The sequence below is a fragment of the Denticeps clupeoides genome, chromosome 5 (assembly GCF_900700375.1).
Source record: "Denticeps clupeoides chromosome 5, fDenClu1.1, whole genome shotgun sequence".
Taxonomy (NCBI): Eukaryota; Metazoa; Chordata; class Actinopteri; order Clupeiformes; family Denticipitidae; genus Denticeps; species Denticeps clupeoides.
Window position 1 is genome coordinate 14,198,776 of NC_041711.1, and position 65,197 is coordinate 14,263,972.

Below are 65,197 nucleotides of genomic sequence, written 5' to 3' on the forward strand. Positions count from 1 at the left end.
AGCCAGTCTGTGGGATGCAGAGACAAGCAGGGCTATATTTCGTGCCACAATGTCTCTGGAGACTTTTTACATTTTCTCCAGAGTAATCCGATTCGATAATCGAGAGACAAGGACTGTCAGAGGGGAGAGAGACAAGCTGGCAGCTGTTAGGACAGTGTGGGACAAGTGGGTAGAGCAACTTCCTCTACTCTATAACCCAGGCCCTAATGTCACTGTGGATGAAAGGCTAGTGGCATTCAGAGGTCGCTGCCCTTTTAGGCAATATATGCCTTCCAAACCAGCCAAATATGGCATAAAAATCTGGGCAGCATGTGATGCAAACACCAGCTATGCATTAAACATGCATAAAAATATCAATGTCATGTAAAACTTTTGTTTTATATGTAGGTATTTCCAACATACATTTAAAAAGTTTAAAAATGCAGTTTTTATGAAAAACAAGTGAATTATCCTCAGTGAACCATGATCTGTGAGAGGTAAAAAAAACACGATTACACCAAATATTGATTGAAATGGTTAGTAATGGAGTTAATAATGAAATATAAACGATGTTTATAGGGATTTTTTGGTTTCTGACACTTTTGGATAAGTAAACATGTCCCGGGTCAAATTGACCCAGGAACATTATTGGTGTTCCTAAGAAACGAACATAACAGGAGGGTTAATGGAGGGTTAGTGCAACTGAGGTAGGTCTAACAACTTACCAAATGTTTAAACTACATGTTAAACAATAGACACTTGTAAACAACCTTAAAATAAACTAAATCTGATTACAAATATCAAGTTTCTGTTGTAAGAGTGCAACTGGGGTAGATCTGGTGCAGAAGACAACCTACTAAATGTAAAACTGCTGTAAACTACATGTTTAGCTTCTAAAACAAATTGAGATAAACAGAGGAAGTGACAATATTAAAGTAACAACCTACCAAATGTTTAAACCACATGTTTAACAACATACACTTGTAAAAAACCTTAGAATAAAAAAATACAATCTGATTGCAAAAAGTTTTTGTTGTAGAAGTGCAACTGAGGTAGATTTGGTGCAGAAGACAACATACCAAATATAAAAGCTACATTTTCTACAACATACACTTACAAAACTACTTAGCAGAAACTAGGTGATGTCTGGCTCATCTGAATCCTCCACCTGGAATGCACAAAGAGTGTCCAACTGTAAACATGTCTAGTAATGAATTACATCATCAGAATTTTTTGGTTAACTATCACTTTAATATAGTATCATACTTAACCAGGTAGGCCTTTTCAGTTTACACTGAATTGGCCCAAATTTAAAAACTAGACAAGAACATGCATAGAGAATTTGCAACAGTAGAGAAAAAAAGTTGAATATATGTTGTTATGGTAATTTGATAATGAAGCTAAGATTAAAAAAAACCCTGATAAGCACTAAAACTGATCCTGTTTGGTGAGTGCACCGAGTACTTTACATCCATTGCCATTATTTTGCAAGACGGCAAATCAAAATAAATAAAATAAAATAAAATAAAATAAAATAAAATAAAATAAAATAAAATAAAATAAATAAAGCTCCTTCAAAAAGAAATGTTAAAAATATAATTTATAGGAAATAAAAACAATAAAAAATAAGTCAAAACACAAAAAATAATACTTACCTGATTTCAAAACCAAGTATTTGTTGCATGAAATATGCAACAGAGATAGATTGTAAAAAATGTAAATGTAAACATTTAAATGCTTTAAACTACACAATGTTTCATTGTGTAAAGTGCAACTGAGGTAGGTCTAACAACTTACCAAATGTTTAAACTACATGTTAAACAATAGACACTTGTAAACAACCTTAAAATAAACTAAATCTGATTACAAATATCAAGTTTCTGTTGTAAGAGTGCAACTGGGGTAGATCTGGTGCAGAAGACAACCTACTAAATGTAAAACTGCTGTAAACTACATGTTTAGCTTATAAAACAAATTGAGATAAACAGAGGAAGTGACAATATTAAAGTAACAACCTACCAAATGTTTAAGCTACATGTTTAACAACATACACTTGTAAAAAACCTTAGAATAAAAAAATACAATCTGATTGCAAAAAGTTTTTGTTGTAGAAGTGCAACTGAGGTAGATTTGGTGCAGAAGACAACATACCAAATATAAAAACTACATTTTCTACAACATACGCTTACAAAACTACTTAGCAGGAACTAGGTGATGTCTGGCTCATCTGAATCCTCCACCTGGAATGCACAAAGAGTGTCCAACTGTAAACATGTCTAGTAATGAATTACATCATCAGATCATTTTTGGTTAACTATCACTTTAATATAGTATCATACTTAACCAGGTAGGCCTTTTCAGTTTACACTGAATTGGCCCAAATTTAAAAACTAGACAAGAACATGCATAGAGAATTTGCAACAGTAGAGAAAAAAAGTTGAATATATGTTGTTATGGTAATTTGTTAATGAAGCTAAGATTAAAAAAACCCTGATAAGCACAAAAACTGATCCTGTTTGGTGAGTGCACCGAGTACTTACATTCCATGTCTTAAAAAACTGTGGGTCATCTTCACGTAAGTACACTGCTAGGGCACGAAGAACCACAGTGCGCTTTATGTTGATATCATGCATATCCTTGAAAGACAAGCAAAAATAACAATGAACAAACAAGCAAAGTTATTCTGGGTTCAATACTAGAGTTGTACAGTCTTTAACTCACCTCACGATCATAAATCCTGAGGATGTCATGCAGCAACTCCGAGACCTTGCCAGTATGTGACGCTTTTTGCCTGTACAAGGCAAATAGTTGTGGTGTATGCCTGTCCAATTCGGCATAGAAGTGGTTTCGAAGACTGGTGTTTGTGATGCGATGAAACTCTGCACAAACCTACAAAATCATAAATACACAAAATGTATAAATGACATCAAAACAGCCTCAGAGAAACATACAATGCAATCATCTTGATAGAAAGATTAATCTTTGAAAGATTAAGTAGTAGCCAATTCACACATTCAATACATTTCAACAAATGCCAAATGCTAATAAACAGCAACAAACTCCAATAGTTCAAGTCTCACTGACAACTAGTTTGTTAGTGTTTGTTATACCTGCGACTCAATCTGAAGTGCTGGCCATTTCACCAGGAAGTCTTTCAACAATGGGTTTTCTTGTACGATCTCTTGGCGACGAAGGGAAAATGTCATCTGCATTAGATTATCTATCCACCACAGGTTTTTCTCACTCTTCTCAACTTCGTGTAGAATGTCTAATCTCATTTCTTCCAAACTGGCCTGGTTTTGTCCCTTTGGAAAGTTTGGAAGGGCCTGTGTTGACCGACACCTCCAGGCATCCAGATCCAGTTGCTAACTTGATCTGTACAAAATTAGATAAATATTCAATGCAGAGTTACGTGTGCAGCTGTTAAAAATATCTAAAGTAAACGAAAAAAGGATACTTACCACATTCACAGACTCTGCATCCACTTTAGCCTACAAGGCCAAAAATATGTAAATGTTAATGCCAGCTTGCCGGTGTCTCTACCATCCCTAGTTTTCACAACTCTTATTATTAACTATTTTTCCAATGTATTGCTAACTTTGTGTCATTATCCTTAACGTAATGGATAAAAGTTAGTAGTACTGTTCGGGTTTACAGTGCACGTTCCACTTCTCCCCCCTTTCTCCTCTCATCCGTGGTGCACTCCCTACCTTATTTCCACCGAATGGAGGTGATCCACAGCAACAACATCATGGTTACCGGGCAGGGTGAAGTGAAAATCGGTGAGTATTGCCCTGGTCCTCCAACTCCAATAAATTGGAGTGTAATGTTCTCTCAGTTCTTTCTACAGGTGACTTGGGAGCAGCAGTCAGCTTCAGCGACATACACAGAAGAAGCGAGCTCTCTGGTGTTCTCCACCGGTGAGTCCTTTTCCAGACCTCATGTGTATATATGTTTGTGATTTGTATAGGATGGCCCGGAGGTGATTCGTTTTCGGTTAAATCGTTTTCTGCCATCCTTTCTAAGAAAACCAGGCAGACGGTCATTCCCGCGGACCAGGAGGAGGAGGAGGAGAGGCAGATTGGGACTGAGAGCTACTCACCAGAACAACATGGGGTGGCATTTGGCCTGCTGACTAAAACGAACAGGTAATGCCCTGTCATGTCCTGCCCCAAACTCTTTCTGCTGTGATGTTTCTGATCAGGTCTGATTTTGTTTCTGGCTGTGTGTTGCAGGATGTTCACCTCTTCTGTCTACGGTCCTGTTTTCTTTTGCATCAGTTTGCTGAGTGCATACTCGGTGCGTCCCACCACTGGCACAAGAAGAAGAGCCGTAAACAAGGTGAGAGCTGAAACTGTTCTGGATTGTAATTAGCTTCATGTTGAAATATTTTGCTGAGGACATTGAAGCAATAGAAATATGTCGAGATGTTGATGTGAATTTGTCTGTGTTTAGACATCCTGGATAAGCTTTGCTGTCAACGTGGGTTTGTGGAAACAGATGACCTACAATGGGTCATTTTACAATTTAATTTAACATGAATGGTATTTCCAGATATGTTGTTGCTTAAAACACATAATGAAAAAGGAACATGTAAATATTTAAAAAAATGAACATGTTTTTTTTATTTTTTAATGTTCAGATTGCCTGCAATAGTTGCAACAAGTGGTTCCATCAGGGATGCGTCAACTCTCCAGCAGTGGACAAAGAATAGCAATGCGTTGTGTGCATATTTTATTTTTATTTCATTGTGTTGAAATGCCCTTTTTTATACTTTTATTTATATTTTTGCTGTATGTTCAATTGATTTTATTAAAACTGTACATAGTTCCATGTTGACTTTTTATTAAATTATTTGAATTAAATTGCTTTTGCCTAATTAATTACTGTAGCATAAATTGTTTTACTTATTATATGTATGTGCAAATTATATTTGACCCATATTACATGTTTGATTTAAATATTAAAATGTAATAGATCTGACAATTATTTAGCATTTTTTTCATTGTTATAAAACACATAACTTTATCTGGCATAAAATATTTGTATGTGTTTTATTTGAAACTGAAATAAATTGTCCTTCCACTGTTACACACTGACTGGTTATTGTGTTTGAATGTGGCTCTGTTAAAGAGGAGGAGGGGAATTTATTGTTTATTCAGGGGAGTTTCTTCTGCAGTTTTTTTTCAAGTCACCTTGAAGTGATGTTCACAATTACAATTCACAACAGCATATGTGAAGACAATATAATTAATTTTTCATGCTCAAGAGACTAAAATTACGCATGGAACGATGTAAACATTCAACTTTATAAGACCAAGATGAAACAGGAGAAGGATCTGTTCCCAGTGTTGATATATACACTACTCACAATAAGATAGGGATATTGTGAGAGACTTAGTGGATGTCATTTATACGATGTTTGTTTCACTTTTGGACATTTTTGGGATAGGGAGGCAATTATGTTGGTTTGATAGACAAACACATTTTGTGTTTTCCACGTAATGGTCTCATTGTGTAGAGGTGTGCCTTATATTGGGGCCAATACCAAGAGACAACCTTTCTCAACGTGGCATCAAATTCAACATTCTGTGGTCATAAAAAGCTGGTATTGTCAGTAATTCATTCAAACAGCCATAAAACCACAACGTCACTTAATGGATGAGAGGCATCACCAGGCAGTCAGATGTTGCTCGTGAACTTTATGTGTCTCAAAGTGTCATCAGCAGACTTGCATCAAGACACAGAACTACTGGCAGAGATCATGACAGACCCAGCAGCGGAGCCCCACAAGTGGCAGACTGGAATAATGACCATTACCTAAGGACCTACATACTCAGACATCATTATGCAACTGCCACACAGCTGCAGGCCCGTTTATGAGATGCGGGGTTACTAGGCTTTCCAGACAAACCATTCGCAACCCACTGCACCGCTTTGGCTTGAATGCCAGACGACCGTTGCAGGAGACTCCACTGACACCAAGACGCTGCAGTGAACATTTGCAGTGGACACAAGGCCATGTGGTCTGAACAATGCAGCAGTGGTCTACCGTCCTGTTCACTGATTAGTGTCGTGTCAGCGTTGCTGGAGAATGCGAGGTGAGCGATACACTGAGGTCAAGCGACGAGGAGCAACAATCTGGGCAGGCATCACCAGTCAGCGCAAAACCGATTTGGTTATTGTACTTGGCTCAGTCACTGCACATTCTTACCTCAGACACATCATAGAACCCACCATCATCCCCCAATTCTGCCCAACTTTCTATTAATGGATGATAATGCTCCACCACATCGTGGCAGAATTCAGGCAGTTGGAGTGCCTCATATGGTATGGCCATCAATGTCACCTGACCTGAACCCCATAGAGCACGTCTGGGACCAGTTGAAGCAGAGACTGAATGATCGTACCCCACCCACACGTGACCCGGCAGAACTGTGTTTAGCTCTTGCGGAAGAGTGGAACGCATTGCCTCAGAAACACATCATGAGGCTAGTGAGGAGCATGAGACATCGTCATCAAGCTGTCATTGTCTATTTTTCACCAATGGAATCAATGTTGCGTGCAGGCCACTAGTTGTGCACCTTTGTGCATTCTTTGTTTTCTGTTTGTCTGGCAGTCCACTCTGTCCTATGAGGGATGATTTCAGCACTTTATCAGCCACATTGCCTAAAATACTGCAGATTCAAATATAGCAGGTATGAATTTCTGCCTGTCGTTATATGCATGCCCCAATAATTCTATAATTTTATAATTAAACTGAGTTATAAACTTGTCTATTATTGTACTCTGAATAATAATTGAGATGCATATCTCAGATGGTACAAAATTTTACCAGCAGACATTTTGTACTGTTTGACAGAATGAACTGTGCAGTGTAACACATTCATTGTAAAGACCAAAAAAGTAAGATTTACATTAATGCAATGTTACCCGCTCATATTTTGATAACCCCTTTGTGAGCGGAAGTACGGTAACGGAACTGAGCTGGATGTAAGACAGAAGGCGTGAAGTAAAGCAGGAAAGGCTCAGTGGCAACGCAGAGAAAAGGACAACCGAAAGAGTTAAAAGCAACAAATCTAGCATCAGTTGATAAGGGAACAAGGTTTGTAACTATGACTAAAGTATATTTGAGCAACCAGTAATGTTTGTGAGAAAAGACTTGATTAGTTATGCTAAGGGAAAGAAATATACTAACGTAAGGTGCTATGCATGACGAGGGATGTGATCATAATTATTGGTATCTGCTCTTGCTTAGCTCATACGTTGGTTGATGACACGGACGGCTTCAATAAATCATCATTTGACCATCAGTTCTGGCCTTCTCAATATTGACTGAATGCTACAGTAAGAGCTTGACCGCTGCCTCCCGCTGCACTACGTGGTTTAAGGTAATACCCGCGACGTCCAGCAGTTGGTCAGAAGACAAAATGGATCAAAAGGGGCTCAAATGGAAGACGTACAAGCTGCATCACTAAGTCAAACGGTCACAAATGAACACATTGCAAGTTCACAACAAGACATTAAAGATCCAATCACATGCAAAGAACAAATGTGAAGTGAGCTTCAAGATAAAGCTTAAACCATGTCCGACTTACCAAGATGTTCTGAAAGAGTTAAAGTACAAACTGAAAGGATGATAACATACCGAAAGGAAGAATTAAGCCAAAAAGAAAGGAGACTAACAACAATGAACAATGGAAAATGCAAGTATGAGAAACAAGAGAAAAGCTAAGGACAGATATCACAGACAAAGAGATGTCAGAACTTGCAGACATAATAGAACAAAGGAGAGACAATATATTGATGTTCTTTTCAGAAATAAGAATCCAAACGGCACCACCATCTGACATAAGGAGAAAGATTGATGCATGTGAAAAAGTAACTCATGAAGTTTTTAGAATAATTCTGGAGAGAATAAGTAGAGTTGATAGAGATTTTGATGCAGAGTGTGAAAGAACTCGTTTATGTGGACTTTTACAGCATGACTATGCCATGTCCATATATGGCTCGACCGCGGCATCAAACCACAGCCAACGATCCTCAGCTTCACAGCTGACCGCAAAGCGAGCCGAAGCAGCAGCAGAACTATCAGCAAAAGAGGCAGAATATGAGGTTGTATTAGAAGAACAAAGACAAAGAGAAAGGATAAAGGCTCTAGAGAAGGAGCACAAAGTACAAATGGCGGCGCAAAATTCAGAGCTGGAACGCTTAAGAGCGTAGAAGGAAGTAAAAGCAGCTCGAGCCAGGTGAGAAGCATATGATAGAGAGTTATCACAGGCGGGGGATGAACAGTTAATAAAAGGTGAACCAGTTAGCCCAAACTTCACCCCCAAACAGCCCACACCAGCACTCCCCTTCATTCCTGTGCAAACAGCTCACTCGGATGTCTCTGAGCTAGCACAAGCAGTGCAAGACAGCATAAAAATGAACAAACTTCCCACACCAGAACCAACAGTGTTTAGTGGTGATCCAATAAACTTCTAGAGCGGAAATCCACATTCATGTCCCTGATTGAACGAAAGGGTATCTCAGCGGTAAAGATAAACTGTAGTATTTAAAAAGATATTTAACTGGGTCGGCTCGCAAATGTCTTGAAGGAACTTTCTTCAGAAACGATGAAGAGGCATACAAAGATGCTTGAGATAAACTAAACCAAAGATACGGTCAACCATTCATGATATAAAAGGCATTTAGAGAGAAGCTAGCGAATTGGCCAAAGGTGCAGTCCAGAGACGCTGATGGATTAAGGAACCTTGCAGATTTCATAAATGCATGCAAGCTTGCTATGCCGCACGTAAAGGGATTACATTTACATTTACATTTACAGCATTTATCAGACGCCCTTATCCAGAGCGACATACAATCAGTATTACAGGGACAGTCTCAAAGGAAGCATGTGAATTGTGCACAAAGGGTGGATTAAGGTTACACAAGTTTGTGTCCAACAACATCAACGTTCTGTATAGTATTCCGACCTCAGAGGTTAGGTCTCTGCTACAGGACTTGACATTTAATGAAGCACAGACTGAAAGAGCACTTGGCATTTACTGGAATATGGAGGAAGATTGCTTCACATTCAACATCACACTAACGGACCAACCACCAACCCGGCGTGGCATCCTATCCACAGTTGCAGCAATATACGATCCCCTTGGATTCATAGCTCCTTACGTGCTCAACGACAAAGGAATCCTCCAAGAAATGTGCTGCCAAGGAACGAAGTGGGATGACCCGATACCAGAGCATCTCAGGCCACGGTGGGAGCGCTGGAACGGAGATCTTCACAATCTGAGAAAATTACAAATGTGGTGGAGATGTGGTGAAACGAGAATTACATCACTTTTCTGACGCAAGCACTACAGGATATGGACAATGTTCTTATCTCAGACTCTTAAACAAAAACAAGGAAGTTCATTGTACCTTCATTATGGGCAAAGCACCTGTCTCACCCACAAAAATCACCACAATCCCAAGGCTGGAACTTACCGCAGCCACAGTGTCAGTCACCGTGAGCAACATGCTGAGAGAGGAACTACTTTACGACAATGTCGAAGAGTTCTTTTGGACTGACTCTAAAGTCACTCTAGGATACCTAAATAATGAGGCGAGGCGTTTTCATACATTTGTTGCTAATAGAGTACAGAAAATCCGCAACAATACCCCACCACAACAATGGTTTTATGTGCCTACTGCCAAAAACCCAGCAGACATGGCTTCCAGGGGCATGTCTGTAAATGAACTACTCTCATCCAATTGGCTTACTGGCCCTAAATTCCTATGGGAAAGAGAAATACAACACCCACCAAAGGAAACTATTGAACTCCTAGTAGGAGACCCAGAAGTGAAAAAGGTGCAGACACTAAGTACACAAACTGCTGAACATGCAAGCCTTAGTGACCGCCTCAGAAAGTTCTCATCCTGGTCCCGAGCAGTCAGTGCAGTAGCACGTCTCAGACGATACCTGCTTAAAGACAAATCAAACACGATCACCACTGTGACAGAAAGACAAAATGCAGAAACTGTCATTATCAAAGATTTACAAAGACAAGTATATCAAAATGAAATAGATACACTAAACAAAGGCAAACAACTATCAAAGAACAACAAAATACACAACTTGGATGTTTTCTTGGACAAAGATATTGTGCTTAAGGTGGGAGGAAGACTACGGCATTCATCCCTCCCAAATTCATTCGAACATCCAACCATCATTCCCAGAGAACATCACATCACAAAACTGATAATTGCCCAATGCCACGAAAGGGTCAGTCATCAAGGAAAAGGCTTCACGATGAATGAGATATGATCCAGTGGGTATTGGATTCCAAGGTTAAGCCAAAAGGTTGCATCCTATATTCGCCAGTGTGTTTTTTGTCGTAGACAAAGGAGACCTGTGGAAGGACAAAAAATGAGAGATCTACCCGCAGAGAGAATTGAACACTCTCCACCCTTCACATACTGTGGTATGGACGTTTTTGGGCCGTTCCTGACCAAACAAGCATGGAAAGAACACAAAAGGTCCGACCTCCTTTTCACATGCTTCTATTCACATGAAAAGTTAGAGGATCTGTCAACAGACACTTTTATAAATGGACTCGTTCATTGCCATAAGAGGCTCAGTCAGACAAATAAAATGTGATCAGGGTACCAACTTCATAGGTTCCAAAAATGAGCTGAACACAGTACGAAGTGAAATGGACACTGACAGACTGACAACCTTCCTTGCAGAAAAACAATGTGACTTCATCCTAAACACACCTCATGCTAGTCACGCAGGTGGAGTATGGGAACGATGGTACCTTCAAAACATTATGATCAGACAAAAATGGAACACCCCTAAAGGGAACATGCAAATAGGCGACATAGTAATGGACAAAGATGAAATGCAACCCTGATCCCAGTGGAAGCTTGGCCGAATCTTGGACACTGTAGAAGATACAGATGGACAGAAGTTAGTTCGGCTGCTGGAAGATAGTGGAATGTAAATTCCTGATGCTTGAGTATATGGACATATCTCAAGTTACAGTGTTAGCATGTTTACTATGTTATTCTTGTTGTGACAAAGTTTTTTTAATTATTTGTGTTTCATATGTTCAACAGAAAATAATTTGATGGGAGTGTAAAGACCAAAAAAGTAAGATTTACATTAATGTAATGTTACCCGCTCATATTTTGATAACCCCTTTGTGAGCGGAAGTACGGTAACGGTACTGAGCTTGATGTAAGACACAAGGCGCGAAGTAAAGCAGGAAAGGCTCAGTGGCAACGCAGAGAAAAGGACAACCGAAAGAGTTAAAAGCAACAAATCTAGCATCAGTTGATAAGGGAACAAGGTTCGTAACTATGACTAAAGTATATTTGAGCAATGTTTGTAAGAAAAGACTTGATTAGTTATGCTAAGGGAAAGAAATATACTAACGTAAGGTGCTATGCATGACAAGGGATGTGATCGTAATTATTGGTATCTGCTCTTGCTTAGCTCTTACATTGGTTGATGACACGGACGGCTTCAATAAATCATCATTTTGACCATCAGTTCTGGCCTTCTCAATATGGACTTATTTATTTATTTATTTATTTATTTTAAATACCAAAAGTTTGCTCAAAACTAAGTGGCAATTTGGTTATTGTACATGGCTCAGTCACTGCACTTTCTTACCTCAGAGACATCATAGAACCCATCATCATTCATCTCATACATTATTAGTAATATCAAAGGGAACTTTTAATTATTTCATTAAAATTCAGAGCAAATAGGAAAAGCATTTATGTAAATAACAATGTCCCTAACTTATTGTGCGTAGTGTATATATTTCCGTCATGACCTCAGCGCCTGTTTTTTCTAATTTAAAAGTTCTGATTTAAAAATCGGTGTGTATTGCCCTGGTGCCCCGGTGTAATGTTCTCTCATTTCTTTCTACAGGTGACTTGGGAGCAGCAGTCAGCTTCAGCGACATACACAGAAGAAGCGAGCTCTCTGGTGTTCTCCACCGGTGAGTCCTTTTCCAGACCTCATGTGTATATATGTTTGTGATTTGTATAGGATGGCCCGGAGGTGATTCGTTTTCGGTTAAATCGTTTTCTGCCATCCTTTCTAAGAAAACCAGGCAGACGGTCATTCCCGCGGACCAGGAGGAGGAGGAGGAGAGGCAGATTGGGACTGAGAGCCACTCACCAGAACAACATGGGGTGGCATTTGGCCTGCTGACTAAAACGAACAGGTAATGCCCTGTCATGTCCTGCCCCAAACTCTTTCTGCTGTGATGTTTCTGATCAGGTCTGATTTTGTTTCTGGCTGTGTGTTGCAGGATGTTCACCTCTTCTGTCTACGGTCCTGTTTTCTTTTGCATCAGTTTGCTGAGTGCATACTCAGTGCGTCCCACCACTGGCACAAGAAGAAGAGCCGTAAACAAGGTGAGAGCTGAAACTGTTCTGGATTGTAATTAGCTTCATGTTGAAATATTTTGCTGAGGACATTGAAGCAATAGAAATATGTCGAGATGTTGATGTGAATTTGTCTGTGTTTAGACATCCTGAATAAGCTTTGCTGTCAACGTGGGTTTGCAGAAACAGATGACCTACAATGGGTAATTATATTAAATTTAACATGAATGGTATTTCCAGATATGTTGTTGCTTAAAACACATAATGAAAAAGGAACATGTAAACATTTAAAAAATGAACATGTTTTTTTGCAAAAGTTGCAACAAGTGGTTCCATCAGGGATGCGTCAACTCTCCAGCAGTGGACAAAGAATAGCAATGTCTTGTGTGCATTGTCTAAAGTGTTTTCATTATTTTATTTTTATTTCATTCTGTTGAAACGCCCCTTTTTACTTTAATTTTTGTTGTATGTTCAATTGATCTTATTAAAACTGTACATAGTTCCATGTTGACTTTTCATTAAATTATTTGAATTAAATTGCTTTTGCCTAATTAATTACTGTAGCATAAATTGTTTTACTTATTATATGTATGTGCGAATTATATTTGACCCATATTACATGTTTGATTTAAATATTAAAATGTAATAAATCTGACAATTATTTAGCATCTTTTTCATTGTAATAAAACACATAACTTTATCTGGCATAAAATGTTTTTATGTGTTTTATTTGAAACTGCAATAAATTGTCCTTCCACTGTTACACACTGACTGGTTATTGTGTTTGAATGTGGCTCTGTTAAAGAGGAGGAGGGGAATTTATTGTTTATTCAGGGAGTTTCTTCTGCAGTTTTTTTTCAAGTCACCTTGAAGTGATGTTCACAATTACAATTCACAACAGCATATGTGAAGACAATATAATTCATTTTTCATGCTCAAGAGAGTACAATTACACATGGAACGATGTAAACATTCAACTTTAAAAGACCAAGATGAAACAGGAGAATGATCTGTTCCCAGTGTTGATATATACACTACTCACAATAAGTTAGGGATATTGTGAGAGACTTTTATACGGATGTCATTTATACGATGTTTGTTTCACTTTTGGACATTTTTGGGATAGGGAGGCAATTATGTTGATAGACAAACACATTTTGTGTTTTCCATGTAATGGTCTCATTGTGTACAGGTGTGCCTGACAGACCCAGCAGTGGAGCCCCACAAGTGACAGACTGGAATGATGACCATTACCTAAGGACCTACATACTCAGACATCATCATGCAACTGCCACACAGCTGCAGGCCCGTTTATGAGATGCGGGGTTACTAGGCTTTCCAGACAAACCATTCGCAACCCACTGCACCGCTTTGGCTTGAATGCCAGACGACCGTTGCAGGAGACTCCACTGACACCAAGACGCTGCAGTGAACATTTGCAGTGGACACAAGGCCATGTGGTCTGAACAATGCAGCAGTGGTCCACCGTCCTGTTCACTGATTAGTGTCGTGTCAGCGTTGCTGGAGAATGCGAGGTGAGCGATACACTGAGGTCAAGCGACGAGGAGCAACAATCTGGGCAGGCATCACCAGTCAGCGCAAAACCGATTTGGTTATTGTACATGGCTCAGTCCCTGCACATTCTTACCTCAGAGACATCATAGAACCCATCAACATCCCCCAATTCTGCCCAACTTTCTATTAATGGATGATAATGCTCCACCACATCGTGGCAGAATTCAGGCAGTTGGAGTGCCTCATATGGTATGGCCATCAATGTCACCTGACCTGAACCCCATAGAGCACGTCTGGGACCAGTTGAAGCAGAGACTGAATGATCGTACCCCACCCCCACGTGACCCGGCAGAACTGCGTTTAGCTCTTGTGGAAGAGTGGAACGCATTGCCTCAGAAACACATCATGAGGCTAGTGAGGAGCATGAGACATCGTCATCAAGCTGTCATTGTCTATTTTTCACCAATGGAATCAATGTTGCGTGCAGGCCACTAGTTGTGCACCTTTGTGCATTCTTTGTTTTCTGTTTGTCTGGCAGTCCACTCTGTCCTATGAGGGATGATTTCAGCACTTTATCAGCCACATTGCCTAAAATACTGCAGATGCAAATCTAGCAGGTATGAATTTCTGCTTGTCGTTATATGCATACCCCAATAATTCTGTATTTTTATAATGAAACTGAGTTATAAACTTGTCAATTATTGTACTCTGAATAATAATTCAGGGGGGGATGCATATCTCAGATGGTACAAAATTTTACCCACAGACATTTTGGAGTGTTTGACAGAATGAACTGTGCAGTGTAACACATTCATAATTGTGCATAATACGGCTGGGACATCAGCATGGTTTATTAATAATTTTATTTTTAAATACCAAAAGTTTGTTCAAAACTAGGTGACAATTTGATTATTGTACATGGCTCAGCCACTGCACATTCTTACCTCAGAGAAATCATAGAACCCATCATAATTCATCTCATACATTATTAGTAATATCAAAGGGAACTTTTAATTCTTTCATTAAAATTCAGATTAAATAGGAAAAGCATTCATGTAAATAACAATGTCCCTAATTTATTGTGCGTAGTGTATATATGACCTCAGCGCCTGGTTTTATTAAACTGCTGTCATGACAAAACTGTGTCAGCAGAGGGCGCAAAAGCACAAGTTCTAATTTAAAAGTTGAGTAAAAAGTGGCCTGAGGATGCTAGATGGACAATCATTTGATTTAAACGTGTTCAGACGTGTCGGGTTACCATGACAACTGTCAATAAAACACAGCGTCCTGATTGGCCGAGGAGCTCTTGTTTAAAATAGACGTGCTAGAAACAGTTAGTTACTTGCAAACTACTTGACTGCTTGCGGCTGCGTGCTTTCAAGACCCCAAAAGCGATTTTCAGCGATTATCACGACTTTTTCAACTCTACTGCTACTTTCTATATTTAATTGTTGATTTTATTGACCCCGTTAGATTCTCTGAATTTGTTGTTGAGAGTTATTGTAGTGTTTTTGTGTATTAACGCTTGGACTTTTTCAGCACCATGAGCGCTCGGCCCCGAGACGAATTCGGGCTCCACCGGGCTGAAGAGCCCTGGAGGCCGAGAAGGATGATGGCGACGCGCGGCCTGGTTAGTGGAACGCGGCGGCTGCTGCTCCACCTCCGCACGGCGCTGAACAAGATCACCGAGCGCAGCTTCCACCGGCAGGTGGAGAAGGTGGCGGCGCTCAACATCTCCACCAAGGAGCACCAAGGTGCTCAACAAGGCCGTCACGGAGCCCGCCTTCTCCGGCCTCTACTGCAGCGGCTCCGCGTCCCTGGAGAGGTCTCGCGTGGAGCGCTACCTCCGGGACGTGGAGGAGGTCGCGGGGCCGAGGAGGAGGAGGAGGACCTCCCGATAAGTTAAGTGTACTCATTGTGTAAAGTGCAACTGAGGTAGGTCTAACAACTTACCAAATGTTTAAACTACATGTTAAACAATAGACACTTGTAAACAACCTTTTAATTAATATTAATAGTAGTAATCCTATCGAATCCTATAGTTTTAGCAGTTAATAGTAATAGTATTGTAGAATACACTCGGAGGCAGGTTAACTGGGGAGAAAACGCCCCCAAAGCCAAACACATCCGGTTCAACCTCGAAAGCAAACCTCTCGACAGACAGCAGAATTCCTTTACCACACTGTAAAACCCGATAAGTTAAGAGTACTCAAAACTTTTGTGGAAACTGATTACCTAAGATTTTTTTAAGTAAACATACTTTAAAATTACAATGACACTAAACTTAAATATTTTTCTTTCCTTTTTTATTTATTTTAAGTTCAGTGTACTTAAAACTGTACATATGATACACTAAAGTTATGTTTTCAATACTTATTGTTTTTAATTAATTACCACTTATATAAATAGTTTTATTCAAGAAATAAACTCATTTTGAATAACTCATAGCCTGACACATATTTGAGTTCAAAATACTAAAAATAAAGGTTGGAAAGTGTTAAAACAGTGATTACAATTTTTTGCAAGACGGCAAATCAAAATAAATAAAATAAAATAAATAAAGCTCCTTCAAAAAGAAATGTTAAAATTATAATTTATAGGAAATAAAAACAATAAATGAATAAGTCAAAACACGAAAAATAATACATACCTGATTTCAAAACCAAGTATTTGTTGCATGAAATATGCAACAGAGATAGATTGTAAAAAATGTAAATGTAAACATTTAAATGCTTTAAACTGTACAATGTTTCATTGTGTAAAGTGCAACTGAGGTAGGTCTAACAACTTACCAAATGTTTAAACTACATGTTAAACAATAGACACTTGTAAACAACCTTAAAATAAACTAAATCTGATTACAAATATCAAGTTTCTGTTGTAAGAGTGCAACTGGGGTAGATCTGGTGCAGAAGACAACCTACTAAATGTAAAACTGCTGTAAACTACATGTTTAGCTTATAAAACAAATTGAGATAAACAGAGGAAGTGACAATATTAAAGTAACAACCTACCAAATGTTTAAACCACATGTTTAACAACATACACTTGTAAAAAACCTTAGAATAAAAAAATACAATCTGATTGCAAAAAGTTTTTGTTGTAGAAGTGCAACTGAGGTAGATTTGGTGCAGAAGACAACATACCAAATATAAAAGCTACATTTTCTACAACATACGCTTACAAAACTACTTAGCAGGAACTAGGTGATGTCTGGCTCATCTGAATCCTCCACCTGGAATGCACAAAGAGTGTCCAACTGTAAACATGTCTAGTAATGAATTACATCATCAGAATTTTTTGGTTAACTATCACTTTAATATAGTATCATACTTAACCAGGTAGGCCTTTTCAGTTTACACTGAATTGGCCCAAATTTAAAAACTAGACAAGAACATGCATAGAGAATTTGCAACAGTAGAGAAAAAAAGTTGAATATATGTTGTTATGGTAATTTGATAATGAAGCTAAGATTAAAAAAAACCCTGATAAGCACTAAAACTGATCCTGTTTGGTGAGTGCACCGAGTACTTTACATCCATTGCCATTATTTTGCAAGACGGCAAATCAAAATAAATAAAATAAAATAAAATAAAATAAAATAAATAAAGCTCCTTCAAAAAGAAATGTTAAAATGATAATTTATAGGAAATAAAAACAATAAATGAATAAGTCAAAACACAAAAAATAATACATACCTGATTTCAAAACCAAGTATTTGTTGCATGAAATATGCAACAGAGATAGATTGTAAAAAATGTAAATGTAAACATTTAAATGCTTTAAACTGTACAATGTTTCATTGTGTAAAGTGCAACTGAGGTAGGTCTAACAACTTACCAAATGTTTAAACTACATGTTAAACAATAGACACTTGTAAACAACCTTAAAATAAACTAAATCTGATTACAAATATCAAGTTTCTGTTGTAAGAGTGCAACTGGGGTAGATCTGGTGCAGAAGACAACCTACTAAATGTAAAACTGCTGTAAACTACATGTTTAGCTTATAAAACAAATTGAGATAAACAGAGGAAGTGACAATATTAAAGTAACAACCTACCAAATGTTTAAACCACATGTTTAACAACATACACTTGTAAAAAACCTTAGAATAAAAAAACACAATCTGATTGCAAAAAGTTTTTGTTGTAGAAGTGCAACTGAGGTAGATTTGGTGCAGAAGACAACATACCAAATATAAAAGCTACATTTTCTACAACATACACTTACAAAACTACTTAGCAGAAACTAGGTGATGTCTGGCTCATCTGAATCCTCCACCTGGAATGCACAAAGAGTGTCCAACTGTAAACATGTCTAGTAATGAATTACATCATCAGAATTTTTTGGTTAACTATCACTTTAATATAGTATCATACTTAACCAGGTAGGCCTTTTCAGTTTACACTGAATTGGCCCAAATTTAAAAACTAGACAAGAACATACATGGAGAATTTGCAACAGTAGAGAAAAAAAGTTGAATATATGTGGTTATGGTAATTTGTTAATGAAGCTAAGATTAAAAAATCCTGATAAGCACAAAAACTGATCCTGTTTGGTGAGTGCACCGAGTACTTTACATCCATTGCCATTATTTTGCAAGACGGCAAATCAAAATAAATAAAATAAATAAAGCTCCTTCAAAAAGAAATGTTAAAATGATAATTTATAGGAAATAAAAACAATAAATGAATAAGTCAAAACACAAAAAATAATACATACCTGATTTCAAAACCAAGTATTTGTTGCATGAAATATGCAACAGAGATAGATTGTAAAAAATGTAAATGTAAACATTTAAATGCTTTAAACTGTACAATGTTTCATTGTGTAAAGTGCAACTGAGGTAGGTCTAACAACTTACCAAATGTTTAAACTACATGTTAAACAATAGACACTTGTAAACAACCTTAAAATAAACTAAATCTGATTACAAATATCAAGTTTCTGTTGTAAGAGTGCAACTGGGGTAGATCTGGTGCAGAAGACAACCTACTAAATGTAAAACTGCTGTAAACTACATGTTTAGCTTATAAAACAAATTGAGATAAACAGAGGAAGTGACAATATTAAAGTAACAACCTACCAAATGTTTAAACCACATGTTTAACAACATACACTTGTAAAAAACCTTAGAATAAAAAAATACAATCTGATTGCAAAAAGTTTTTGTTGTAGAAGTGCAACTGAGGTAGATTTGGTGCAGAAGACAACATACCAAATATAAAAACTACATTTTCTACAACATACGCTTACAAAACTACTTAGCAGGAACTAGGTGATGTCTGGCTCATCTGAATCCTCCACCTGGAATGCACAAAGAGTGTCCAACTGTAAACATGTCTAGTAATGAATTACATCATCAGATCATTTTTGGTTAACTATCACTTTAATATAGTATCATACTTAACCAGGTAGGCCTTTTCAGTTTACACTGAATTGGCCCAAATTTAAAAACTAGACAAGAACATACATGGAGAATTTGCAACAGTAGAGAAAAAAAGTTGAATATATGTGGTTATGGTAATTTGTTAATGAAGCTAAGATTAAAAAAAACCCTGATAATCACAAAAACTGATCCTGTTTGGTGAGTGCACCGAGTACTTACATTCCATGTCTTAAAAAACTGTGGGTCATCTTCACGTAAGTACACTGCTAGGGCACGAAGAACCAATTCAATGCAGGGTTACGTGTGAAGCTGTTAAAAATATCTAAAGTAAACGAAAAAAGGATACTTACCACATTCACAGACTCTGCATCCACTTTAGCCTACAAGGCCAAAAATATGTAAATGTTAATGCCAGCTTGCCGGTGTCTCGACCATCCCGAGTTTTCACAACTCTTATTATTAACTATTTTTCCAATGTATTGCTAACTTTGTGTCATTATCCTTAACGTAATGGATAAAAGTTAGTAGTACTGTTCGGGTTTACAGTGCACGTTCCACTTCTCCCCCCTTTCTCCTCTCATCCGTGGTGCACTCCCTACCTTATTTCCACCGAATGGAGGTGATCCACAGCAACAACATCATGGTTACCAGGCAGGGTGAAGTGAAAATCGGTGAGTATTGCCCTGGTCCTCCAACTCCAATAAATTGGAGTGTAATGTTCTCTCATTTCTTTCTACAGGTGACTTGGGAGCAGCAGTCAGCTTCAGCGACATACACAGATGAAGCGAGCTCTCTGGTGTTCTCCACCGGTGAGTCCTTTTCCAGACCTCATGTGTATATATGTTTGTGATTTGTATAGGATGGCCCGGAGGTGATTCGTTTTCGGTTAAATCGTTTTCTGCCATCCTTTCTAAGAAAACCATGCAGACGGTCATTCCCGCGGACCAGGAGGAGGAGGAGGAGAGGCAGATTGGGACTGAGAGCCACTCACCAGAACAACATGGGGTGGCATTTGGCCTGCTGACTAAAACGAACAGGTAATGCCCTGTCATGTCCTGCCCCAAACTCTTTCTGCTGTGATGTTTCTGATCAGGTCTGATTTTGTTTCTGGCTGTGTGTTGCAGGATGTTCACCTCTTCTGTCTACGGTCCTGTTTTCTTTTGCATCAGTTTGCTGAGTGCATACTCGGTGCGTCCCACCACTGGCACAAGAAGAAGAGCCGTAAACAAGGTGAGAGCTGAAACTGTTCTGGATTGTAATTAGCTTCATGTTGAAATATTTTGCTGAGGACATTGAAGCAATAGAAATATGTCGAGATGTTGATGTGAATTTGTCTGTGTTTAGACATCCTGAATAAGCTTTGCTGTCAATGTGGGTTTGTGGAAACAGATGACCTACAATGGGTAATTATATTAAATTTAACATGAATGGTATTTCCAGATATGTTGTTGCTTAAAACACATAATGAAAAAGGAACATGTTTTTTTTCTTTTTTAATGTTCAGATTGCCTGCAATAGTTGCAACAAGTGGTTCCATCAGGGATGCGTCAACTCTCCAGCAGTGGACAAAGAATAGGAATGTGTTGTGTGCATTGTCTAAAGTGTTTTCATTATTTTATTTTTATTTCATTGTGTTGAAATGCCCTTTTTTATACTTTTATTTATATTTTTTGCTGTATGTTCAATTGATCTTTTTAAAACTGTACATAGTTCCATGTTGACTTTTTATTAAATTATTTGAATTAAATTGCTTTTGCCTAATTAATTACTGTAGCATAAATTGTTTTACTTATTATATGTATGTGCGAATTATATTTGACCCATATTACATGTTTGATTTAAATATTAAAATGTAATAGATCTGACAATTTTTTTCAAAACACATAACTTTATCTGGCATAAAATATTTGTATGTGTTTTATTTGAAACTGCAATAAATTGTCCTTCCACTGTTACACACTGACTGGTTATTGTGTTTGAATGTGGCTCTGTTAAAGAGGAGGAGGGGAATTTATTGTTTATTCAGGGGAGTTTCTTATGCAGTTTTTTCTGAAGCAAACTAAAAGTCATCTTGAAGTGATGTTCACAATTACAATTCACAACAGCATATGTGAAGACAATATAATTAATTTTTCATGCTCAAGAGACTAAAATTACGCATGGAACGATGCAAACATTCAACTTTATAAGACCAAGATGAAACAGGAGAAGGATCTGTTCCCAGTGTTGATATATACACTACTCACAATAAGATAGGGATATTGTAAGAGACTTAGTGGATGTCATTTATACGATGTTTGTTTCACTTTTGGACATTTTTGGGATAGGGAGGCAATTATGTTGGGTTGATAGACAAACACATTTTGTGTTTTCCACGTAATGGTCTCATTGTGTACAGGTGTGCCTTATATTGGGGCCAATACCAAGAGACAACCTTTCTCAACGTGGCATCAAATTCAACATTCTGTGGTCATAAGAAGCTGGTATTGTCAGTAAATCATTCAAACAGCCATAAAACCACAATGTCACTTAATGGATGAGAGGCATCACCAGGCAGTCAGATGTTGCTCGTGAACTTTATGTGTCTCAAAGTGTCATCAGCAGACTTGCATCAAGACACAGGACTACTGGCAGAGATCATGACAGACCCAGCAGTGGAGCCCCACAAGTGGCAGACTGGAATGATGACCATTACCTAAGGACCTACATACTCAGACATCATTATGCAACTGCCACACAGCTGCAGGCCCGTTTATGAGATGCGGGGTTACTAGGCTTTCCAGACAAACCATTCGCAACCCACTGCACCGCTTTGGCTTAAATGCCAGACGACCGTTGCAGGAGAGTCCACTGACACCAAGACGCTGCAGTGAACATTTGCAGTGGACACAAGGCCATGTGGTCTGAACAATGCAGCAGTGGTCCACCGTCCTGTTCACTGATTAGTGTCGTGTCAGCGTTGCTGGAGAATGCGAGGTGAGCGATACACTGAGGTCAAGCGACGAGGAGCAACAATCTGGGCAGGCATCACCAGTCAGCGCAAAACCGATTTGGTTATTGTACATGGCTCAGTCCCTGCACATTCTTAACCTCAGAGACATCATAGAACCCATCAACATCCCCCAATTCTGCCCAACTTTCTATTAATGGATGATAATGCTCCACCACATCGTGGCAGAATTCAGGCAGTTGGAGTGCCTCATATGGTATGGCAATCAATGTCACCTGACCTGAACCCCATAGAGCACGTTTGGGACCAGTTGAAGCAGAGACTGAATGATCGTACCCCACCCCCACGTGACCCGGCAGAACTGCGTTTAGCTCTTGTGGAAGAGTGGAACGCATTGCCTCAGAAACACATCATGAGGCTAGTGAGGAGCATGAGACATCGTCATCAAGCTGTCATTGTCTATTTTTCACCAATGGAATCAATGTTGCGTGCAGGCCACTAGTTGTGCACCTTTGTGCATTCTTTGTTTTCTGTTTGTCTGGCAGTCCACTCTGTCCTATGAGGGATGATTTCAGCACTTTATCAGCCACATTGCCTAAAATACTGCAGATGCAAATTTAGCAGGTATGAATTTATATATGCATGCCCCAATAAATCTATAATTTTAAAATGAAACTGAGTTATAAACTTGTCTATTATTGTACTCTGAATAATAATTGAGATGCATATCTCAGATGGTACAAAATTTTACCAGCAGACATTTTGTACTGTTTGACAGACTGAACTGTGTAGTGTAACACATTCATTGTAAAGACCAAAAAAGTAAGATTTACATTAATGCAATGCACTCATACATTAATGCACTCATATTTTGATAACCCCTTTGTGAGCGGAAGTACGGTAACGGTACTGAGCTTGATGTAAGACAGAAGGCGTGAAGTAAAGCAGGAAAGGCTCAGTGGCAACGCAGAGAAAAGGACAACCAAAAGAGTTAAAAGCAACAAATCTAGCATCAGTTGATAAGGGAACAAGGTTTGTAACTATGACTAAAGTATATTTGAGCAACCAGTAATGTTTGTGAGAAAAGACTTTATTAGTTATGCTAAGGGAAAGAAATATACTAACGTAAGGTGCTATGCATGACGAGGGATGTGATCGTAATTATTGGTATCTGCTCTTGCTTAGCTCTTACGTTGGTTGATGACACGGACGGCTTCAATAAATCATCATTTGACCATCAGTTCTGGCCTTCTCAATATTGACTGAATGCTACAGTAAGAGCTTGACCGCCGCCTCCCGCTGCACTACGTGGTTTAAGGTAATACCCGCGACGTCCAGCAGTTGGTCAGAAGACAAAATGGATCAAAAGGGGCTCAAATGGAAGACGTACAAGCTGCATCACTAAGTCAAACGGTCACAAATGAACACATTGCAAGTTCACAACAAGACATTAAAGATCCAATCACATGCAAAGAACAAATGTGAAGTGAGCTTCAAGATAAAGCTTAAACCATGTCCGACTTACCAAGATGTTCTGAAAGAGTTAAAGTACAAACTGAAAGGATGATAACATACCGAAAGGAAGAATTAAGCCAAAAAGAAAGGAGACTAACAACAATGAACAATGGAAAATGCAAGTACGAGAAACAAGAGAAAAGCTAAAGACAGATATCACAGACAAAGAGATGTCAGAACTTGCAGACATAATAGAACAAAGGAGAGACAATATATTGATGTTCTTTTCAGAAATAATAATCCAAACGGCACCACCATCTGACATAAGGAGAAAGATTGATGCATGTGAACAAGTAACTCATGAAGTTTTTAGAATAATTCTGGAGAGAATAAGTAGAGTTGATAGAGATTTTGATGCAGAGTGTGAAAGAACTCGTTTATGTGGACTTTTACAGCATGACTATGCCATGTCCATATATGGCTCGACCGCGGCATCAAACCACAGCCAACGATCCTCAGCTTCACAGCTGACCGCAAAGCGAGCCGAAGCAGCAGCAGAACTATCAGCAAAAGAGGCAGAATATGAGGTTGTATTAGAAGAACAAAGACAAAGAGAAAGGATAAAGGCTCTAGAGAAGGAGCACAAGGTACAAATGGCGGCGCAAAATTCAGAGCTGGAACGCTTAAGAGCGCAGAAGGAAGTAAAAGCAGCTCGAGCCAGGTGGGAAGCATATGATAGAGAGTTATCACTAGTGGGGGATGAACAGTCAATAAAAGGTGAACCAGTTAGCCCAAACTTCACCCCCAAACAGCCCACACCAGCACTCCCCTTCATTCCTGTGCAAACAGCTCACTCGGATGTCTCTGAGCTAGCACAAGCAGTGCAAGACAGCATAAAAATGAACAAGCTTCCCACACCAGAACCAACAGTGTTTAGTGGTGATCCAATAAACTTCATAGAGTAGAAATCCACATTCATGTCCCTGATTGAACGAAAGGGTCTCTCAGCGGTAAAGATAAACTGTAGTATTTAAAAAGACTTTTAACTGGGTCGGCTCGCAAATGTCTTGAAAGAAGTTTCTTCAGAAACGATGCAGAGGCATACAAAGATGCTTGAGATAAACTAAACCAAAGATACGGTCAACCATTCATGATATAAAAGGCATTTAGAGAGAAGCTAGCGAATTGGCCAAAGGTGCAGTCCAGAGACGCTGATGGATTAAGGAACCTTGCAGATTTCATAAATGCATGCAAGCTTGCTATGCCGCACGTAAAGGGATTACAAATACTCAACGACTGCGAAGAAAATCAAAGATTTTTGCACAAACTACCGGACTGGATAAATGCAAGATGGAATAGACGGGTAACAAAAACTTTAATGGAGGGTGGTGAGTTTCCAAGTTTCTGTGATTTTGCTTCCTTCCTCTCATTAGAAGCGGAAGTTGCTTGCAACCCAGTCACCTCCATTCATGCACTTCGCCGCACTGAAACAAATATTGATATATACTGATAAATATTGAAATATTGAGAACAAGGGTAATCAGTGGGAAAAAAGCAGGTGTATTTAACACAAATGCAACTGTACAAAGTGACAAACAGACAATAACAAAGACACCTAACAGTTCTCCATGCATGTTGTGCCAGGACGCACATCAGATTCACAAGTGCCCAGACTTCTTAAAGATGTCTCTAGAAAATAGAAATAAATATGTGAGAGACAAAAAGCTTTGTTATGGCTGTCTGAAACAAGGACACAGTGGTAAGGACTGCAGATGCCGCCTCACTTGCGAAACCTGCAGAAAGAGACATCCTGTGTGTCTTCATGATGAAAACTACAGTAACGGTTTGCAAAGACAAACATGTGTGAGTACGGAGAATGCAAATCAAGGTAACTCACCTGAAACTGCAACAGCCATGTCACTTAATGTTGCCAGATCAGAACAGACCGTCAGCACCTCAATGATAGTCTTTACTTTACTTTACTTTATTTAGCAGATGCATTTATCCAAAGCGACTTACAAGAGGAAGACACCAGCAATTCTCGTTCGATTTCTATAGAATATTGAGTTTACAAACTAAGAGCCCTGATAAGGCTCAACTTGTCAGCGAAGAACATGCTCAGAGATTGATAAGTGCTAGGGTTATAACATTTTTGTATTGTTTTGTGCAATGTGTACGCATGTGTGTGTGTAAGTGTTAAATTTGACAGTATTACTTTTTGAACAAGAGGGTTTTCACCTGCTTCTTAAAAGTGGTGATAGTCTCGGCTAGTCTTGTGGAGGAGGGAAGGTTGTTCCACCAGCCAGGGACAACATAGTCCCAGTATGGCTGTAAACCACCTAAAATTGGACTATGCATTATTAGACACTCAGAGCGATGCTGTCTTTGTGGATCAGGATGTAACGCAGGAGTCATTTACTGCCTATTGTAGATGAGATCCCTTCACTCCTCAGTTGTGAAGTGGGTCTCCTTATAGGTTATACCTGTCCCAGGGCTCTTGCACCTAAACAAATAATCTTAGGAAAAGATGGTGAGCCCTATGCTAATCGCACGGATTTAGGATGGAGCATAGTAGGCAACGCAGCACTGTGCAATGAAACGGATATAGACAGCAGCCTCTGCCACAGAGTCACAGTTAAAGAAGTCCCTCACTCCACTCCAACAGATGCAATACTTGCTCTGGAAAGAGATTTCAAAGAGACGGACAGGAACGAAAAGACTGTATCACAAGAGGATTTAATATTCCTCCAGAAGCTTGAGCAAGGCATAACACAGACGGAAAAGGGACATTTGGAGATGTCATTGCCATTTAGAGAAAAGCCACAAATGCCAGATAACAGACAACTTGCTGAAAACAGACTAAACCAGCTCAAACACAAACTCATGAAAGACGAAAAATACAAGGAGGATTACATGCAATACATGAATAACATCATCGAAAGAGGTGGTGCAGAAGAGACTGATGATATCGGACTCCCTGGCAAGACATGGTACATACCACACCACGCCATCTATCATCCAAAGAAACCTGACAGGGTACCTGTCTTAATGAACATTTACTGATTGGCCCCGACATTATCAACATGGGTGTTCTTGTGCGCTTCAGACAGCACCAAATAGCGCTGATGTGTGACTTCGAGAAAATGTTCCACCAATTTCAGGTCAAAGAAAGCGATCGCAACTACTTGCGCTTCTTATGGTGGAAAGATGGTGACATAAACAGCCAACCGCAAGCGTACAGGATGACAGTTCATCTCTTTGGCGCTGTTTCGTCACCCGTTTGTGCGAACTATGGACTGAAACATTTAGCCAAAGAGAACAGCCTTGCATATCCTGCGGGCTCACGGTTCATAGCCAGAGACTTCTATGTAGATGGCGCCGTCACCAGTGCAGAGACAGTCAAGGATGCTGTACAACTGGCAAAGGAAGCATGTGAATTGTGCACAAAGGGTGGATTAAGGTTACACAAGTTTGTGTCCAACAACATCAACGTTCTGTATAGTATTCCGACCTCAGAGGTTAGGTCTCTGCTACAGGACTTGACATTTAATGAAGCACAGACTGAAAGAGCACTTGGCATTTACTGGAACATGGAGGAAGATTGCTTCACATTCAACATCACACTAACGGACCAACCACCAACCCGGCGTGGCATCCTATCCACAGTTGCAGCAATATACGATCCCCTTGGAATCATAGCTCCTTACGTGCTCAACGACAAAGGAATCCTCCAAGAAATGTGCTGCCAAGGAACGAAGTGGGATGACCCGATACCAGAGCATCTCAGGCCACGGTGGGAGCGCTGGAACGGAGATCTTCACAATCTGAGTAAATTACAAATGTAGTGGAGATGTGGTGAAAAGAGAATTACATCACTTTTCGGACGCAAGCACTACAGGATATGGACAATGTTCTTATCTCAGACTCTTAAACAAAAACAAGGAAGTTCATTGTACCTTCATTATGGGCAAAGCACGTGTCTCACCCACAAAAATCACCACAATCCCAAGACTGGAACTTACCGCAGCCACAGTGTCAGTCACCGTGAGCAACATGCTGAGAGAGGAACTACTTTACGACAATGTCGAAGAGTTCTTTTGGACTGACTCTAAAGTCACTCTAGGATACCTAAATAATGAGGCGAGGCGTTTTCATACATTTGTTGCTAATAGAGTACAGAAAATCCGCAACAATACCCCACCACAACAATGGTTTTATGTGCCTACTGCCAAAAACCCAGCAGACATGGCTTCCAGGGGCATGTCTGTAAATGAACTACTCTCATCCAATTGGCTTACTGGCCCTAAATTCCTATGGGAAAGAGAAATACAACACCCACCAAAGGAAACTATTGAACTCCTAGTAGGAGACCCAGAAGTGAAAAAGGTGCAGACACTAAGTACACAAACTGCTGAACATGCAAGCCTTAGTGACCGCCTCAGAAAGTTCTCATCCTGGTCCCGCGCAGTCAGTGCAGTAGCACGTCTCAGACGATACCTGCTTAAAGACAAATCAAACACGATCACCACTGTGACAGAAAGACAAAATGCAGAAACTGTCATTATCAAAGATTTACAAAGACAAGTATATCAAAATGAAATAGATACACTAAACAAAGGCAAACAACTATCAAAGAACAACAAAATGCACAACTTGGATGTTTTCTTGGACAAAGATATTGTGCTTAAGGTGGGAGGAAGACTACGGCATTCATCCCTCCCAAATTCATTCGAACATCCAACCATCATTCCCAGAGAACATCACATCACAAAACTGATAATTGCCCAATGCCACGAAAGGGTCAGTCATCAAGGAAAAGGCTTCACGATGAATGAGATATGATCCAGTGGGTATTGGATTCCAAGGTTAAGCCAAAAGGTTGCATCCTATATTCGCCAGTGTGTTTTTTGTCGTAGACAAAGGAGACCTGTGGAAGGACAAAAAATGAGAGATCTACCCGCAGAGAGAATTGAACACTCTCCACCCTTCACATACTGTGGTATGGACGTTTTTGGGCCGTTCCTGACCAAACAAGCATGGAAAGAACACAAAAGGTCCGACCTCCTTTTCACATGCTTCTATTCACATGCAGTCCATGTTGAAAAGTTAGAGGATCTGTCAACAGACACTTTTATAAATGGACTCGTTCATTGCCATAAGAGGCTCAGTCAGACAAATAAAATGTGATCAGGGTACCAACTTCATAGGTTCCAAAAATGAGCTGAACACAGTACGAAGTGAAATGTACACTGACAGACTGACAACCTTCCTTGCAGAAAAACAATGTGACTTCATCCTAAACACACCTCATGCTAGTCACGCAGGTGGAGTATGGGAACGATGGTACCTTCAAAACATTATGATCAGACAACAATGGAACACCCCTAAAGGGAACATGCAAATAGGCGACATAGTAATGGACAAAGATGAAATGCAACCCTGATCCCAGTGGAAGCTTGGCCGAATCTTGGACACTGTAGAAGATACAGATGGACAGAAGTTAGTTCGGCTGCTGGAAGATAGTGGAATGTAAATTCCTGATGCTTGAGTATATGGACATATCTCAAGTTACAGTGTTAGCATGTTTACTATGTTATTCTTGTTGTGACAAAGTTTTTTTAATTATTTGTGTTTCATATGTTCAACAGAAAATAATTTGATGGGAGTGTAAAAACCAAAAAGATTTACATTAATGTAATGTTACCCGCTCATATTTGGATAACCCCTTTGTGAGCAGAAGTACGGTAACGGTACTGAGCTTGATGTAAGACAGAAGGCGCAAAGTAAAGCAGGAAAGGCTCAGTGGCAACGCAGAGAAAAGGACAACCGAAAGAGTTAAAAGCAAAAAAATCTAGCATCAGTTGATAAGGGAACAAGGTTCGTAACTATGACTAAACTATATTTGAGCAACCTGTAATGTTTGTAAGAAAAGACTTGATTAGTTATGCTAAGGGAAAGAAATATACTAACGTAAGGTGCTATGCATGACAAGGGATGTGATCGTAATTATTGGTATCTGCTCTTGCTTAGCTCTTACATTGGTTGATGACACGGACGGCTTCAATAAATCATCATTTTGACCATCAGTTCTGGCCTTCTCAATATGGACTTATTTATTTATTTATTTATTTATTTATTTATTTATTTTAAATACCAAAAGTTTGCTCAAAACTAAGTGGCAATTTGGTTATTGTACATGGCTCAGTCACTGCACTTTCTTACCTCAGAGACATCACAGAACCCATCATCATTCATCTCATACATTATTAGTAATATCAAAGGGAACTTTTATTTATTTCATTAAAATTCAGAGCAAATAGGAAAAGCATTTATGTAAATAACAATGTCCCTAACTTATTGTGCGTATATATTTCCGTCATGACCTCAGCGCCTGTTTTTTCTAATTTAAAAGTTCTGATTTAAAAATCGGTGAGTATTGCCCTGGTGCCCTGGTGTAATGTTCTCTCATTTCTTTCTACAGGTGACTTGGGAGCAGCAGTCAGCTTCAGCGACATACACAGATGAAGCGAGCTCTCTGGTGTTCTCCACCGGTGAGTCCTTTTCCAGACCTCATGTGTATATATGTTTGTGATTTGTATAGGATGGCCCGGAGGTGATTCGTTTTCGGTTAAATCGTTTTCTGCCATCCTTTCTAAGAAAACCAGGCAGACGGTCATTCCCGCGGACCAGGAGGAGGAGGAGGAGAGGCAGATTGGGACTGAGAGCCACTCACCAGAACAACATGGGGTGGCATTTGGCCTGCCGACTTAAACGAACAGGTAATGCCCTGTCATGTCCTGCCCCAAACTCTTTCTGCTGTGATGTTTCTGATCAGGTCTGATTTTGTTTCTGGCTGTGTGTTGCAGGATGTTCACCTCTTCTGTCTACGGTCCTGTTTTCTTTTGCATCAGTTTGCTGAGTGCATACTCGGTGCGTCCCACCACTGGCACAAGAAGAAGAGCCGTAAACAAGGTGAGAGCTGAAACTGTTCTGGATTGTAATAAGCTTCATGTTGAAATATTTTGCCGAGGACATTGAAGCAATAGAAATATGTCGAGATGTTGATGTGAATTTGTCTGTGTTTAGACATCCTGGATAAGCTTTGCTGTCAACGTGGGTTTGCGGAAACAGATGACCTACAATGGGTCATTTTACAATTTAATTTAACATGAATGGTATTTCCAGATATGTTGTTGCTTAAAACACATAATGAAAAAGGAACATGTAAACATTTAAAAAATGAACATGTTTTTTTGCAATAGTTGCAACAAGTGGTTCCATCAGGGATGCGTCAACTCTCCAGCAGTGGACAAAGAATAGCAATGTCTTGTGTGCATTGTCTAAAGTGTTTTCATTATTTTATTTTTATCTCATTCTGTTGAAACGCCCTTTTTTATTTATATTTTTGTTGTATGTTCAATTGATCTTATTAAAACTGTACATAGTTCCATGTTGACTTTTTATTAAATTATTTGAATTAAATTGCTTTTGCCTAATTAATTACTGTAGCATAAATTGTTTTACTTATTATATGTATGTGCGAAATATATTTGACCCATATTACATGTTTGATTTAAATATTAAAATGTAATAAATCTGACAATTATTTAGCATGTTTTTCATTGTAATAAAACACATAACTTTATCTGGCATAAAATATTTTTATGTGTTTTATTTGAAACTGAAATAAATTGTCCTTCCACTGTTACACACTGACTGGTTATTGTGTTTGAATGTGGCTCTGTTAAAGAGGAGGAGGGGAATTTATTGTTTATTCAGGGGAGTTTCTTCTGCAGTTTTTTTTTCTGAAGCAAACTAAAAGTCACCTTGAAGTGATGTTCACAATTACAATTCACAACAGCATATGTGAAGACAATATAATTAATTTTTCATGCTCAAGAGACTAAAATTACGCATGGAACGATGTAAACATTCAACTTTATAAGACCAAGATGAAACAGGAGAAGGATCTGTTCCCAGAGTTGATATATACACTACTCACAATAAGATAGGGATATTGTGAGAGACTTAGTGGATGTCATTTATACGATGTTTGTTTCACTTTTGGACATTTTTGGGATAGGGAGGCAATTATGTTGGGTTGATAGACAAACACATTTTGTGTTTTCCACGTAATGGTCTCATTGTGTACAGGTGTGCCTTATATTGGGGCCAATACCAAGAGACAACCTTTCTCAACGTGGCATCAAATTCAACATTCTGTGGTCATAAAAAGCTGGTATTGTCAGTAATTCATTGAAACAGCCAAAAAACCACAACGTCACTTACTGGATGAGAGGCATCACCAGGCAGTCAGATGTTGCTCGTGAACTTTATGTGTCTCAAAGTGTCATCAGCAGACTTGCATCAAGACACAGAACTACTGGCAGAGATCATGACAGACCCAGCAGTGGAGCCCCACAAGTGGCAGACTGGAATGATGACCATTACCTAAGGACCTACGTACTCAGACATCATTATGCAACTGCCACACAGCTGCAGGCCCGTTTATGAGATGCGGGGTTACTAGGTTTTCCAGACAAACCATTCGCAACCCACTGCACCGCTTTGGCTTGAATGCCAGACGACCGTTGCAGGAGACTCCACTGACACCAAGACGCTGCAGTGAACATTTGCAGTGGACACAAGGCCATGTGGTCTGAACAATGCAGCAGTGGTCCACCGTCCTGTTCACTGATTAGTGTCGTGTCAGCGTTGCTGGAGAATGCGAGGTGAGCGATACACTGAGGTCAAGCGACGAGGAGCAACAATCTGGGCAGGCATCACCAGTCAGCGCAAAACCGATTTGGTTATTGTACATGGCTCAGTCACTGCACATTCTTACCTCAGACACATCATAGAACCCACCATCATCCCCCAATTCTGCCCAACTTTCTATTAATGGATGATAATGCTCCACCACATCGTGGCAGAATTCAGGCAGTTGGAGTGCCTCATATGGTATGGCCATCAATGTCACCTGACCTGAACCCCATAGAGCATGTTTGGGACCAGTTGAAGCAGAGACTGAGTGATCGTACCCCACCCCCACGTGACCCGGCAGAACTGCGTTTAGCTCTTGTGGAAGAGTGGAACGCATTGCCTCAGAAACACATCATGAGGCTAGTGAGGAGCATGAGACATCGTCATCAAGCTGTCATTGTCTATTTTTCACCAATGGAATCAATGTTGCGTGCAGGCCACTAGTTGTGCACCTTTGTGCATTCTTTGTTTTCTGTTTGTCTGGCAGTCCACTCTGTCCTTTGAGGGATGATTTCAGCACTTTATCAGCCACATTGCCTAAAATACTGCAGATGCAAATCTAGCAAGTATGAATTTCTGCTTGTCGATATATATATATGCCCCAATAAATCTATAATTTTAAAATGAAACTGAGTTATAAACTTGTCTATTATTGTACTCTGAATAATAATTGAGATGCATATCTCAGATGGTACAAAATTTTACCAGCAGACATTTTGTACTGTTTGACAGAATGAACTGTGTAGTGTAACACATTCATTGTAAAGACCAAAAAAGTAAGATTTACATTAATGCAATGCACTCATACATTAATGCACTCATATTTTGATAACCCCTTTGTGAGCGGAAGTACGGTAACGGTACTGAGCTTGATGTAAGACAGAAGGCGTGAAGTAAAGCAGGAAAGGCTCAGTGGCAACGCAGAGAAAAGGACAACCGAAAGAGTTAAAAGCAACAAATCTAGCATCAGTTGATAAGGGAACAAGGTTTGTAACTATGACTAAAGTATATTTGAGCAACCTGTAATGTTTGTGAGAAAAGACTTTATTAGTTATGCTAAGGGAAAGAAATATACTAACGTAAGGTGCTATGCATGACGAGGGATGTGATCGTAATTATTGGTATCTGCTCTTGCTTAGCTCTTACGTTGGTTGATGACACGGACGGCTTCAATAAATCATCATTTGACCATCAGTTCTGGCCTTCTCAATATTGACTGAATGTAAGAGCTTGACCACCGCCTCCCGCTGCACTACGTGGTTTAAGGTAATACCCGCGACGTCCAGCAGTTGGTCAGAAGACAAAATGGATCAAAAGGGGCTCAAATGGAAGACGTACAAGCTGAGTCAAACGGTCACAAATGAACAGATTGCAAGTTCACAACAAGACATTAAAGATCCAATCACATGCAAAGAACAAATGTGAAGTGAGCTTCAAGATAAAGCTTAAACCATGTCCGACTTACCAAGATGTTCTGAAAGAGTTAAAGTACAAACTGAAAGGATGATAACATACCGAAAGGAAGAATTAAGCCAAAAAGAAAGGAGACTAACAACAATGAACAATGGAAAATGCAAGTACGAGAAACAAGAGAAAAGCTAAAGACAGATATCACAGACGAAGAGATGTCAGAACTTGCAGACATAATAGAACAAAGGAGAGACAATATATTGATGTTCTTTTCAGAAATAAGAATCCAAACGGCACCACCATCTGACATAAGGAGAAAGATTGATGCATGTGAAAAAGTAACTCATGAAGTTTTTAGAATAATTCTGGAGAGAATAAGTAGAGTTGATAGAGATTTTGATGCAGAGTGTGAAAGAACTCGTTTATGTGGACTTTTACAGCATGACTATGCCATGTCCATATATGGCTCGACCGCGGCATCAAACCACAGCCAACGATCCTCAGCTTCACAGCTGACCGCAAAGCGAGCCGAAGCAGCAGCAGCAGAACTATCAGCAAAAGAGGCAGAATATGAGGTTGTATTAGAAGAACAAAGACAAAGAGAAAGGATAAAGGCTCTAGAGAAGGAGCACAAAGTACAAATGGCGGCGCAAAATTCAGAGCTGGAACGCTTAAGAGCGCAGAAGGAAGTAAAAGCAGCTCGAGCCAGGTGGGAAGCATATGATAGAGAGTTATCACTAGTGGGGGATGAACAGTCAATAAAAGGTGAACCAGTTAGCCCAAACTTCACCCCCCAAACAGCCCACACCAGAACTCCCCTTCATTCCTGTGCAAACAGCTCACTCGGATGTCTCTGAGCTAGCACAAGCAGTGCAAGACAGCATAAAAATGAACAAACTTCCCACACCAGAACCAACAGTGTTTAGTGGTGATCCAATAAACTTCATAGAGTAGAAATCCACATTCATGTCCCTGATTGAACGAAAGGGTCTCTCAGCGGTAAAGATAAACTGTAGTATTTAAAAAGATATTTAACTGGGTCAGCTCGCAAATGTCTTGAAAGAAGTTTCTTCAGAAACGATGAAGAGGCATACAAGATGCTTGAGATAAACTAAACCAAAGATACGGTCAACCATTCATGATATAAAAGGCATTTAGAGAGAAGCTAGCGAATTGGCCAAAGGTGCAGTCCAGAGACGCTGATGGATTAAGGAACCTTGCAGATTTCATAAATGCATGCAAGCTTGCTATGCCGCACGTAAAGGGATTACAAATACTCAACGACTGCGAAGAAAATCAAAGATTTTTGCACAAACTACCGGACTGGATAAATGCAAGATGGAATAGACGGGTAACAAAAACTTTAATGGAGGGTGGTGAGTTTCCAAGTTTCTGTGATTTTGCTTCCTTCCTCTCATTAGAAGCGGAAGTTGCTTGCAACCCAGTCACCTCCATTCATGCACTTCGCCGCACTGAAACAAATATTGATATATACTGATAAATATTGAAATATTGAGTACAAGGGTAATCAGTGGGAAAAAAGCAGGTTGTATTTAACACAAATGCAACTGTACAAAGTGACAAACGGACAATAACAAAAACACCTATCAGTTCTCCATGCATGTTGTGCCAGGACGCACATCAGATTCACAAGTGCCCAGACTTCTTAAAGATGTCTCTAGAAAATAGAAAGAAATATGTGAGAGACAAAAAGCTTTGTTATGGCTGTCTGAAACAAGGACACAGTGGTAAGGACTGCAGATGCCGCCTCACTTGCGAAACCTGCACAAAGAGACATCCTGTGTGTCTTCATGATGAAAACTACAGTAATGCTTTGCAAAGACAAACACGTGTGAGTACGGAGAATGCAAATCAAGGTAACTCACCTGAAACTGCAACAGCCATGTCACTTAATGTTGCCAGATCAGAACAGACCGTCAGCACCTCAATGATAGTCTTTACTTTACTTTACTTTATTTAGCAGACGCATTTATCCAAAGCGACTTACAATAGGAAGACACCAGCAATTCGATTTCTATAGAATATTGAGTTTACAAACTAAGAGCCCTGATAAGGCTCAACTTGTCAGCGAAGAACATGCTCAGAGATTGATAAGTGCTAGGGTTATAACATTTTTGTATTGTTTTGTGCAATGTGTACGCATGTGTGTGTGTAAGTGTTAAATTTGACAGTATTACTTTTTGAACAAGAGGGTTTTCACCTGCTTCTTAAAAGTGGTGATAGTCTTGGCTAGTCTTGTGGAGGAGGGAAGGTTGTTCCACCAGCCAGGGACAACATAGTCCCAGTATGGCTGTCAACCACCTAAAATTGGACTATGCATTATTAGACACTCAGAGCGATGCTGTCTTTGTGGATCAGGATGTAACGCAGGAGTCATTTACTGCCTATTGTAGATGAGATCCCTTCACTCCTCAGTTGTGAAGTGGGTCTCCTTATAGGTTATACCTGTCCCAGGGCTCTTGCACCTAAACAAATAATCTTAGGAAAAGATGGTGAGCCCTATGCTATTCGCACGGACTTAGGATGGAGCATAGTAGGCAACGCAGCACTTTGCAATGAAACGGATATAGACAGCAGCCTCTGCCACAGAGTCACAGTTAAAGAAATCCCTCACTCCACTCCAACCCTAACCCAATGTCATGACCAACTCAATACAGAAAATCATTCTTGAAATGACAAATTTAGAAGGCAGGCGTGTTTTGGGGGAGAAGTGCATACATGCATATTTGGGAGTCCTCATCCTGGCTGGGGTCTACAAATCAAAGGATGAATCAACAGCCAGTCTGTGGGATGCAGAGACAAGCAGGGCTATATTTCGTGCCACAATGTCTCTGGAGACTTTTTACATTTTCTCCAGAGTAATCCGATTCGATAATCGAGAGACAAGGACTGTCAGAGGGGAGAGAGACAAGCTGGCAGCTGTTAGGACAGTGTGGGACAAGTGGGTAGAGCAACTTCCTCTACTCTATAACCCAGGCCCTAATGTCACTGTGGATGAAAGGCTAGTGGCATTCAGAGGTCGCTGCCCTTTTAGGCAATATATGCCTTCCAAACCAGCCAAATATGGCATAAAAATCTGGGCAGCATGTGATGCAAACACCAGCTATGCATTAAACATGCATAAAAATATCAATGTCATGTAAAACTTTTGTTTTATATGTAGGTATTTCCAACATACATTTAAAAAGTTTAAAAATGCAGTTTTTATGAAAAACAGTGAATTATCCTCAGTGAACCATGATCTGTGAGAGGTAAAAAAAAACACGATTACACCAAATATTGATTGAAATGGTTAGTAATGGAGTTAATAATGAAATATAAACGATGTTTATAGGGATTTTTTGGTTTCTGACACTTTTGGATAAGTAAACATGTCCCGGGTCAAATTGACCCAGGAACATTATTGGTGTTCCTAAGAAACGAAACATAACAGGAGGGTTAATGGAGGGTTAGTGCAACTGAGGTAGGTCTAACAACTTACCAAATGTTTAAACTACATGTTAAACAATAGACACTTGTAAACAACCTTAAAATAAACTAAATCTGATTACAAATATCAAGTTTCTGTTGTAAGAGTGCAACTGGGGTAGATCTGGTGCAGAAGACAACCTACTAAATGTAAAACTGCTTGTAAACTACATGTTTAGCTTCTAAAACAAATTGAGATAAACAGAGGAAGTGGACAATATTAAAGTAACAACCTACCAAATGTTAAACCACATGTTAACAACATACACTTGTAAAAAACCTTAGAATAAAAAAATACAATCTGATTGCAAAAAGTTTTGTTGTAGAAGTGCAACTGAGGTAGATTTGGTGCAGAAGACAACATACCAATATAAAAGCTACATTTTCTACACATACGCTTACAAAACTACTTAGCAGGAACTAGGTGATGTCTGGCTCATCTGAATCCTCCACCTGGAATGCACAAAGAGTGTCCAACTGTAAAACATGTCTAGTAATGAATTACATCATCAGAATTTTTGGTTAACTATCACTTTAATATAGTATCATACTTAACCAGGTAGGCCTTTTCAGTTTACACTGAATTGGGCCCAAATTTAAAAACTAGAACAAGAACATGCATAGAGAATTTGCAACAGAAGAGAAAAAAAGTTGAATATATGTTGTTATGGTAATTTGATAATGAAGCTAAGATTAAAAAAAAAACCCTGATAAGCACTAAAGCTGATCCTGTTTGGTGAGTGCACCGAGTACTTTACATCCATTGCCATTATTTGCAAGACGGCAAATCAAAATAATAAAAATAAAATAAATATAAAATAAAATAAATAAAGCTCCTTCAAAAAGAAATGTTAAAAATATAATTTATAGGAAATAAAAACAATAAAAAATAAGTCAAAACACAAAAAATAATACATACCTGATTTCAAAACCAAGTATTTGTTGCATGAAATATGCAACAGAGATAGATTGTAAAAAATGTAAATGTAAACATTTAAATGCTTTAAACTACACAATGTTTCATTGTGTAAAGTGCAACTGAGGTAGGTCTAACAACTTTCCAAATGTTTAAACTACATGTTAAACAATAGACACTTGTAAACAACCTTAAAATAAACTAAATCTGATTACAAATATCAAGTTTCTGTTGTAAGAGTGCAACTGGGGTAGATCTGGTGCAGAAGACAACCTACTAAATGTAAAACTGCTGTAAACTACATGTTTAGCTTATAAAACAAATTGAGATAAACAGAGGAAGTGACAATATTAAAGTAACAACCTACCAAATGTTTAAACTACATGTTTAACAACATACACTTGTAAAAAAACCTTAGAATAAAAAAATACAATCTGATTGCAAAAAGTTTTTGTTGTAGAAGTGCAACTGAGGTAGATTTGGTGCAGAAGACAACATACCAAATATAAAAACTACATTTTCTACAACATACGCTTACAAAACTACTTAGCAGGAACTAGGTGATGTCTGGCTCATCTGAATCCTCCACCTGGAATGCACAAAGAGTGTCCAACTGTAAACATGTCTAGTAATGAATTACATCATCAGATCATTTTTGGTTAACTATCACTTTAATATAGTATCATACTTAACCAGGTAGGCCTTTTCAGTTTACACTGAATTGGCCCAAATTTAAAAACTAGACAAGAACATGCATAGAGAATTTGCAACAGTAGAGAAAAAAAGTTGAATATATGTTGTTATGGTAATTTGTTAATGAAGCTAAGATTAAAAAAACCCTGATAAGCACAAAAACTGATCCTGTTTGGTGAGTGCACCGAGTACTTACATTCCATGTCTTAAAAAAACTGTGGGTCATCTTCACGTAAGTACACTGCTAGGGCACGAAGAACCACAGTGCGCTTTATGTTGATATCATGCATATCCTTGAAAGACAAGCAAAAATAACAATGAACAAACAAGCAAAGTTATTCTGGGTTCAATACTAGAGTTGTACAGTCTTTAACTCACCTCACGATCATAAATCCTGAGGATGTCATGCAGCAACTCCGAGACCTTGCCAGTATGTGACGCTTTTTGCCTGTACAAGGCAAATAGTCGTGGTGTATGCCTGTCCAATTCGGCATAGAAGTGGTTTCGAAGACTGGTGTTGTGATGCGATGAAACTCTGCACAAACCTACAAAATCATAAATACACAAAATGTATAAATGACATCAAAACAGCCTCAGAGAAACATACAATGCAATCATCTTGATAGAAAGATTAATCTTTGAAAGATTAAGTAGTAGCCAATTCACACATTCAATAAATTTCAACAAATGCCAAATGCTAATAAACAGCAACAAACTCCAATAGTTCAAGTCTCACTGACAACTAGTTTGTTAGTGTTTGTATACCTGCGACTCAATCTGAAGTGCTGGCCATTTCACCAGGAAGTCTTTCAACAATGGGTTTTCTTGTACGATCTCTTGGCGACGAAGGGAAAATGTCATCTGCATTAGATTATCTATCCACCACAGGTTTTTCTCACTCTTCTCAACTTCGTGTAGAATGTCTAATCTCATTTCTTCCAAACTGGCCTGGTTTTGTCCCTTTGGAAAGTTTGGAAGGGCCTGTGTTGACCGACACCTCCAGGCATCCAGATCCAGTTGCTAACTTGATCTGTACAAAATTAGATAAATATTCAATGCAGAGTTACGTGTGAAGCTGTTAAAAATATCTAAAGTAAACGAAAAAAGGATACTTACCACATTCACAGACTCTGCATCCACTTTAGCCTACAAGGCCAAAAATATGTAAATGTTAATGCCAGCTTGCCGGTGTCTCTACCATCCCTAGTTTTCACAACTCTTATTATTAACTATTTTCCAATGTATTGCTAACTTTGTGTCATTATCCTTAACGTAATGGATAAAAGTTAGTAGTACTGTTCGGGTTTACAGTGCACGTTCCACTTCTCCCCCCTTTCTCCTCTCATCCGTGGTGCACTCCCTACCTTATTTCCACCGAATGGAGGTGATCCACAGCAACAACATCATGGTTACCGGGCAGGGTGAAGTGAAAATCGGTGAGTATTGCCCTGGTCCTCCCAACTCCAATAAATTGGAGTGTAATGTTCTCTCAGTTCTTTCTACAGGTGACTTGGGAGCAGCAGTCAGCTTCAGCGACATACACAGATGAAGCGAGCTCTCTGGTGTTCTCCACAGGTGAGTCCTTTTCCAGACCTCATGTGTATATATGTTTGTGATTTGTATAGGATGGCCCGGAGGTGATTCGTTTTCGGTTAAATCGTTTTTCTGCCATCCTTTCTAAGAAAACCATGCAGACGGTCATTCCCGCGGACCAGGAGGAGGAGGAGGAGAGGCAGATTGGGGACTGAGAGCCACTCACCAGAACAACATGGGGTGGCATTTGGCCTGCTGACTAAAACGAACAGGTAATGCCCTGTCATGTCCTGCCCCAAACTCTTTCTGCTGTGATGTTTCTGATCAGGTCTGATTTTGTTTCTGGCTGTGTGTTGCAGATGTTCACCTCTTCTGTCTACGGTCCTGTTTCTTTTGCATCAGTTTGCTGAGTGCATACTCGGTGCGTCCCACCACTGGCACAAGAAGAAAGCCGTAAACAAGGTGAGAGCTGAAACTGTTCTGGATTGTAATTAGCCTTCATGTTGAAATATTTTGCTGAGGACATTGAAGCAATAGAAATATGTCGAGATGTTGATGTGAAATTTGTCTGTGTTTAGGACATCCTGGATAAGCTTTGCTGTCAACGTGGGTTTGTGGAAACAGATGACCTACAATGGGTCATTTTACAATTTAATTTAACATGAATGGTATTTCCAGATATGTTGTTGCTTAAAACACATAATGAAAAAGGAACATGTAAAATATTTAAAAAAATGAACATGTTTTTTTTATTTTTTAATGTTCAGATTGCCTGCAATAGTTTGCAACAAGTGGTTCCATCAGGGATGCGTCAACTCTCCAGCAGTGGACAAAGAATAGCAATGCGTTGTGTGCATATTTTATTTTTATTTCATTGTGTTGAAATGCCCTTTTTTATACTTTTATTTATATTTTTGCTGTATGTTCAATTGATTTTATTAAAACTGTACATAGTTCCATGTTGACCTTTTTATTAAATTATTTGAATTAAATTGCTTTTGCCTAATTAATTACTGTAGCATAAATTGTTTTACTTATTATATGTATGTGCAAATTATATTTGACCCATATTACATGTTTGATTTAAATATTAAAATGTAATAGATCTGACAATTATTTAGCATTTTTTTTCATTGTTATAAAACACATAACTTTATCTGGCATAAAATATTTGTATGTGTTTTATTTGAAACTGCAATAAATTGTCCTTCCACTGTTACACACTGACTGGTTATTGTGTTTTGAATGTGGCTCTGTTAAAGAGGAGGAGGGGAATTTATTGTTTATTCAGGGGAGTTTCTTCTTCTGCAGTTTTTTTTCAAGTCACCTTGAAGTGATGTTCACAATTACAATTCACAACAGCATATGTGAAGACAATATAATTAATTTTTCATGCTCAAGAGACTAAAATTACGCATGGAACGATGTAAACATTCAACTTTATAAGACCAAGATGAAACAGGAGAAGGATCTGTTCCCAGTGTTGATATATACACTACTCACAATAAGATAGGGATATTGTGAGAGACTTAGTGGATGTCATTTATACGATGTTTGTTTCACTTTTGGACATTTTTGGGATAGGGAGGCAATTATGTTGGTTTGATAGACAAACACATTTTGTGTTTTCCACGTAATGGTCTCATTGTGTAGAGGTGTGCCTTATATTGGGGCCAATACCAAGAGACAACCTTTCTCAACGTGGCATCAAATTCAACATTCTGTGGTCATAAAAAGCTGGTATTGTCAGTAATTCATTCAAACAGCCATAAAACCACAACGTCACTTAATGGATGAGAGGCATCACCAGGCAGTCAGATGTTGCTCGTGAACTTTATGTGTCTCAAAGTGTCATCAGCAGACTTGCATCAAGACACAGAACTACTGGCAGAGATCATGACAGACCCAGCAGCGGAGCCCCACAAGTGGCAGACTGGAATAATGACCATTACCTAAGGACCTACATACTCAGACATCATTATGCAACTGCCACACAGCTGCAGGCCCGTTTATGAGATGCGGGGTTACTAGGCTTTCCAGACAAACCATTCGCAACCACTGCACCGCTTTGGCTTGAATGCCAGACGACCGTTTGCAGGAGACTCCACTGACACCAAGACGCTGCAGTGAACATTGCAGTGGACACAAGGCCATGTGGTCTGAACAATGCAGCAGTGGTCTACCCGTCCTGTTCACTGATTAGTGTCGTGTCAGCGTTGCTGGAGAATGCGAGGTGAGCGATACACTGAGGTCAAGCGACGAGGAGCAACAATCTGGGCAGGCATCACCAGTCAGCGCAAAACCGATTTGGGTTATTGTACTTGGCTCAGTCACTGCACATTCTTACCTCAGACACATCATAGAACCCACCATCATCCCCCAATTCTGCCCAACTTTCTATTAATGGATGATAATGCTCCACCACATCGTGGCAGAATTCAGGCAGTTGGAGTGCCTCATATGGTATGGCCATCAATGTCACCTGACCTGAACCCCATAGAGCACGTCTGGGACCAGTTGAAGCAGAGACTGAATGATCGTACCCCACCCACACGTGACCCGGCAGAACTGTGTTTAGCTCTTGCGGAAGAGTGGAACGCATTGCCTCAGAAACACATCATGAGGCTAGTGAGGAGCATGAGACATCGTCATCAGCTGTCATTGTCTATTTTTCACCAATGGAATCAATGTTGCGTGCAGGCCACTAGTTGTGCACCTTTGTGCATTCTTTGTTTTCTGTTTGTCTGGCAGTCCACTCTGTCCTATGAGGGATGATTTCAGCACTTTATCAGCCACATTGCCTAAAATACTGCAGATTCAAATATAGCAGGTATGAATTTCTGCCTGTCGTTATATGCATGCCCCAATAATTCTATAATTTTATAATTAAACTGAGTTATAAACTTGTCTATTATTGTACTCTGAATAATAATTGAGATGCATATCTCAGATGGTACAAAATTTTACCAGCAGACATTTTGTACTGTTTGACAGAATGAACTGTGCAGTGTAACACATTCATTGTAAAGACCAAAAAAGTAAGATTTACATTAATGCAATGTTACCCGCTCATATTTTGATAACCCCTTTGTGAGCGGAAGTACGGTAACGGAACTGAGCTGGATGTAAGACAGAAGGCGTGAAGTAAAGCAGGAAAGGCTCAGTGGCAACGCAGAGAAAAGGACAACCGAAAGAGTTAAAAGCAACAAATCTAGCATCAGTTGATAAGGGAACAAGGTTTGTAACTATGACTAAAGTATATTTGAGCAACCAGTAATGTTTGTGAGAAAAGACTTGATTAGTTATGCTAAGGGAAAGAAATATACTAACGTAAGGTGCTATGCATGACGAGGGATGTGATCATAATTATTGGTATCTGCTCTTGCTTAGGCTCATACGTTGGTTGATGACACGGACGGCTTCAATAAATCATCATTTGACCATCAGTTCTGGCCTTCTCAATATTGACTGAATGCTACAGTAAGAGCTTGACCGCTGCCTCCCGCTGCACTACGTGGTTTAAGGTAATACCCGCGACGTCCAGCAGTTGGTCAGAAGACAAAATGGATCAAAAGGGGCTCAAATGGAAGACGTACAAGCTGCATCACTAAGTCAAACGGTCACAAATGAACACATTGCAAGTTCACAACAAGACATTAAAGATCCAATCACATGCAAAGAACAAATGTGAAGTGAGCTTCAAGATAAAGCTTAAACCATGTCCGACTTAACCAAGATGTTTCTGAAAGAGTTAAAGTACAAACTGAAAGGATGATAACATACCGAAAGGAAGAATTAAGCCAAAAAGAAAGGAGACTAACAACAATGAACAATGGAAAATGCAAGTATGAGAAACAGAGAAAAGCTAAGGACAGATATCACAGACAAAGAGATGTCAGAACTTGCAGGACATATAGAACAAAGGAGAGACAATATATTGATGTTCTTTTCAGAAATAAGAATCCAAACGGCACCACATCTGACATAAGGAGAAAGATTGATGCATGTGAAAAAGTAACTCATGAAGTTTTAGAATAATTCTGGAGAGAATAAGTAGAGTTGAATAGAGATTTTGATGCAGAGTGTGAAAGAACTCGTGTATGTGGACTTTTACAGCATGACTATGCCATGTTCCATATATGGCTCGACCGCGGCATCAAACCACAGCCACGATCCTCAGCTTCACAGCTGACCGCAAAGCGAGCCGAAGCAGCAGCAGAAACTATCAGCAAAAGAGGCAGAATATGAGGTTGTATTAGAAGAACAAAGACAAAGAGAAAGGATAAAGGCTCTAGAGAAGGAGCACAAAGTACAAATGGCGGCGCAAAATTCAGAGCTGGAACGCTTAAGAGCGTAGAAGGAAGTAAAAGCAGCTCGAGCCAGGTGAGAAGCATATGATAGAGAGTTATCACAGGCGGGGGATGAACAGTTAATAAAAGGTGAACCAGTTAGCCCAAACTTCACCCCCCAAACAGCCACACCAGCACTCCCCTTCATTCCTGTGCAAACAGCTCACTCGGATGTCTCTGAGCTAGCACAAGCAAGTGCAAGACAGCATAAAAATGAACAAACTTCCCACACCAGAACCAACAGTGTTTAGTGGTGATCCAATAAACTTCTATAGCGGAAATCCACATTCATGTCCCTGATTGAACGAAAGGGTATCTCAGCGGTAAAGATAAACTGTAGTATTTAAAAAGATATTTAACTGGGTCGGCTCGCAAATGTCTTGAAGGAACTTTCTTCAGAAACGATGAAGAGGCATACAAAGATGCTTGAGATAAACTAAACCAAGATACGGTCAACCATTCATGATATAAAAGGCATTTAGAGAGAAGCTAGCGAATTGGCCAAAGGTGCAGTCCAGAGACGCTGATGGATTAAGGAACCTTGCAGATTTCATAAATGCATGCAAGCTTGCTATGCCGCACGTAAAGGGATTACATTTACATTTACATTTACAGGCATTTATCAGACGCCCTTATCCAGAGCGACATACAATCAGTATTACAGGGACAGTCTCAAAGGAAGCATGTGAATTGTGCACAAAGGGTGGATTAAGGTTACACAAGTTTGTGTCCAACAACATCAACGTTCTGTATAGTATTCCGACCTCAGAGGTTAGGTCTCTGCTACAGGACTTGACATTTAATGAAGCACAGACTGAAAGAGCACTTGGCATTTACTGGAATATGGAGGAAGATTGCTTCACATTCAACATCACACTAACGGACCAACCACCAACCCGGCGTGGCATCCTATCCACAGTTGCAGCAATATACGATCCCCTTGGATTCATAGCTCCTTACGTGCTCAACGACAAAGGAATCCTCCAAGAAATGTGCTGCCAAGGAACGAAGTGGGATGACCCGATACCAGAGCATCTCAGGCCACGGTGGGAGCGCTGGAACGGAGATCTTCACAATCTGAGAAAATTACAAATGTGGTGGAGATGTGGTGAAACGAGAATTACATCACTTTTCTGACGCAAGCACTACAGGATATGGACAATGTTCTTATCTCAGACTCTTAAACAAAAACAAGGAAGTTCATTGTACCTTCATTATGGGCAAAGCACCTGTCTCACCCACAAAATCACCACAATCCCAAGGCTGGAACTTACCGCAGCCACAGTGTCAGTCACCGTGAGCAACATGCTGAGAGAGGAACTACTTTACGACAATGTCGAAGAGTTCTTTTGGACTGACTCTAAAGTCACTCTAGGATACCTAAATAATGAGGCGAGGCGTTTTCATACATTTGTTGCTAATAGAGTACAGAAAATCCGCAACAATACCCCACCACAACAATGGTTTTATGTGCCTACTGCCAAAAACCCAGCAGACATGGCTTCCAGGGGCATGTCTGTAAATGAACTACTCTCATCCAATTGGCTTACTGGCCCTAAATTCCTATGGGAAAGAGAAATACAACACCCACCAAAGGAAACTATTGAACTCCTAGTAGGAGACCCAGAAGTGAAAAAGGTGCAGACACTAAGTACACAAACTGCTGAACATGCAAGCCTTAGTGACCGCCTCAGAAAGTTCTCATCCTGGTCCCGAGCAGTCAGTGCAGTAGCACGTCTCAGACGATACCTGCTTAAAGACAAATCAAACACGATCACCACTGTGACAGAAAGACAAAATGCAGAAACTGTCATTATCAAAGATTTACAAAGACAAGTATATCAAAATGAAATAGATACACTAAACAAAGGCAAACAACTATCAAAGAACAACAAAATACACAACTTGGATGTTTTCTTGGACAAAGATATTGTGCTTAAGGTGGGAGGAAGACTACGGCATTCATCCCTCCCAAATTTCATTCGAAACATCCAACCATCATTCCCAGAGAACATCACATCACAAAACTGATAATTGCCCAATGCCACGAAAGGGTCAGTCATCAAGGAAAAGGCTTCACGATGAATGAGATATGATCCAGTGGGTATTGGATTCCAAGGTTAAGCCAAAAGGTTGCATCCTATATTCGCCAGTGTGTTTTTTGTCGTAGACAAAGGAGACCTGTGGAAGGACAAAAAATGAGAGATCTACCCGCAGATGAGAATTGAACACTCTCCACCCTTCACATACTGTGGTATGGACGTTTTTTGGGGCCGTTCCTGACCAAACAAGCATGGAAAGAACACAAAAGGTCCGACCTCCTTTTCACATGCTTCTATTCACATGAAAAGTTAGAGGATCTGTCAACAGACACTTTTATAAATGGACTCGTTCATTGCCATAAGAGGCTCAGTCAGACAAATAAATGTGATCAGGGTACCAACTTCATAGGTTCCAAAAATGAGCTGAACACAGTACGAAGTGAAATGGACACTGACAGACTGACAACCTTCCTTGCAGAAAAACAATGTGACTTCATCCTAAACACACCTCATGCTAGTCACGCAGGTGGAGTATGGGAACGATGGTACCTTCAAACATTATGATCAGACAAAAATGGAACACCCCTAAAGGGAACATGCAAATAGGCGACATAGTAATGGACAAGATGAAATGCAACCCTGATCCCAGGTGGAAGCTTGGCCGAATCTTGGACACTGTAGAAGATACAGATGGACAGAAGTTAGTTCGGCTGCTGGAAGATAGTGGAATGTAAATTCCTGATGCTTGAGTATATGGACATATCTCAAGTTACAGTGTTAGCATGTTTACTATGTTATTCTTGTTGTGACAAAGTTTTTTTAATTATTTGTGTTTCATATGTTCAACAGAAAATAATTTGATGGGAGTGTAAAGACCAAAAAAGTAAGATTTACATTAATGTAATGTTACCCCGCTCATATTTTGATAACCCCTTTGTGAGCGGAAGTACGGTAACGGTACTGAGCTTGATGTAAGACACAAGGCGCGAAGTAAAGCAGGAAAGGCTCAGTGGCAACGCAGAGAAAAGGACAACCGAAGAGTTAAAAGCAACAAATCTAGCATCAGTTGATAAGGGAACAAGGTTCGTAACTATGACTAAAGTATATTTGAGCAATGTTTGTAAGAAAGACTTGATTAGTTATGCTAAGGGAAGAAATATACTAACGTAAGGTGCTATGCATGACAAGGTATGTGATCGTAATTATTGGTATCTGCTCTTGCTTAGCTCTTACATTGGTTGATGACCACGGACGGCTTCAATAAATCATCATTTTGACCATCAGTTCTGGCCTTCTCAATATGGACTTATTTATTTATTTATTTATTTATTTTAAATACCAAAAGTTTGCTCAAAACTAAAGTGGCAATTTGGTTATTGTACATGGCTCAGTCACTGCACTTTCTTACCTCAAGAGACATCATAGAACCCATCATCATTCATCTCATACATTATTAGTAATATCAAAGGGAACTTTTAATTATTTCATTAAAATTCAGAGCAAATAGGAAAAGCATTTATGTAAATAACAATGTCCCTAACTTATTGTGCGTAGTGTATATATTTCCGTCATGACCTCAGCGCCTGTTTTTTCTAATTTAAAAGTTCTGATTTAAAAATCGGTGTGTATTGCCCTGGTGCCCCGGTGTAATGTTCTCTCATTTCTTTCTACAGGTGACTTGGGAGCAGCAGTCAGCTTCAGCGACATACACAGAAGAAGCGAGCTCTCTGGTGTTCTCCACCGGTGAGTCCTTTTCCAGACCTCATGTGTATATATGTTTGTGATTTGTATAGGATGCCCGGAGGTGATTCGTTTTCGGTTAAATCGTTTCTGCCATCCTTTCTAAGAAAAACCAGGCAGACGGTCATGCCCGCGGACCAGGAGGAGGAGGAGGAGAGGCAGATTGGGACTGAGAGCCACTCACCAGAACAACATGGGGTGGCATTTGGCCTGCTGACTAAAACGAACAGGTAATGCCCTGTCATGTCCTGCCCCAAACTCTTTCTGCTGTGATGTTTCTGATCATGTCTGATTTTGTTTCTGGCTGTGTGTTGCAGGATGTTCACCTCTTCTGGTCTACGGTCCTGTTTTCTTTGCATCAGTTTGCTGAGTGCATACTCGGTGCGTCCCACCACTGCACAAGAAGAAGAGCCGTAAACAAGGTGAGAGCTGAAACTGTTCTGGATTGTAATTAGCTTCATGTTGAAATATTTTGCTGAGGACATTGAAGCAATAGAAATATGTCGAGATGTTGATGTGAATTTGTCTGTGTTTAGACATCCTGAATAAGCTTTGCTGTCAACGTGGGTTTGCAGAAAACAGATGACCTACAATGGGTAATTATATTAAATTTAACATGAATGGTATTTCCAGATATGTTGTTGCTTAAAACACATAATGAAAAAGGAACATGTAAACATTTAAAAAATGAACATGTTTTTTTTGCAATAGTTTGCAACAAGTGGTTCCAGCAGGGATGCGTCAACTCTCCAGCAGTGGACAAAGAATAGCAATGTCTTGTGTGCATTGTCTAAAGTGTTTTCATTATTTTATTTTTATTTCATTCTGTTGAAACGCCCCTTTTTACTTTAATTTTTGTTGTATGTTCAATTGATCTTATTAAAACTGTACATAGTTCCATGTTGACTTTTCATTAAATTATTTGAATTAAATTGCTTTTGCCTAATTAATTACTGTAGCATAAATTGTTTTACTTATTATATGTATGTGCGAATTATATTTGACCCATATTACATGTTTGATTTAAATATTAAAATGTAATAAATCTGACAATTATTTAGCATCTTTTTCATTGTAATAAAACACATAACTTTATCTGGCATAAAATGTTTTTATGTGTTTTATTTGAAACTGCAATAAATTGTCCTTCCACTGTTACACACTGACTGGTTATTGTGTTTGAATGTGGCTCTGTTAAAGAGGAGGAGGGGAATTTATTGTTTATTCAGGGAGTTTCTTCTGCAGTTTTTTTTCAAGTCACCTTGAAGTGATGTTCACAATTACAATTCACAACAGCATATGTGAAGACAATATAATTCATTTTTCATGCTCAAGAGAGTACAATTACACATGGAACGATGTAAACATTCAACTTTAAAAGACCAAGATGAAACAGGAGAATGATCTGTTCCCAGTGTTGATATATACACTACTCACAATAAGTTAGGGATATTGTGAGAGACTTTTATACGGATGTCATTTATACGATGTTTGTTTCACTTTTGGACATTTTTGGGATAGGGGAGGCAATTATGTTGATAGACAAACACATTTTGTGTTTTCCATGTAATGGTCTCATTGTGTACAGGTGTGCCTGACAGACCCAGCAGTGGAGCCCCACAAGTGACAGACTGGAATGATGACCATTACCTAAGGACCTACATACTCAGACATCATCATGCAACTGCCACACAGCTGCAGGCCCGTTTATGAGATGCGGGGTTACTAGGCTTTCCAGACAAACCATTCGCAACCCACTGCACCGCTTTGGCTTGAATGCCAGACGACCGTTGCAGGAGACTCCACTGACACCAAGACGCTGCAGTGAACATTTGCAGTGGACACAAGGCCATGTGGTCTGAACAATGCAGCAGTGGTCCACCGTCCTGTTCACTGATTAGTGTCGTGTCAGCGTTGCTGGAGAATGCGAGGTGAGCGATACACTGAGGTCAAGCGACGAGGAGCAACAATCTGGGCAGGCATCACCAGTCAGCGCAAAACCGATTTGGTTATTGTACATGGCTCAGTCCCTGCACATTCTTACCTCAGAGACATCATAGAACCCATCAACATCCCCAATTCTGCCCAACTTTCTATTAATGGATGATAATGCTCCACCACATCGTGGCAGAATTCAGGCAGTTGGAGTGCCTCATATGGTATGGCCATCAATGTCACCTGACCTGAACCCCATAGAGCACGTCTGGGACCAGTTGAAGCAGAGACTGAATGATCGTACCCCACCCCCACGTGACCCGGCAGAACTGCGTTTAGCTCTTGTGGGAAGAGTGGAACGCATTGCCCTCAGAAACACATCATGAGGCTAGTGAGGAGCATGAGACAATCGTCATCAAGCTGTCATTGTCTATTTTTCACCAATGGAATCAATGTTGCGTGCAGGCCACTAGTTGTGCACCTTTGTGTCATTCTTTGTTTTCTGTTTGTCTGGCAGTCCACTCTGTCCTATGAGGGATGATTTCAGCACTTTATCAGCCACATTGCCTAAAATACTGCAGATGCAAATCTAGCAGGTATGAATTTCTGCTTGTCGTTATATGCATACCCCATATTCTGTATTTTTATAATGAAACTGAGTTATAAACTTGTCAATTATTGTACTCTGAATAATAATTCAGGGGGGGATGCATATCTCAGATGGTACAAAATTTTACCCACAGACATTTTGGAGTGTTTGACAGAATGAACTGTGCAGTGTAACACATTCATAATTGTGCATAATACGGCTGGGACATCAGCATGGTTTATTAATAATTTTATTTTTAAATACCAAAAGTTTGTTCAAAACTAGGTGACAATTTGATTATTGTACATGGCTCAGCCTCTGCACATTCTTACCTCAGAGAAATCATAGAACCCATCATAATTCATCTCATACATTATTAGTAATATCAAAGGGAACTTTTAATTCTTTCATTAAAATTCAGATCAAATAGGAAAAGCATTCATGAAATAACAATGTCCCTAATTTATTGTGCGTAGTGTATATATGACCTCAGCGCCTGGTTTTATTAAACTGCTGTCATGACAAAACTGTGTCAGCAGAGGGCGCAAAAGCACAAGTTCTAATTTAAAAGTTGAGTAAAAAGTGGCCTGAGGATGCTAGATGGACAATCATTTGATTAAAAACAACACCGCCAACGTGTTTCAGACGTGTCGGGTTACCATGACAACTGTCAATAAAACACAGCGTCCTGATTGGCCGAGGAGCTCTTGTTTTAAAATAGACGTGCTAGAAACAGTTAGTTACTTGCAAACTACTTGACTGCTTGCGGCTGCGTGCTTTCAAGACCCCAAAAGCGATTTTCAGCGATTATCACGACTTTTTCAACTCTACTGCTACTTTCTATATTTAATTGTTGATTTTATTGACCCCGTTAGATTCTCTGAATTTGTTGTTGAGAATTATTGTAGTGTTTTTGTGTATTAAACGCTTGGACTTTTTCAGCACCATGAGCGCTCGGCCCCGAGACGAATTCGGGCTCCACCGGGCTGAAGAGCCCTGGAGGCCGAGAAGGATGATGGGCGACGCGCGGCCTGGTTAGTGGAACGCGGCGGCTGCTGCTCCACCTCCGCACGGCGCTGAACAAGATCACCGAGCGCAGCTTCCACCGGCAGGTGGAGAAGGTGGCGGCGCTCAACATCTCCACCAAGGAGCACCAAGGTGCTCAACAAGGCCGGTCACGGAGCCCGCCTTCTCCGGCCTCTACTGCAGCGGCTCCGCGTCCCTGGAGAGGTCTCGCGTGGAGCGCTACCTCCGGGACGTGGAGGAGGTCGCGGGGCCGAGGAGGAGGAGGAGGAGGACCTCCCGATAAGTTAAGTGTACTCATTGTGTAAAGTGCAACTGAGGTAGGTCTAACAACTTACCAAATGTTTAAACTACATGTTAAACAATAGACACTTGTAAACAACCTTTTAATTAATATTAATAGTAGTAATCCTATCGAATCCTATAGTTTTAGCAGTTAATAGTAATAGTATTGTAGAATACACTCGGAGGCAGGTTAACTGGGGAGAAAAACGCCCCCAAAGCCAAAACACATCCGGTTCAACCTCGAAAGCAAACCTCTCGACAGACAGCAGAATTCCTTTACCACACTGTAAAACCCGATAAGTTAAGAGTACTCAAAACTTTTGTGGAAACTGATTACCTAAGATTTTTTTAAGTAAACATACTTTAAAATTACAATGACACTAAACTTAAATATTTTTCTTTCCTTTTTTATTTATTTTAAGTTCAGTGTACTTAAAACTGTACATATGATACACTAAAGTTATGTTTTCAATACTTATTGTTTTTAATTAATTACCACTTATATAAATAGTTTTATTCAAGAAATAAACTCATTTTGAATAACTCATAGCCTGACACATATTTGAGTTCAAAATACTAAAAATAAAGGTTGGAAAGTGTTAAAACAGTGATTACAATTTTTTGCAAGACGGCAAATCAAAATAAATAAAATAAAATAAATAAAGCTCCTTCAAAAAGAAATGTTAAAATTATAATTTATAGGAAATAAAAACATAAATGAATAAGTCAAAACACGAAAAATAATACATACCTGATTTCAAAACCAAGTATTTGTTGCATGAAATATGCAACAGAGATAGATTGTAAAAAATGTAAATGTAAACATTTAAATGCTTTAAACTGTACAATGTTTCATTGTGTAAAGTGCAACTGAGGTAGGTCTAACAACTTACCAAATGTTTAAACTACATGTTAAACAATAGACACTTGTAAACAACCTTAAATAAACTAAATCTGATTACAAATATCAAGTTTCTGTTGTAAGAGTGCAACTGGGGTAGATCTGGTGCAGAAGACAACCTACTAAATGTAAAACTGCTGTAAACTACATGTTTAGCTTATAAAACAAATTGAGATAACAGAGGAAGTGACAATATTAAAGTAACAACCTACCAAATGTTTAAACCACATGTTTAACAACATACACTTGTAAAAAACCTTAGAATAAAAAAATACAATCTGATTGCAAAAAGTTTTTGTTGTAGAAGTGCAACTGAGGTAGATTTGGTGCAGAAGACAACATACCAAATATAAAAGCTACATTTTCTACAACATACGCTTACAAAACTACTTAGCAGGAACTAGGTGATGTCTGGCTCATCTGAATCCTCCACCTGGAATGCACAAAGAGTGTCCAACTGTAAACATGTCTAGTAATGAATTACATCATCAGAATTTTTTGGTTAACTATCACTTTAATATAGTATCATACTTAACCAGGTAGGCCTTTTCAGTTTACACTGAATTGGCCCAAATTTAAAAACTAGACAAGAACATGCATAGAGAATTTGCAACAGTAGAGAAAAAAAGTTGAATATATGTTGTTATGGTAATTTGATAATGAAGCTAAGATTAAAAAAAAACCCTGATAAGCACTAAAACTGATCCTGTTTGGTGAGTGCACCGAGTACTTTACATCCATTGCCATTATTTTGCAAGACGGCAAATCAAAATAAATAAAATAAAATAAAATAAAATAAAATAAATAAAGCTCCTTCAAAAGAAATGTTAAAATGATAATTTATAGGAAATAAAAACAATAAATGAATAAGTCAAAACACAAAAAATAATACATACCTGATTTCAAAACCAAGTATTTGTTGCATGAAATATGCAACAGAGATAGATTGTAAAAAATGTAAATGTAAACATTTAAATGCTTTAAACTGTACAATGTTTCATTGTGTAAAGTGCAACTGAGGTAGGTCTAACAACTTACCAAATGTTTAAACTACATGTTAAACAATAGACACTTGTAAACAACCTTAAAATAAACTAAATCTGATTACAAATATCAAGTTTCTGTTGTAAGAGTGCAACTGGGGTAGATCTGGTGCAGAAGACAACCTACTAAATGTAAAACTGCTGTAAACTACATGTTTAGCTTATAAAACAAATTGAGATAAACAGAGGAAGTGACAATATTAAAGTAACAACCTACCAAATGTTTAAACCACATGTTTAACAACATACACTTGTAAAAAACCTTAGAATAAAAAAACACAATCTGATTGCAAAAAGTTTTTGTTGTAGAAGTGCAACTGAGGTAGATTTGGTGCAGAAGACAACATACCAAATATAAAAGCTACATTTTCTACAACATACACTTACAAAACTACTTAGCAGAAACTAGGTGATGTCTGGCTCATCTGAATCCTCCACCTGGAATGCACAAAGAGTGTCCAACTGTAAACATGTCTAGTAATGAATTACATCATCAGAATTTTTTGGTTAACTATCACTTTAATATAGTATCATACTTAACCAGGTAGGCCTTTTCAGTTTACACTGAATTGGCCCAAATTTAAAAACTAGACAAGAACATACATGGAGAATTTGCAACAGTAGAGAAAAAAAGTTGAATATATGTGGTTATGGTAATTTGTTAATGAAGCTAAGATTAAAAAAATCCTGATAAGCACAAAACTGATCCTGTTTGGTGAGTGCACCGAGTACTTTACATCCATTGCCATTATTTTGCAAGACGGCAAATCAAAATAAATAAAATAAATAAAGCTCCTTCAAAAAGAAATGTTAAAATGATAATTTATAGGAAATAAAACAATAAATGAATAAGTCAAAACACAAAAAATAATACATACCTGATTTCAAAACCAAGTATTTGTTGCATGAAATATGCAACAGAGATAGATTGTAAAAAATGTAAATGTAAACATTTAAATGCTTTAAACTGTACAATGTTTCATTGTGTAAAGTGCAACTGAGGTAGGTCTAACAACTTACCAAATGTTTAAACTACATGTTAAACAATAGACACTTGTAAACAACCTTAAAATAAACTAAATCTGATTACAAATATCAAGTTTCTGTTGTAAGAGTGCAACTGGGGTAGATCTGGTGCAGAAGACAACCTACTAAATGTAAAACTGCTGTAAACTACATGTTTAGCTTATAAAACAAATTGAGATAAACAGAGGAAGTGACAATATTAAAGTAACAACCTACCAAATGTTTAAACCACATGTTTAACAACATACACTTGTAAAAAACCTTAGAATAAAAAAATACAATCTGATTGCAAAAAGTTTTTGTTGTAGAAGTGCAACTGAGGTAGATTTGGTGCAGAAGACAACATACCAAATATAAAAACTACATTTTCTACAACATACGCTTACAAAACTACTTAGCAGGAACTAGGTGATGTCTGGCTCATCTGAATCCTCCACCTGGAATGCACAAAGAGTGTCCAACTGTAAACATGTCTAGTAATGAATTACATCATCAGATCATTTTTGGTTAACTATCACTTTAATATAGTATCATACTTAACCAGGTAGGCCTTTTCAGTTTACACTGAATTGGCCCAAATTTAAAAACTAGACAAGAACATACATGGAGAATTTGCAACAGTAGAGAAAAAAAGTTGAATATATGTGGTTATGGTAATTTGTTAATGAAGCTAAGATTAAAAAAAACCCTGATAATCACAAAAACTGATCCTGTTTGGTGAGTGCACCGAGTACTTACATTCCATGTCTTAAAAAACTGTGGGTCATCTTCACGTAAGTACACTGCTAGGGCACGAAGAACCAATTCAATGCAGGGTTACGTGTGAAGCTGTTAAAAATATCTAAAGTAAACGAAAAAAGGATACTTACCACATTCACAGACTCTGCATCCACTTTAGCCTACAAGGCCAAAAATATGTAAATGTTAATGCCAGCTTGCCGGTGTCTCGACCATCCCGAGTTTTCACAACTCTTATTATTAACTATTTTTCCAATGTATTGCTAACTTTGTGTCATTATCCTTAACGTAATGGATAAAAGTTAGTAGTACTGTTCGGGTTTACAGTGCACGTTCCACTTCTCCCCCCTTTCTCCTCTCATCCGTGGTGCACTCCCTACCTTATTTCCACCGAATGGAGGTGATCCACAGCAACAACATCATGGTTACCAGGCAGGGTGAAGTGAAAATCGGTGAGTATTGCCCTGGTCCTCCAACTCCAATAAATTGGAGTGTAATGTTCTCTCATTTCTTTCTACAGGTGACTTGGGAGCAGCAGTCAGCTTCAGCGACATACACAGATGAAGCGAGCTCTCTGGTGTTCTCCACCGGTGAGTCCTTTTCCAGACCTCATGTGTATATATGTTTGTGATTTGTATAGGATGGCCCGGAGGTGATTCGTTTTCGGTTAAAATCGTTTTCTGCCATCCTTTCTAAGAAACCATGCAGACGGTCATTCCCGCGGACCAGGAGGAGGAGGAGGAGAGGCAGATTGGGACTGAGAGCCACTCACCAGAACAACATGGGGTGGCATTTGGCCTGCTGACTAAAACGAACAGGTAATGCCCTGTCATGTCCTGCCCCAAACTCTTTCTGCTGTGATGTTTCTGATCAGGTCTGATTTTGTTTCTGGCTGTGTGTTGCAGGATGTTCACCTCTTCTGTCTACGGTCCTGTTTTCTTTTGCATCAGTTTGCTGAGTGCATACTCGGTGCGTCCCACCACTGGCACAAGAAGAAGAGCCGTAAACAAGGTGAGAGCTGAAACTGTTCTGGATTGTAATTAGCTTCATGTTGAAATATTTTGCTGAGGACATTGAAGCAATAGAAATATGTCGAGATGTTGATGTGAATTTGTCTGTGTTTAGACATCCTGAATAAGCTTTGCTGTCAATGTGGGTTTGTGGAAACAGATGACCTACAATGGGTAATTATATTAAATTTAACATGAATGGTATTTCCAGATATGTTGTTGCTTAAAACACATAATGAAAAAGGAACATGTTTTTTTTTCTTTTTTAATGTTCAGATTGCCTGCAATAGTTGCAACAAGTGGTTCCATCAGGGATGCGTCAACTCTCCAGCAGTGGACAAAGAATAGGAATGTGTTGTGTGCATTGTCTAAAGTGTTTTCATTATTTTATTTTTATTTCATTGTGTTGAAATGCCCTTTTTTATACTTTTATTTATATTTTTTGCTGTATGTTCAATTGATCTTTTTAAAACTGTACATAGTTCCATGTTGACTTTTTATTAAATTATTTGAATTAAATTGCTTTTGCCTAATTAATTACTGTAGCATAAATTGTTTTACTTATTATATGTATGTGCGAATTATATTTGACCCATATTACATGTTTGATTTAAATATTAAAATGTAATAGATCTGACAATTTTTTTCAAAACACATAACTTTATCTGGCATAAAATATTTGTATGTGTTTTATTTGAAACTGCAATAAATTGTCCTTCCACTGTTACACACTGACTGGTTATTGTGTTTGAATGTGGCTCTGTTAAAGAGGAGGAGGGGAATTTATTGTTTATTCAGGGGAGTTTCTTATGCAGTTTTTTCTGAAGCAAACTAAAAGTCATCTTGAAGTGATGTTCACAATTACAATTCACAACAGCATATGTGAAGACAATATAATTAATTTTTCATGCTCAAGAGACTAAAATTACGCATGGAACGATGCAAACATTCAACTTTATAAGACCAAGATGAAACAGGAGAAGGATCTGTTCCCAGTGTTGATATATACACTACTCACAATAAGATAGGGATATTGTAAGAGACTTAGTGGATGTCATTTATACGATGTTTGTTTCACTTTTGGACATTTTTGGGATAGGGAGGCAATTATGTTGGGTTGATAGACAAACACATTTTGTGTTTTCCACGTAATGGTCTCATTGTGTACAGGTGTGCCTTATATTGGGGCCAATACCAAGAGACAACCTTTCTCAACGTGGCATCAAATTCAACATTCTGTGGTCATAAGAAGCTGGTATTGTCAGTAAATCATTCAAACAGCCATAAAACCACAATGTCACTTAATGGATGAGAGGCATCACCAGGCAGTCAGATGTTGCTCGTGAACTTTATGTGTCTCAAAGTGTCATCAGCAGACTTGCATCAAGACACAGGACTACTGGCAGAGATCATGACAGACCCAGCAGTGGAGCCCCACAAGTGGCAGACTGGAATGATGACCATTACCTAAGGACCTACATACTCAGACATCATTATGCAACTGCCACACAGCTGCAGGCCCGTTTATGAGATGCGGGGTTACTAGGCTTTCCAGACAAACCATTCGCAACCCACTGCACCGCTTTGGCTTAAATGCCAGACGACCGTTGCAGGAGAGTCCACTGACACCAAGACGCTGCAGTGAACATTTGCAGTGGACACAAGGCCATGTGGTCTGAACAATGCAGCAGTGGTCCACCGTCCTGTTCACTGATTAGTGTCGTGTCAGCGTTGCTGGAGAATGCGAGGTGAGCGATACACTGAGGTCAAGCGACGAGGAGCAACAATCTGGGCAGGCATCACCAGTCAGCGCAAAACCGATTTGGTTATTGTACATGGCTCAGTCCCTGCACATTCTTAACCTCAGAGACATCATAGAACCCACCATCATCCCCCAATTCTGCCCAACTTTCTATTAATGGATGATAATGCTCCACCACATCGTGGCAGAATTCAGGCAGTTGGAGTGCCTCATATGGTATGGCAATCAATGTCACCTGACCTGAACCCCATAGAGCACGTTTGGGACCAGTTGAAGCAGAGACTGAATGATCGTACCCCACCCCCACGTGACCCGGCAGAACTGCGTTTAGCTCTTGTGGAAGAGTGGAACGCATTGCCTCAGAAACACATCATGAGGCTAGTGAGGAGCATGAGACATCGTCATCAAGCTGTCATTGTCTATTTTTCACCAATGGAATCAATGTTGCGTGCAGGCCACTAGTTGTGCACCTTTGTGCATTCTTTGTTTTCTGTTTGTCTGGCAGTCCACTCTGTCCTATGAGGGATGATTTCAGCACTTTATCAGCCACATTGCCTAAAATACTGCAGATGCAAATTTAGCAGGTATGAATTTATATATGCATGCCCCAATAAATCTATAATTTTAAAATGAAACTGAGTTATAAACTTGTCTATTATTGTACTCTGAATAATAATTGAGATGCATATCTCAGATGGTACAAAATTTTACCAGCAGACATTTTGTACTGTTTGACAGACTGAACTGTGTAGTGTAACACATTCATTGTAAAGACCAAAAAAGTAAGATTTACATTAATGCAATGCACTCATACATTAATGCACTCATATTTTGATAACCCCTTTGTGAGCGGAAGTACGGTAACGGTACTGAGCTTGATGTAAGACAGAAGGCGTGAAGTAAAGCAGGAAAGGCTCAGTGGCAACGCAGAGAAAAGGACAACCAAAAGAGTTAAAAGCAACAAATCTAGCATCAGTTGATAAGGGAACAAGGTTTGTAACTATGACTAAAGTATATTTGAGCAACCAGTAATGTTTGTGAGAAAAGACTTTATTAGTTATGCTAAGGGAAAGAAATATACTAACGTAAGGTGCTATGCATGACGAGGGATGTGATCGTAATTATTGGTATCTGCTCTTGCTTAGCTCTTACGTTGGTTGATGACACGGACGGCTTCAATAAATCATCATTTGACCATCAGTTCTGGCCTTCTCAATATTGACTGAATGCTACAGTAAGAGCTTGACCGCCGCCTCCCGCTGCACTACGTGGTTTAAGGTAATACCCGCGACGTCCAGCAGTTGGTCAGAAGACAAAATGGATCAAAAGGGGCTCAAATGGAAGACGTACAAGCTGCATCACTAAGTCAAACGGTCACAAATGAACACATTGCAAGTTCACAACAAGACATTAAAGATCCAATCACATGCAAAGAACAAATGTGAAGTGAGCTTCAAGATAAAGCTTAAACCATGTCCGACTTACCAAGATGTTCTGAAAGAGTTAAAGTACAAACTGAAAGGATGATAACATACCGAAAGGAAGAATTAAGCCAAAAAGAAAGGAGACTAACAACAATGAACAATGGAAAATGCAAGTACGAGAAACAAGAGAAAAGCTAAAGACAGATATCACAGACAAAGAGATGTCAGAACTTGCAGACATAATAGAACAAAGGAGAGACAATATATTGATGTTCTTTTCAGAAATAATAATCCAAACGGCACCACCATCTGACATAAGGAGAAAGATTGATGCATGTGAACAAGTAACTCATGAAGTTTTTAGAATAATTCTGGAGAGAATAAGTAGAGTTGATAGAGATTTTGATGCAGAGTGTGAAAGAACTCGTTTATGTGGACTTTTACAGCATGACTATGCCATGTCCATATATGGCTCGACCGCGGCATCAAACCACAGCCAACGATCCTCAGCTTCACAGCTGACCGCAAAGCGAGCCGAAGCAGCAGCAGAACTATCAGCAAAAGAGGCAGAATATGAGGTTGTATTAGAGGAACAAAGACAAAGAGAAAGGATAAAGGCTCTAGAGAAGGAGCACAAAGTACAAATTGCGGCGCAAAATTCAGAGCTGGAACGCTTAAGAGCGCAGAAGGAAGTAAAAGCAGCTCGAGCCAGGTGGGAAGCATATGATAGAGAGTTATCACTAGTGGGGGATGAACAGTCAATAAAAGGTGAACCAGTTAGCCCAAACTTCACCCCCAAACAGCCCACACCAGCACTCCCCTTCATTCCTGTGCAAACAGCTCACTCGGATGTCTCTGAGCTAGCACAAGCAGTGCAAGACAGCATAAAAATGAACAAGCTTCCCACACCAGAACCAACAGTGTTTAGTGGTGATCCAATAAACTTCATAGAGTAGAAATCCACATTCATGTCCCTGATTGAACGAAAGGGTCTCTCAGCGGTAAAGATAAACTGTAGTATTTAAAAAGACTTTTAACTGGGTCGGCTCGCAAATGTCTTGAAAGAAGTTTCTTCAGAAACGATGCAGAGGCATACAAAGATGCTTGAGATAAACTAAACCAAAGATACGGTCAACCATTCATGATATAAAAGGCATTTAGAGAGAAGCTAGCGAATTGGCCAAAGGTGCAGTCCAGAGACGCTGATGGATTAAGGAACCTTGCAGATTTCATAAATGCATGCAAGCTTGCTATGCCGCACGTAAAGGGATTACAAATACTCAACGACTGCGAAGAAAATCAAAGATTTTTGCACAAACTACCGGACTGGATAAATGCAAGATGGAATAGACGGGTAACAAAAACTTTAATGGAGGGTGGTGAGTTTCCAAGTTTCTGTGATTTTGCTTCCTTCCTCTCATTAGAAGCGGAAGTTGCTTGCAACCCAGTCACCTCCATTCATGCACTTCGCCGCACTGAAACAAATATTGATATATACTGATAAATATTGAAATATTGAGAACAAGGGTAATCAGTGGGAAAAAAGCAGGTGTATTTAACACAAATGCAACTGTACAAAGTGACAAACAGACAATAACAAAGACACCTAACAGTTCTCCATGCATGTTGTGCCAGGACGCACATCAGATTCACAAGTGCCCAGACTTCTTAAAGATGTCTCTAGAAAATAGAAATAAATATGTGAGAGACAAAAAGCTTTGTTATGGCTGTCTGAAACAAGGACACAGTGGTAAGGACTGCAGATGCCGCCTCACTTGCGAAACCTGCAGAAAGAGACATCCTGTGTGTCTTCATGATGAAAACTACAGTAACGGTTTGCAAAGACAAACATGTGTGAGTACGGAGAATGCAAATCAAGGTAACTCACCTGAAACTGCAACAGCCATGTCACTTAATGTTGCCAGATCAGAACAGACCGTCAGCACCTCAATGATAGTCTTTACTTTACTTTACTTTATTTAGCAGATGCATTTATCCAAAGCGACTTACAAGAGGAAGACACCAGCAATTCTCGTTCGATTTCTATAGAATATTGAGTTTACAAACTAAGAGCCCTGATAAGGCTCAACTTGTCAGCGAAGAACATGCTCAGAGATTGATAAGTGCTAGGGTTATAACATTTTTGTATTGTTTTGTGCAATGTGTACGCATGTGTGTGTGTAAGTGTTAAATTTGACAGTATTACTTTTTGAACAAGAGGGTTTTCACCTGCTTCTTAAAAGTGGTGATAGTCTCGGCTAGTCTTGTGGAGGAGGGAAGGTTGTTCCACCAGCCAGGGACAACATAGTCCCAGTATGGCTGTAAACCACCTAAAATTGGACTATGCATTATTAGACACTCAGAGCGATGCTGTCTTTGTGGATCAGGATGTAACGCAGGAGTCATTTACTGCCTATTGTAGATGAGATCCCTTCACTCCTCAGTTGTGAAGTGGGTCTCCTTATAGGTTATACCTGTCCCAGGGCTCTTGCACCTAAACAAATAATCTTAGGAAAAGATGGTGAGCCCTATGCTAATCGCACGGATTTAGGATGGAGCATAGTAGGCAACGCAGCACTGTGCAATGAAACGGATATAGACAGCAGCCTCTGCCACAGAGTCACAGTTAAAGAAGTCCCTCACTCCACTCCAACAGATGCAATACTTGCTCTGGAAAGAGATTTCAAAGAGACGGACAGGAACGAAAAGACTGTATCACAAGAGGATTTAATATTCCTCCAGAAGCTTGAGCAAGGCATAACACAGACGGAAAAGGGACATTTGGAGATGTCATTGCCATTTAGAGAAAAGCCACAAATGCCAGATAACAGACAACTTGCTGAAAACAGACTAAACCAGCTCAAACACAAACTCATGAAAGACGAAAAATACAAGGAGGATTACATGCAATACATGAATAACATCATCGAAAGAGGTGGTGCAGAAGAGACTGATGATATCGGACTCCCTGGCAAGACATGGTACATACCACACCACGCCATCTATCATCCAAAGAAACCTGACAGGGTACCTGTCTTAATGAACATTTACTGATTGGCCCCGACATTATCAACATGGGTGTTCTTGTGCGCTTCAGACAGCACCAAATAGCGCTGATGTGTGACTTCGAGAAAATGTTCCACCAATTTCAGGTCAAAGAAAGCGATCGCAACTACTTGCGCTTCTTATGGTGGAAAGATGGTGACATAAACAGCCAACCGCAAGCGTACAGGATGACAGTTCATCTCTTTGGCGCTGTTTCGTCACCCGTTTGTGCGAACTATGGACTGAAACATTTAGCCAAAGAGAACAGCCTTGCATATCCTGCGGGCTCACGGTTCATAGCCAGAGACTTCTATGTAGATGGCGCCGTCACCAGTGCAGAGACAGTCAAGGATGCTGTACAACTGGCAAAGGAAGCATGTGAATTGTGCACAAAGGGTGGATTAAGGTTACACAAGTTTGTGTCCAACAACATCAACGTTCTGTATAGTATTCCGACCTCAGAGGTTAGGTCTCTGCTACAGGACTTGACATTTAATGAAGCACAGACTGAAAGAGCACTTGGCATTTACTGGAACATGGAGGAAGATTGCTTCACATTCAACATCACACTAACGGACCAACCACCAACCCGGCGTGGCATCCTATCCACAGTTGCAGCAATATACGATCCCCTTGGAATCATAGCTCCTTACGTGCTCAACGACAAAGGAATCCTCCAAGAAATGTGCTGCCAAGGAACGAAGTGGGATGACCCGATACCAGAGCATCTCAGGCCACGGTGGGAGCGCTGGAACGGAGATCTTCACAATCTGAGTAAATTACAAATGTAGTGGAGATGTGGTGAAAAGAGAATTACATCACTTTTCGGACGCAAGCACTACAGGATATGGACAATGTTCTTATCTCAGACTCTTAAACAAAAACAAGGAAGTTCATTGTACCTTCATTATGGGCAAAGCACGTGTCTCACCCACAAAAATCACCACAATCCCAAGACTGGAACTTACCGCAGCCACAGTGTCAGTCACCGTGAGCAACATGCTGAGAGAGGAACTACTTTACGACAATGTCGAAGAGTTCTTTTGGACTGACTCTAAAGTCACTCTAGGATACCTAAATAATGAGGCGAGGCGTTTTCATACATTTGTTGCTAATAGAGTACAGAAAATCCGCAACAATACCCCACCACAACAATGGTTTTATGTGCCTACTGCCAAAAACCCAGCAGACATGGCTTCCAGGGGCATGTCTGTAAATGAACTACTCTCATCCAATTGGCTTACTGGCCCTAAATTCCTATGGGAAAGAGAAATACAACACCCACCAAAGGAAACTATTGAACTCCTAGTAGGAGACCCAGAAGTGAAAAAGGTGCAGACACTAAGTACACAAACTGCTGAACATGCAAGCCTTAGTGACCGCCTCAGAAAGTTCTCATCCTGGTCCCGCGCAGTCAGTGCAGTAGCACGTCTCAGACGATACCTGCTTAAAGACAAATCAAACACGATCACCACTGTGACAGAAAGACAAAATGCAGAAACTGTCATTATCAAAGATTTACAAAGACAAGTATATCAAAATGAAATAGATACACTAAACAAAGGCAAACAACTATCAAAGAACAACAAAATGCACAACTTGGATGTTTTCTTGGACAAAGATATTGTGCTTAAGGTGGGAGGAAGACTACGGCATTCATCCCTCCCAAATTCATTCGAACATCCAACCATCATTCCCAGAGAACATCACATCACAAAACTGATAATTGCCCAATGCCACGAAAGGGTCAGTCATCAAGGAAAAGGCTTCACGATGAATGAGATATGATCCAGTGGGTATTGGA

The 65,197-nt window shown here is 39.4% G+C and overlaps 4 long non-coding RNA genes across 4 annotated transcripts; all 4 read left to right on the plus strand.

Moving 5' to 3' along the window:
- The first annotated feature begins 11,900 nt into the window (after positions 1-11,900).
- On the plus strand, positions 11,901-12,325 carry LOC114790770 (uncharacterized). Its single transcript, XR_003749867.1, has 3 exons — positions 11,901-11,975; positions 12,082-12,203; positions 12,291-12,325. It is a non-coding gene; the product is annotated as an uncharacterized LOC114790770 (long non-coding RNA).
- A 7,016-nt stretch (positions 12,326-19,341) lies between these two features.
- On the plus strand, positions 19,342-20,430 carry LOC114791317 (uncharacterized). The gene is made up of 3 exons (XR_003749971.1): positions 19,342-20,081; positions 20,188-20,309; positions 20,397-20,430. It is a non-coding gene; the product is annotated as an uncharacterized LOC114791317 (long non-coding RNA).
- Positions 20,431-20,440: 10 nt separating this feature from the next.
- LOC114791319 (uncharacterized) lies at positions 20,441-20,950 on the plus strand. The gene is made up of 3 exons (XR_003749972.1): positions 20,441-20,502; positions 20,617-20,675; positions 20,777-20,950. It is a non-coding gene; the product is annotated as an uncharacterized LOC114791319 (long non-coding RNA).
- Positions 20,951-48,907: 27,957 nt separating this feature from the next.
- Positions 48,908-57,612, plus strand: LOC114791320 (uncharacterized). The gene is made up of 3 exons (XR_003749973.1): positions 48,908-49,034; positions 57,278-57,336; positions 57,439-57,612. It is a non-coding gene; the product is annotated as an uncharacterized LOC114791320 (long non-coding RNA).
- The last annotated feature ends 7,585 nt before the right edge of the window (positions 57,613-65,197 follow it).